The sequence below is a fragment of the Maniola hyperantus genome, chromosome 10 (assembly GCF_902806685.2).
Source record: "Maniola hyperantus chromosome 10, iAphHyp1.2, whole genome shotgun sequence".
In the NCBI taxonomy this organism is placed as follows: Eukaryota; Metazoa; Arthropoda; class Insecta; order Lepidoptera; family Nymphalidae; genus Maniola; species Maniola hyperantus.
In genome coordinates this window covers 10010614-10082084 of record NC_048545.1, presented here as the reverse complement: position 1 = coordinate 10082084, position 71471 = coordinate 10010614, and the positions used below count along the sequence as shown (strand labels likewise).

The window sequence follows — 71471 nt, the reverse complement described above, 5'->3', positions numbered from 1 at the left end:
CAGGCGGAGCTTCGCGCTCGCTAACCCCCCCGGTGACGCTGTAGCGGCCAGTAGGGCCTACACAGGTCAATCCGAAACAACACGACGGAAACCGGCAGTATTTGTGTGGATGCACTGTGGGATGCATCCACACATTATGCTATCGGAAATTTGGATGCACCTTAAATTTCAGAAAAAAATGTAGAACCTAACTCCTGCCATACCACTTTCAGCGTGATCTATCGTGTTATTGAATGGAAAAATAATGTGTATTTATGAATTATACATTGTGTTTAATGTATCAGCATGACAAGGAAGTAGCCTGTATTATATCTTAACGGGAAAATGCACGTAATATTTGTATGTAACTTTACCAAAAACATACATCTATCATTCCCGTGACCCATATACATTTCCCACATCGAACCTCATTACAAATGTATAGAGTCACTAAACTTTATCCGCAGTACAAAAACGGAATTCAGATAACAGTAGAGTAGTTGCCAACTTTTACCTTTGACGAAAGCTATTCGCCAAAATTTGGAAACTAACGTTAGTTGTAGGTATTTCTGACTCAGAAAATGTTCCGACGCTGCGCAGGTAGGTACATAATTTCGTGTTATCCAAAAATTTGTGGTACAATAATATTGGAGAGAATGTTTTCTGAATTAGATACCTTAGGTAGGTAATAAAGGTAAATTGGTAAAAACCAAAAATATCAAAATAGGTGATACCTACCTACTAATCTCTCACTAATTAGAAAAGAAAATTAAACTTATATTTTCCCCGAAATCTCTAGCCACGTCCTTAATCTAATATTAGGTATGTAGCAGACACTATTTTAATTTTATATTGAACTACATACCTACTTAGATGACGCTAGCCGCTAGCGACTTGGTCCGCGTGGATTTAGATATTTAAAAATCCCGTGTGGTTTGATTTTCTGGGACTAAAAATAGCATCCGGATACAAATTATCCCTGTGATACCAAGTTTCGTTAAAATCTGTTAAAAAAACGAATAGACAAAAGACACACTTTCGTATTCATAATATTAGTATCCATGATCATAGATAACGTTAGTACATAATAGTTCTAATGTATGGATTGTGCATTTGAGCAAAGTGCTCGTTATAAGGGTTTGCTAAACCATTTTTTAATTAAAGCCTGCATTTATCTACTAATCAAAGTTCAAAGCGAAGGTTATCCTTTATTTTTTTGCGGCGATTCTCGAGGATTGTCTTTAGTAACTAATTGGGAGTATAAAAGATTAACGTTATTTTTTAACCGCTTTTGTAGGCGAAAGACTTTTTTTATATGAATTTAAAGAAAAGACAAAAGGTCTTCGTCTGGTGGGAGGTTTCGACCGTGGCTATTTACCATCCTACCGGCAAAGCCGCCACCAAGCGATTTAGCTTTCCGGTACGATGCCGCGTAGAAACCAAAGAGGTATGGGTTTAATTCAAACTGCCATACCACTTCCCGGTTAACCCGCTTCCATCTTGGACTGTATCATCACTTACCACCAGGTGAGATTGCAGTTAAGGGCTAACTTGTATCTAATTAAAAAAAGATGAACGAAAAATCAGTAGGATCATTTTTTAATATAAAATATGTTTATTATCAAAAATTGCAGAACTGGCACGGGTTGAACAAGCATTCCTTTGTCTATCCTTAAAGCCTATAAAATATTTTGGACTGCCCTTCAATTAGTGTAGGTAATGTGTAAAAACTTTAATAAGTAAGTCTTTAGCTTATTGGAAAATCTCTTTTATCCTTTTTATATCGTCGGTCCATCGTGCTGGAGGGCGTTCCACACTACGCTTCCTTAAACGCTGTCTCCACTCAAGAACTTTCCGGCTCCAACGGCCATCACCTCTACGACAGGCATGACATGACCTGCGCCCAGTTTAAGAGCATTTGCAAAATAATGTATTGAACAGACTAACAAACATACATACCTACAAACAGTCGGTACTTAGACAATAAAGTGAGTTAATATTGCATTGTCAATTGTCATCCGGTTGCAATGTGTTTAAAATTTAGTCTTTGGATCAGTAGGAAGTTAATAGATTTGTACTGAAGAGACAAACTGACTGACAAGAAAGCAAGACAATCAAAACTACTTATTATAGGTAGATAATACGCAAACAATTTATTTAACTGGTTTTATTCAGTTAACTGGGTAGGTAGTTAGGTAGGTACCTACCAAGTGTTGGTACATTCGGAGATATCGCCGTTCACGCTCCATAAAGCAAACACATCCGCTAACATACACACACATACAAACAACTTAATACTAAGAATAGAATAGAATAGAAAAGAATGTTTTTTTATTCATGTAAACTTTTTACAAGTATTTATGAATAGTCAGGTAGTTTTAATTTACTAAACAAATATAGAAGGCAGCGATCTATAATTCAGCATATTCTACAAAACACGTGTTTGGTAGTTGTTTGCTTTTCAAAAATAGATTTCCTGACGCCCTTTTATTGATATTTTCCAAGAGCAGTAGAGCAATATCTAATATACAATGAAAACAGAAACTTTTATCTATTGTAATTAATATAATATCATAATCATAATTTCTTGAGTTTTTGGTATTTTTGATGCAGTAAAACTTTAAAACTTCAAAGAATGTGTTACCTACGTAAGTATTGAACGCCCCCTTACATATTCCAAGTGAATGTTGTGCGTATGATCTCTGTCGTGGAAATAAGAAAAAATAAACTCAAATCATTATTATTTACCTATTATGTAATTATCACAATATCATTGGAAGTATTTTGTGTCTTTCAATTTGTTAGAACTCAGTGCTAGAGTAGTTTATTAGTTTACTTATGTGACGATAGATGGCAGCACAAGTATACTGCGTCGCGCTCAAACTTAGAGCTTGGGCATCCTTATTAGGTTTGTATGGCCACTCATTGTCAACCGATTTTGATGAAATTTGGCATTTTTGGAATATCATTCTCCTTTATGTAAAAGGAAGTTAATGATAATAAATTTAGATTAGAACTTAGAAGTCTCTTCTTCAGAATCATATATTATGAAGGTAAGTATAATAGGTATGATGATTATTAAAAGTTAAAACTCGAAGATGATGGGATGCCTGTTAACAATTACTAATCTGTCTTAAAAGAATAAAATAAAAGTTCTTACACGAGTATTCTATTAATTCTCATTACTTTACATGAAAAAGTGACCAAAAACTGCATGTCGAGACCGTCCATTGTATACTAAATGCCAGGAGGTCGCGTTTATAAAATGCTCCGTGGAAATGTTAAAAGCTTTTATTGTTGTGGTTTAAATATTGAAAACGAGAATGATTTTTTTTCCAACGTTCTACAATTTTAAATGTACCTACTTACCTACCTAATTTTTTTTGATACCTTGGTGATGTTCTGTTCTGACTTATGTCATATACATACAATATTTTAGTTTTAGAGGGAAAGGCTTAGATGAACGAGATGTTTGATAAAATGGATAGATTAAAAGTTATTAAAATGAGTCAGAAAATTTTGGAAATAATTGACCCAAAAGTCTTAGTAAATTGAACGCGTGACATCGCTCTATAGAATATTAACAAGAGAAATATTTTGTTTTGAAAATAAGAAATATTAGGTAAATTCTTCATGCATAGCTCATTTCAATGTCTTAAAAGCAATTTTAAAATTCGTCGTCTAATAAATGAATGCAATTTAATTCTAAAAGCAAATTCTACTGGAAAAAGCTTAACAGCTCTATGTATGTACTTTGCCAGATTCCCGTAAAATGTGCAGTTTCAAAGTGACACAGGCTTGAAGATTTGAATATTTTGTCTCTTTAAATAAATTTATAAACTAGGTGCATATGTATCTTTACAGAAACCTGGAAAACTACAGACACGGAATCTAATTTCTAGAACGTAAGATCTACAAAAGTTTATTCAATTTGATTGATTAATGTTCAAATGAGGATCTAACTACGTTTGTTTGAGCGCGCTACGAATATAGTCCCCGACAGGTTGAGATGACAATCGGGGTATGAGGTGGGGGGGACCAAGCACATCCACTCGTCGCTCGCACTCGCCCGCACCGGGTCAGCGCAGGGGCTGTGCGGGTGTGTAGCTCCCTCCCCGATTACCGTCTCGATCTGTCGCGTACTTTTTTTGGTGGGAGGCTTCGGCCGTAGCTAGTTACAACCCTACCTGCAAAGCCGTGCGGCCAAGCTACTTGGCATTCCGGTACAATACCATAGAAACCAAAGGGGTATAGGTTTAATAATAACTGCCATACCCCTCCCAGGTTAGGCCGCATCTATCTTAGATCGCATCGTCACTTACCAGCAGGTGAAATTGCAGTCAAGCGTTAACTTGTATCTGAATAAATAAATAAAAAGTAGGTACTATGTATATAACCTATCATATGTATAAAATATAACTGCATTAAATAACCACGATGCATTTCTCTCCCTCTTGTCAGAAATTTCATGTAGATTCCTTTAATATTGCATTATGAGCTTCTGACGTACGAGAATATAATACGTAGGTACCTACCACTGAAATTTCTTGCGACTGAAAACCGTAGAGACTGTTTTGTGGGAATATTTGCACATGTAACGGTTTCAAAGCTGGTATCAATTTATGTACCCAACAATCGTAATAATACTAGAATTGTATTTCAAAATTGCTTATTAATTATAAATTAAGTATCATTTTAAGGGTTCCGTACCTCAAAAGGAAAAAGGAACCCTTATAGGATCACTTCGTTTTCTGTCAGTCTGTCTGTCGTGTCTGTCAAGAAACCTATAGGGTACTTCCCGTTGACCTATTTTTGCGTACCAAGGATTACGTAAACAGGTAAACAGGTAACCCCTTTACAAATATTGCCGTGCGGAATCAGGAGCTTAGTCTTCGCAACATCAAGTGGTTTGCCAATACTTCAATACCGCTCGGGAGAGCTTTTACGCAAAGCTTCTTGTTAAGTGCGGCTCAAATCAGATCAGCAAAGAAACTTGAAATTATCGTGCTTCTTGTATTCTTGTAACTTCTCTTAGTTTAGTGTAACTTATTTTGTTGAAGTAGTTCAGAAAAGTTTTAATTTAATTATTCGAGTTTATAATACATGTTCAAAGTGTCTGCTGCAATACTGTTATTTATTTTTAACTAGTTGATTCCTGCTACTTGGTCCATGTGAAAATTTAGGTTCAAAAAGGTATTTTGAGAATCCGTCTCTGGGTTGGAAGCAATTTATGCAAAATCGTGAGAAAACCTGCATGCCTGAGAGTTCTCCATGTTCTCAAAGGTATGTGAAGTCTGCCAATCCGCATCGGGCCAGCGTGGCAGACTATGGCCTTCTCCTTATCCTTCTCACTCTGAGAGGAGACCTGGTTCAGTAGTGGGTCGGTAATGATGATGATAGAGATAAACAGACAGACAAACAGACGACACTTTTGTATTTATTATATCAGATAAGCAACGTTTTGTCGATGAAAAAGTCGCGAGACAGCGTTGTCGCACTGATCGTGCTTTGGCTGCAGGATAGATACCGATAAAATACTCTTTGAACGACAGTACAAAGTCTTCCTACCAAACTTAGCCAGCTAAAAATATTGGTACTATTTTTGCACTAATAACACGAGTGTAGTTCGAACTTTATGTTCGAACAAAAGACATCCGAACCAGGCAGTGACATGAAAAACAGCAATCAAAGTTGGGCAGTTACCGGACTTATCGCTTTTACCACTTTTGAAACAATAGTTCAATAAAACACGAGGAAACTGGACTTCTGGAACACGATGAATGGAGCTCTCAAAGTTTTACGATGCACAAATGTCGTGTTAAATCTCGAAATAGGGAAAATTCCCAAGATTTTGTGTGTAGCGTGAAATTTCTTGGGGTTTTACGAGTGTGGCGTCTTTTTAGGGTATCGTACCTCATAACAAAAAAAAATCGAAAACCCTGTAGGATCTTTTCAATTTCCATCATTCATCCGTGTTTGTGACATACATACTACTACTACTAATAGTAGTAGTATTGATGCGGAACCCTCTCAAGGATGTAAATCTTAACACTTGACCGAGGTTTTTATTTGTTGATGCTATGCTTGATGACAAGAAAGGGAAAATTTCGTTTGTTTGCGATTCAATTTTAGTTTTGATGTAAATACATCGATGATGTAAATAGGTAATAAGAAACCAGAAAGGCATTGTGGATAGTTTTTTTATGACCAGAAATAGTTATCGCGTATTTTTTATCAGGTCTGTCATCGCGAATGTTTATATTGAGATTTTTAAATTTATAGACTAGCGCTTGGCTTCAATCAGACCTGCTGGCAAGTGATGATGCAGCCTAAGATGGAGTGCACTTGCCTAGAAGATGCCTATTCAGTATTCACCCTTGACTTTAAGGTCCGTACTCATATTAAAATTGGAAAGGAAAAGAAAACAATACGATCTGATAACTCTTTTCCAGTCAGGCTGGTGAATGGTGTGGTCATCTCAAGCAATAGTCTCAGATTGATCCAGCTAAGTACCTACCTAAGTATCTCGCCCGTATATCCATTCCTACGTCTGGTTATTGTTTTAAAAGTTTAAATTAGACCATGACCCGAAATAACTTAAACCTGTTAAAAACACGTCCGCAATTTGGAAACTGGTATAATTCAATTAATTATGTCACTTTTATGGCTTTTTCCTTGACAGAAAATTCGATTTTAATTTTTTTATTGCTAATTTAATCTAACACATTTATTATGCATTAACGAACTTTACGGCAAATTATTAATCTAAATATTATATAAAAAGAAAAGGTGACTTACTGACTGACTGATCTATCAACGCACAGCTCAAACTACTGGACGTATCGGGCTGAAATTTGGCATGCAGATAGCTATTATGACGTAGGCATCCGCTAAGAAAGGATTTTTGAAAATTTTACCCCTAAGGGGGTGAAATATGGGTTTGAAATTTGTGTAGTCCACGCGGACGAAGTCGCGAGCATAAGCTAGTACTCGTATATGACAGCAGTAATGTAATAAATTAGTTTTTTTCTCCAAAGAAAAAAAAGAAACCCTTACATGATCACTTTTTCGTCTGTCTGTCTCTGTCAGAAATCTTTTTTTCAGGAACGCGCCCATCATCATGTCATCATCATTATCATCATCAACCGATAGACGTCCACTGCTGGAAATTAGACTCTTGTAGGGACTTCCACACGCCACGGTATTGCGCCACCTGAATCCAGCGGCTCCCTGCGACTCGTCTGATGTCGTCCGTTCACCTAGTGGGGGTCTTCCAACACTGCGTCTTCCGGTGTGAGTTAACACCAGAACTCATAGTCAAGACAGGGGCTTCTTTAGAGGACGATTTGAATGACATGTGTCATATTCAACTTTTTAACCGACTTCAAAAAAAGGAGGAGGTTCTCAATTCGTCGGAATCTTTTTTTTTTTTTTTTTTTAATGTATGTTCCCCGATTCCTCCAAGACGCCTGGACCGATTTTGAAAATTCTTTTTTTGTTTGAAAGGGTATACTTCAAAGTTGGTCCCATTTATATTTGGTGAAGATCTGATGAACATCTTCGAAGATAGATATTGGAACTCCTCAACGGATAAGAGTAAATTGCTCGCGATCAGTGTAATAGCTTAGTAAACAGTAGATTTTTAACCAGTCATAGCATAATTCCATGGGCCCACTAAAAATTGTGAAATAAAATTTTTTTACAAAAAAAATAAAAACCGACTTCGATACACAAACACTAAAAATTGAAAAATAATTTAATTTATTACCGAATATATTATGTATACAAGAGTTAATATAGTTCCACAATAATATTTTTTGGGGTCGGTGCCAATGAGGTGCCATTGTGGAGTCTCATAAAAATATGAAGTCTAGAGTCTAGACGATTCGCGCAGCTAAAGCTAATTGGCACCGGCACCAAAAAGTATTATTATGGAACTATATTAACTCTTGTATACATAATATATTCGGTAATAAATTAAATTATTTTTCAATTTTTAGTGTTTGTGTATCGAAGTCGGTTTTTATTTTTTTTGTAAATTTTTTTTATGCAATGCATTAAGGTTTTATATGACATAGGTATGTCGTCTGACTCGTCCTCTAAAGAAGCCCTTGTCTTGACTATGAATTCTGGTGTTAATGTATTAAGCTATTGAATTACCCACACCGAAAACTTCTTCGACATCACAACAATTTTCGTGGTATAACTTCGTTAAGCCCTCGACTCAAGCTCACGATGGCTTCGCTATTTAATTTCTCACTGGTTACCCAATTTCAGTATTCTATCAAAGCATTTCGTTTCTAACTTTACAAAAGGCTTTTCTACAAACAAAACTTATAGAGAGAGAGCCAGTGCGTGCCAGATCTTCGTTATTTTATAAAAGCTGAAAGTTTCTCTGTGTATTGTCCCCAACACTTCATGGTAGGAAAAAAAAGTTCATTTAGACTTTTGAAGAGAGATCGATCATCACATTATAAATTATAACATCTTGTTGGCTCTTGTCAGTAGAATCATTTTTCCGAACCAGTGGCCTTGCCTTGTCATAAAGTAGCACAAGTTGTCCTACATGAAATAAATATTTCATTTTAATAAGGAAAGTAGCAATATGTCGTCTGTTCAGCCAGACACGACGGTGCAGCTCCGATGCATTTAATTTAATACACGGGGTCTGTGCCAACACAGATTAAACGGAATTCCGGAAGCTGTTCCATGATAGTATAAGTTTAATTGGCGTGAAATTTTTGTGGCAATATTTCTATGTAGCAAAATGTACAGCTTAGTGATTGTTTCGTTTGCTTCGAGTGGAGTATTTTGCTTCGCCAGATTTTAAAGAGCGAAAGAAAAAGGTTTTTTTCTTAAATTGGCGTTTAAAATTTTGTATGTTTTACAGGAAATGTCTAGGATGCAAGCTGCATTTTTGTTTTGTTAACAAAGGTGAATATTAAAATTTTGATAACCAAACAAAAACGTTTGACTTCGAAATAGATAGGACCATGATAGGACTACAAACTAGGTTTATATTAAAAGGTCACAACAGGGTCAATGAAGAAAGAAAGGATGGCTCATCGTAATACTTTATTGTATTTATAGTCCGCGACAGGTCGAGATGGCAAATCGGGTTATGAGGCGGAGGGGACGTCCCGCTCACCCGACCGTCACCCGCGCTCGCTCGCACCGGGTTAATGCGGGGGCCGTGTGGGTGTGCGGGGCGTTTCCTCCCCGATTGCCATTTCGACCTTTCGCGTACGGCATTCTGTAATACGACAAACATCCGACTTAGATCAGCTTTCTAAAATTTATGTTCCGAGCAAGGGATAAAACTGTATCCTGTATAGTCTGGCACGGATCCAGATAACTAGCATGCCAGTCACGGAGATGCTCGAATCACTTTATGGCACTCGGAAAATTTATATTTCCTGCACTATTAACAATTATTACAAACTCAGTGTTACTCATGCTTGAAGCAGAAAATAATATGGTTATATTTTGGCACAGTGTTTTAGTTATGACATGACGATTATAAGCCTTTTTTAAAACTTTTATTGATTGGCTTTTACATTACTGTAGTGGTAGATGCATTTGACGATTCAAAAATACTTGTAAAAGTTTAATTGAATAAAAAAAATATTTATTTATTTGCATGTCAGCCAATACAAGCCTTACTCCACAGAACAGTGCGTGCCAAATAAGTACTCCAGCAATGTGGTAGTTGGCGCCATCGGAAGGATCTACCACGGGGTGCCAGCCAGGTAACCTCTCAGTGTGCCTGGGTGCTGCTGGACCCGTTTGGATACGTCCGAGGGGAAGAGCAGTATTCGGGCCGGTGCACCCCGTTAACATGGCTAATAATCTCTCTTCGGGGATATTGTTAGCCATGGCTAATGGCCTGGTACATCCGCAGCAGCATGGCATGGTACACAGCTTTCTCCGCGTGTCCCTCTGACTAGCAGAGGGCACAGTGGACGAGGCGGAGGATGGGACGCGGGTGACGTGCGCGGAGTCTGCATTTGTCGCCCGTTGGGTCCCCCGGTCGGGAGGCGCACGCACTTCATCGGTGCGCCTCGGACGTGCGGTGTGGGGACCTCGTGAGCGGGGTTCCCAGTGGAGCGTCCGCCTCGGCGGACGTCGCTGGCTGGGTCGCGGTAGTTTGCTTCGGTGTTCCCGTGACCCAGTCAGACAGACCCAGACGCGCAGGAGCACCGCTGGGTTTTAGTGAGTATTCTGGTCACCTCTCGGCCAGTGAGTCCCACATACCTTCCCTCCAGTTGGCTGGCTGGTTAGCTGGCTGGCTTCCAGGAGGGGGGGGGGATACGTAAACGCATTTCCCAGCGTTTAAAAAAAAAGGTCATAATCTACTACTGGTACAGATAAGATTCATTGATAAATAGCATTTTTTAGGTTATAATTCGAACACGACGGAGTGTCCTGCGGACTTTGGCACAAGCCTGAACACCCCAGACGCTGTTTGAATTCCTTTTTTGACGCTTGGAAAAAATGACTTTTTCGTGCATCATTAACAACTGCCATGTTATTCATGCCAAAAGCGTGAAATTGTTAACATTTTGGCAGACTCCGTAAGCAATCACTGAGGCCTGAGTGAAGTGTAGTCCAAGTATGGTGGACTTAATTAAAATATATGAGAACAATGCCAATACAAATATTAAATTGCCGAATTACACGAACGTTACCTACACGATTTATATACAGTCGAGTACTTACGTTTAATTAAGACTGAATTGGACAGGCAATAAAATGAGTAAATTACCTATCGAAGCAATTTGAAACCTAAATTTTTTACGTAGTAGTATATTAAAGTTGGGCTGGCTTTACAAGAAACGTTGATCAAGAAATGATTGACAACTAAGCAATAGAGGGTTCTTAAATTTTTTTTTTTGTTATTTGAGATTTAGAGAAGTTCGCATCCCTACAAGCAAGTCAAAAGAAAAAAGTGAGAAAAATACTCATGTTATTGAGAATCTCCTTCTTTTTTAAATCAGTAAGTATCTGATAAATATTAGCATAACACAAGAAAAAATATTGTGTTATTTGACCAAAACAAAGCTAGAGAAGGTTTGGGGTTAGAGGTATCTCATTTAAGCGGTTTTGTGGTTTACCATAAGTGAATAAAGCGGGCAACTACGCAAAGGCTATCTGAGGACTTTTCACTTATAAATAAACCTATAACAAAGTTAAGTAAGAGTCCCAAGTACACAAAGTTACAGGTCGCGACTGCCATGATCCGAATACTACCTTAAGTGACATTTTAATGAAATGGATTGGGGTGAGATAACGCAAAATATATGAGAATACCTTGGAATTTAAAGTTAGGTACTCTCCTATATGAGCTATGCTCGGAGTTTCTCTACGTGATCAAATCAGAAATGAGTGAGAGAACTAAAGTAACCAACATCGCTCAACGGGTTGCGAAGCTTAAGTGGCACTGTGAAGGGCACATAGTTCGGAAAACCGATGAACGTTGAGGTCCCAAGGTGCTGGAATGGCGACCTCGCACTGGAAGGCGCATCGTTGGAGGACTCCGCACTAGGTGGACGGACGAATGTGAAAAGAAGTGGTGTGGAACTACAAGAGACCTATGTGCAGAAGTGGACGTCTATCGATTGATGATGATAATGATGACTCTTTATAAATATCTTGCTAGCCTGCTTATAGTAGTGAAAACTCAGCAATTTTGTCATATGAAGCTTTACTTAGCCACTTTTCCTGTAATCTCAAGACCGGAAATCCTGGTTTCTGAACAATAGATCGCTCTGCTGAACATTGAGCGTTAAATGACTTCCTTTCGGATATTGTAGATAGGCGATCGCTCTTTATTATTCCAGGATCTCATACAATTTATGAAAAGGACTTTAATTAACTATGACAAAAATAAATTATTTCTCAGTGATAATTACTTACATCACGTATGAACGAGTGAAGAATATTACGTCATGCCACTTTGCTATATTGAAGAAGTGGCAGTTTCGGTCACTCCAAGATAATATTACTTAGTAGGGATAATTAGGTAGGCCAGGTAATTGAACTCTACATGCTCACCTGCGCCCCTTTCGCCTCTGCCTGAGCAACACATGTTATGTGTTATCGTAAGACACACGATATGCTATCCTTAGCAACACGACAATCGACATGTTATCGTTAGCAATACTACATGTTATCCTTAGTAACAAGAAATGTTACCCTAAGCAACACGAGATGTTATCGCAAGCGACACAATAAAATTTACAGTCAATTTTCAGTTACTTTTACACTCGCAAGCTTTATCCGATTTTCGGGGCATCACATGAGGATTAAAAGTTTCACATGAAGAGCTACAAAGCCGACGATTTATCTTTCCGTGTAAGCCTGTCACGGCCGCTATCCATCACCATGTTTACAACCGGCTACGTCCAACACTTCTATGTGTAGGGTTGCCAGGTCGCCAAACCTAATAGCCGGACAAACCAGCCTGTTTGGCCGGACATTTGGGCAGAAAGGCCGGACACCCTACATTATTGAGGATTTTGTGTCTTAGTATTAATAGGCACGACAAAAAAATTGTATGTAAAATCAAGCTTTTTTTTATGATTGTCATCAATCTTGTTGTCAGGCGGCACTGCCGCGTGCGGGAGCGACGGACAGTCGACTCGCCTGAGCTCGGCCACGCTCGTTTGCGAAATGTAAAAAGCCTAACAAAAGCCGGACAAGCCGGACACCGTTTATTTTGGCCGGACACGCAATCAAAAAGCCTACATATGTCCGGCTTTATCCGGACGCCTGGCAACCCTATCTATGTGAATAGCATGAATCACGTAGCTACTATTCAATTTAACTTTTTTTTAATTTTATTTATTACACACTAGCTGATGCCCGCGACTTCGTACGCGTGGATTTAGGTCTTTAAAGATCCCGTGGGAACTCTTTAATTTCCCGGCGTAAAAGTAGCCTATGCCACTCTCCAGGTCTTTAACTAAAAAAAAATCACCTCGATCCGTTGCTCCGTTGTGACGTGATTGAAGGACAAATCAACAAATCAACAAACCAACAAACCAATAAACCAACAAGCCAACACACTTTCTTATAATATGGGTAGGTACTGGGTAGGTACTCATTTTGACAGGGCTTTTATACAAAATTATGTATAATATGACAGTCCTATCGCACCTTATAAACTAGATTAACCAATTTACTTACATTGACTAAGGTCACAGAGTCCATACTAATATTATAAATGCGATAGTGTGTCTGTCTGTCTTTCCGTCTGTCTGTCTGCTAGCCTTTCACGGCCCATGCGTTTAACCGATTTTGACGTAATTTAGTACAGCGATAGCTTGCAACCCGGGCTACTTTTTATCCCGAAAAATCAAAGAGTTTCCACGGGATTTGTTAAAACACAAATCCACGCGGACGAAGTCGCGGGCATCATCTAGTATAATATAATAGTCATCATGATCAACTCATCATCGGCTCACTAAGTACAGAGCACGCGCGGGTCTCCTCTCAGAGTGAGAAGGGTTTTGTCCATAGTCTACCACACTGGCCAAGTGCAGATTGACAGACTTCACACACCTTTGAGAACATTATGGGGAACTCTCAGGCATGCAGGTTTCCTCACGATGTTTTCCTCCACCGGTAACTTAAAATGCACATAAATCCGAAGAGTTTGAGGTGCGTGCCCGGGATCGAGCTCCCGACCTCTGATTAAGAGGCGGAAGTCCTAACCACTAAGCTATTACAGCTTTTTATATGTATAATCGTATTGCTAAGGTATAGTTTTGCCACAAATATTTTATAGAACGGCGTCGTTGTTGTCGTCATGAACAGATAGAAGTTCACAGCTGGACATAGGTCTCTAGTAGGGACTTCCACATGACATGGTCTTGCTCCACCTGGATCCAGCGTCGCACTGCGACTGGTTTGATGCTCTCTCTCCACGTAGTGAGGAATCTGCCAAAGTTGCACTTTCCATTGCCATGCCAGTCTCAACCAATAAAAGTGAAAAGTTTATATACGTCAAAGCAAGTTCGCCGCACTATAGGTTCGTCAGTCAACCTTTGATTGCTACGCAGACACATCACCTCCACTGTCGTCTAGAGCTCTTTTCACCTGGAAACATAGTCAAGTATTTGGGTAATTTTCAACTCCGAGAATGTCTGTCAATAGGTAGTTACCATATTAAAATTCACTATCAGTATCAAAATAAGTTTAATAACTAACAAGATATAGTAATTCTTTAAATATAAAAAGTATGTATTATCTAATATTATCTAGTATAGTGTTTAAAAATAATTATAGTAATATTTTCTACATATTTTATGAACAACTTATAAATGAATAAAACAAAGGCAGTAAGAAATATTTAACGACGTAATGAAAGCAAATTTATGTCGCACGCTGCTTCTAGATTTTTCAACGGAACATCATACTTTTTCAAAACATTATCATCTATAAAACTTTTTTCAATATCTTGTATAGTTCTGTCTTTTGTTTCGGGTAAAACCTTGTAAAGAATACAAATAAACATTGACGACATTAAAGCGAAGAATAAAAAAGTTCCATACGAGTCAAAATATTTTAAAATATAAGGAAAACTTTTTAAAGTTGATCCCATAAGTATATTACTAAACAATGTGAAAAGGCATAAAAATAAAATTCTACCTTTTAGTGGCGTTAATTCACTGCAAAAACACATAGACATTATCATAGGACCGCAACTTATTGATACTGAAAACCCTGTTAATAGGAATAAAGTTAAATACTTCTTCTCTGCTACAACATTCAGATGTACTAAATATAAATACAATGATAAAATAAACAAAAATGTAACTCCTATAGTTGAAGAGCCTAAAAACAATGTACGCCGTTTAAGAAACTTATTTAGACAAACGCCAATATACATTCCAAATACAGTAACGCCATCTAACACAAGCATTCCCTCGTATGCTGTTGATTCACTTACAGTAATTGTTTTAATAATATCTAAAACATATCCTGCACAAGCCATTTTCCCCGAAAAGTGATAAAGGCATATCGTGAGTATTGCAAATATGAATGGTTTATAGAATCGTTTAGCTTTCATAATGTTATATTGTTTTACAATGCGAACCTTGAGCTTATTTTTTTGACCTTCTTGCTTTCGTTTCAATTCCTTTTGCAAAGTTAAAAGTTGCATAAGTTCTTCTTCAGAATCTTTGTCTTCTCCTTTCAACCAACGGTGCCATTTAGCACATTCAACAAAATTTCCTTTTGATGCAAGCCAAAAAGGCGATTCAGGCCAAAAAAGTATACTAATATTGTAGATGCAGCATATGAAGATTAATATACCAATATTTTTCCAATGGAAAAATGTTCCAATAGCATTAGAAACCCAAATACCCCAGTAAAATGTTGCACCTTTAAAAGTGATAAGCACTCCTCTATATCGCGGTGAAGTGTATTCAGTGAGGATCATGATTGACATTGCTATGAGTACTGAAGGAAGGATACCTAGCAAAAGAGCACTCACTAAAAGCTCAGTGACGCTAGTACTGCAGTAAAATAACAAAACGCAAACCATGGTATTTACCCATGCGATGATGAATGGTACTTTTCTTCCAAATCCTTCAGCTATTAATGGAATCATAATCGACCATATTAGTGAACCGTAGCTAGAGATAGAGTCTGCAAAAGATTAAAGTCTAAAATCAGTAACAAAATAATGAAAAAAATATCTGTTTGTTTGATGATGAAATTTATCACCTGATCACGCAAATTAACAACAGATTTTCAATAAATTATGTGAAAGTTATACCTAACTATACCAACCTACAATTTAAAGAAATAATACAAAAAATAATTTCATTTTTGAACTTTGCAATTATATTAGTACGGACTTACACAACCATGAGACCATTTCCATACCAATAATGTCAGTTGAATTTGCCTCTTTTCTTATTTGTGGTATATAAACTGTCGGGGCACCAAAAAATAATCCTTGTAAGAAAAAGTATGATGCTACTCCACTGCATATAAATATCTGAGAAGAACAATGAATGAATAATAAGTAAATAAGCTAACTGTTATAATAAATTATTATAAAGTCCAAAAACTTGTGGATAAAAATAAAGATGTTTATGTTTATGTTTAATAATAATTAATATAATTAATCAACCGGAGATTATTCAAAAAAGATTGCATGGTCAAAATTCTCACCTGTCTAATCAAATAAATCCATGCAGACTTTGTTATATTAGTACTTTTTATTTGTTTTTCTTCGCAAATTTCTTTCATTTTAGTTGAGTTTTATTGTTAAAATTACTCGTACAAAATAAGCGTTTTAACACGAACTTTATTCTTTTCAAGTGTAAATATAACTATTAATGAGTAGATAACAAATTTGCTTCGCTCTGTAATAAGAATGGACGCAGATATGCAAATTTTTTTAGGGTTCTATAGCAATATGATAAAAAAGTAATCCTACGACTTCGTCCACTCGTCACAGCTCTTTATTTCTGTTGACTTGAACTGCTATTGATATTGACTTGTTAATGCTTGTTAAACCTTATTGCAGATGAAAATATACAACGCATTATTATTTCAATGAGGAGGTTACCAGGCAACGTTCGAGAAAATTTTCATAGATGGCGCTGAATATTACCACCACTAAAGACGAAAAATAATAGATACCTATATCTATATCAAATATGCTTTAAATTTTTAAATTTAAATCGGATGCGAAATTAATTAATTACTTCTATTATAGTTCACAGATTTTGTGGGGAAGAAACGTAATGAAAATTGCACTGCACGCTAGCTCTTACTCTTCATCTATGTCATTGATTGACACGACCTAAACATTAAAGCAAAGATCATTATAGATATAGGTATTATTTTTCCTCCTTCGTGGCGACCTATGCGAAATATTCTATGAAAATTTTATTGAAGATGTCCCTGAAACTAGACTTTTAATCCATATACCTAATTTGACATTGATGAGTGGGAAAAGGCAAGTTTAAGTTCATCAAGTTTATTTAACATTATGTACCAATAATTATTACCCATTATTACTTTCATACTTTATTACCCTTGTCCCATGTTTCTTTCAGATTAATTAATTCGACATTTGTTTTCAAAATATTGTCATCCCCTAAAAAATACTTTTCTATCTCTAACATGGTTTTATCTTTCGTTTCGGGCAATAATTTGTAAAGCATAAAAATAAATATCGACGATGCTATAGCGTAAAATAAAAATGTTCCATGTAAGTTTAAATATTTATAAAGGTAAGGAAATAATTTTAAAACGGTACCCATTAAAGAACTACTTAACAATCCAAAAATACATAAATATAGACTTCTAGATTTTAATGGTGTCATTTCGCTTGCCAAACACAAACTCATTATCATAGGACCACAACTTATTGTTACTGAGAACCCAGTCAAAAGGAATAAAGTTAGATATTTGTTTTCTGAAATGACATCTAAATGTACTAAATATAGATAAGCTGATAAAATGAAGAGAAACATAACTCCTATGGAAGCTGAACTTAATAATAATGTACGCCGTTTAAGAAAGTTAGTAAGAAAAACGCCAGTGTACATTCCTAGCACTGTGACGCCATCTAACACAAGCATTCCCACATATGCTGTTGATTCATTTTCAGAAATTGACTTAATGATTTCAATCACATATCCAGTACAAGCCAACTTTCCTGAAAAATGGTAAAGGCACACTGCAAGCATCGACAATGCCAGTGGTTTGTAAAACCTTTTGCCTATTATTGACTTAAATAATTTAAGTATGTAGTTCTTTTGTTTATCTAACTGACGTTCTTGTGTTGAATTCTTTTTTTGATCAATTATAAGTTGTTTAAGTTCTTCTTCAGAATCTTTGCCTTCTCCTTTCAACCAGCGATGAGATTTAGCACATTCTTCAAAACGTCCCTTCGCGGCCAACCAAACAGGTGACTCAGGCCAAAATAATATACTTATAGAATAGATACAGCATACAAAGATCAATATACCGATATTTTTCCAATGGTAAAAGGTTCCGATAGCATTAGAAACCCAAATGCCCCAAAAAACTGTTGCACCTTGAAAAGAGATAAACATTCCTCTATACTTGGGTGACGTGTATTCGGTGAGCACCATGGTAGAGACCGCTATTTGTACTGCAGGACACATTCCTTGTAAAAATCCACTGATTAAAAGTTCAATAACACTTGTACTAAAATAAAACAATGAAACACATATCAATGTGTTTATCCATAGAATAATGTATGGTACTTTCCTCCCATATATCTTTGCTATCATCACGAAAATTATCGTGAATGGCAGAGATCCGTAGCTGGAGATTGAAACTGAAATAAACAGTGAAAATGCATGATTTACTTGCTGTCTGTTTATAACTATTTGATACAGGGTTATTAAATATCGTGTTAGGCGTATAAGTACGCGACTAGTCGAGATGGCAACACCCGCACAGCCCATGCGCTAACCCGGTGTGGGCGAGCGCGGGTGACGTGCGGGTGTGCGGGACATCCCCCCGCCTCAAACGCCGACTGCCATCTCAACCTGTCGCGGACTATAGAAGAGATCATAAGCTCAATTAATAATAACTTTTCAAAAATATTATATTCATTTATAAATAGCACCGCGAAAAAATTTTATATTTTGCTTGAGTTATCTATCTATTGTTTCGTATTTTCTATATAGTCGAAAAATTCGATTTTGAAAAATTTACTTTTGTCAGTAGAATAGTAAAAACAAATAGAAATCAACAATAAACAAAAGCAATAGGTATGTTCTTGAGGCGGTATAAGTAGTTATTTCATCAACTGACTTTTTATACGTGTCTAACTTTAGTCTAACTCGGTGTGCAAGTCTTAAGGTGTATTTCGTATGTTTTGTAACAATATTAATTTATCTGGATTGTATGATTGAAAGTCCTCAAAGTTTCTTGTAAAATAGATGTATTAAATTGAAACTGTTTTGATTAAGTACCCATTTTGTAACAATATTAATTTATCTGGATTGTATGATTGAAAGTCCTCAAAGTTTCTTATAAAATAGATGTATTAAATTGAAACTGTTTTGATTAAGATGGGTATGCGCTAAATGCATAATTTTGGAATTACTAAAACTGAAAACCAGGTCAGTAGATTAGAGATAAAATAATATTTTATTTCAGAACAAGCTATTATATTTATTAGAAAACTAGCTTATGCTCGCGACTTCGTCCGCGCGGACTACACAAATTTCAAACCCCTATATTACCCTCTCAGGAGTTGAATTTTCAAAAATCCTTTCTTAGCGGATGTCTACATCATAATGGCTATCTGCATGCCAAATTTCAGCGCGATCCGTCCAGTAGTTTGAGCTGTACGTTGATAGATCAGTCAGTCAGCCAGTCAGTCACCTTTTCCTTTTTATATATATAGATGTTGGTTTAATGAAAAAAAATGTTATCATCATCATCATTATACTCTTTGCTGGATCATTAATGAGCACGGGTCTCATCTCAGAGTGAAAAGAAGGGAAGAACTGTATAATTCAAGAAGGAAAATAGAATTTAGAAAAAATTATACTTACACAACCAAGACACAGTTTCTATGCTAAGAGTTTCAGTCGAATTTGCTTCTTTCCGTATTTGAGGAATAAAAACCGTCGGAGCTCCAAAAAATAGTCCGTAAATGAAAAAGAATGATGTTATCCCACTGCACACAAATATCTGTAAAAATAAACGTTTACAAATTTATTTGTTTACTAGCTGATGCCCGCGACTTCGGAATTAGGTTTTTAAAAATCCCAAGGGAATCCCGTGATTTTCCGGGATAAAAGTAACCGAAGTCGCGGGCATCATCTAGTAGTAAATATATAATTGTTATACAATTATATACAAGCTAAGTTTTACATTAATTCATAATAGATTAAATAGGTGATTGTATAGGTAGGTACCTAATTCATTTTAAATCGAAATTATTTTAATTTTATTTATTGATCGCATTAATTAATTAAGTTTATTATTATGTCAATAAGTTTCTTCTTTGTTCATAATTAGTAATATTAGGTATGTTAATCAGTACCCTTATTACAAATGCGAAAGTGTGTTTGTTTGTTGGTTTGTTGGTTTATTGGTTTGTTGATTTGTTGGTTTGTCTTTCAATCACGTCGCAACGGTGCAACGGATTGACGTGATTTTTTGTATGGGTATAGATAAAGACCTGGAGAGTGACATAGGCTACTTTTATTCCCGGAAAATCAAAGAGTTCCCAAGGGATTTTTAAAAACATAATTCCACGCGGACGAAGTCGTGGGCATCTGCTAGTATAAAAATAGTTTTGATTATCAGTAAGAATAACAAATTAAAATTAAGTTAACAGATTATAGTAAGTTCAACATAATCTGAACGCTTATTTCACGACAGACTATGTCACAGAGACAACGCTCTACAAAGCCGAAAAGTTATTCTAAAGACCGATGCACATTACTTTCTGCTGCGTATAAAACCCGCAAGTTGCTAATGCGCGTGGCCGCCATTTTAGTGACGTCAGCGCTAGACTGAAGTTTCGAACTGATGGTATATTTTTATTACGGCTGACGTCAAAATGACGTTATGTTAATAAGACATGGTTCCAGCGCAATAGCAATTTCCGTTTCCTATTCGGGCGGTTAGACGTTCGATACTGGGCAAGTGGGCAAACAACTTTTCGGAGTTATATGGGTTTGAGCAATTCTTGATTTAACGTTGAAGGAATACTGCATGCTTGAGAGTTCTTCATAATGTTCTCAAAGGTGCGTGAAGTCTGCCAATCGACACTTGGTCAGAGTTGCGAATCCGAAAAAGGAGAACTGTGGTCAGTAGTGGGCCCGCGATGGCTAAATATTTTATTGATAAACCACTTAAAAATTTAAAATAATCAGTTTGACCCATAAATTCTCTTCATGAATAGTTTCTGTCTTAGTTGTACCTATTTCTACTCCATTTACAATAATTTACAACTAGGGTCACTGGTAGAGATCTCTTATAGAGATAAGTGAAGCCCCTGTCCGCTTTTACATTCTTTTTCTCTTTATTCTTACAACTTTCTGGTAGAAATAAAAAAAAAATCTAAAGAGAGAGTTGCTAAATTCTTTTTTAAGTAATTGAGGTAGGTGATAAATAATGTAAGTACATACAAAATTTTTACCTGTCTCAAAAGCGGCGTCCATGATGATGTTCTTGCAGCATTAGTAACAATAAATTTGTCTTCTTCGCAAGATTTGTCCATCTTTTGTGTGTTATTAACTTATTTACACGAGTTTATCAATTGTACAAAGAAGCGACCATAGACTTAGTACAGTATGGTTCATGTGGCTCTTTTACTTGCGTATGGAGAGTACACATTGTGTATGTGTGTGAACTTGACACAGTTTGAACATAAACCACTATCAAATCCGAGAAGATATTATATTATCATACAGGGTGGGAGCTATGCGCAGAGGATAGGTATTTTTAAAACTTGAAACTGGTATTGAGGCAACAAAACTGAATAATGAGACCTTTGTTTTTTTAGAACCTGTTAATATAATAATAACTGGTGCACGTGACTTTGTCCGTGTCAATTTATGTTTTTCGAAAATTGCTTTGGAGCTCTTTGGGTGTTCGGAATAAATTAATCCAGGATGCAAATAATTCTGTATCTTTTGTCAACATCTATTAAGCAGATAGGTATTAATAATATTGATTTATTCCAATATCAAAACAGGATTTGCACATTTAAAGTCCTAAACAAAAACTGCTATCCCCCGTCTGGCTTGTTTACCTACTTGACATGTTTTTGCCATAATATTTTCCATGCTAAAAAAGCGGCCACTTATAATTTAAGCTAAAGCTCTGTAAAATATTCTTTCAGAACTATTAATTACTAGCTTCTGCTCGCGGCTTTGTCCACGTGGACTACACAAATTTCAAACCCCTATTTCACCCCCTTAGGGCGTTAATTTTCAAAAATTCTTTCTTAGCCTATGCCTACGTCATAATAGCTATCCGCATGCTAAATTTCAGCCCGACTCGTCTAGTAGTTTGAGCTATGCGTTGATAGATCAGTCAGTCACCTTTTCCTTTTATATATTTAGATTTTTAATGAGTTAAGCCTTATTTCGAACGACACGGTTTAACGACATACCTAATATAACCGGCGTGATCACAATTCACGACTCGTGCAACTGGATCAAAATATCGATAATACATGTTTAAAAACATACATATTATGTAGGCAATAACCAACCAACCTTCCAAATTTCAAGTCAATAATAACAATAATTAAAACTTTCCCGTACAAAATTTCATCCCCTGTTTTACCACCGTTAATGAGGGATTTTCCAATATAAATTTCCTCTGTCCTCACATACCTCCCATCACTTCCCCCTTACTTGCCCTCTACTTCCCCCACCTCCCTTCACCTCCCCCACTTCCCCCATTCACTTCCCCCACCACTTCCACCCTCCACCGACACCGGTAATCGCCAAGTCAATATTATTAGTCCCCAAGACAATATTTATGAGACCTGACTTAATATATTTGCTGCCTCTATTATTTAGCCGTTTTTATATATTTATGCTGCTGAACTTTAGCTGCCTCTTTAATTATATTTATCGTAAAAAAATCAACACTTGGCCTGTTTCATTTATTAGTCGCCTTTTTCACCGGCAAAATAATAACCCTATTTATTTTATGGATACTAATGAAATTCTCAATCAGTTCCTATAAAAATACTTTTTGTAACATTGCTGTTACATGTGTATTCTGAAAAAAAATCTAGCAAAGTAACGTAGGTAGGTAATATATAATTTTTTTTACCAAGTGGTATAAGAAGTTGGTTATAAAGGACAATACACACAAACACAAACACACAAACACAAACATCTCGTAAAACAATTTTTTATTCAATTAAAATATTATTAAAGTAGATACATACGAAATTATTATCTTGCAAATTACTTGCTATAATAATTTACTCGTGGTACTGATGTATATTTTTCATCACACCTATTCCAAAAATGAATATTGGCATTAGGGTATACTCCCATGGGAACAAAATCTATTCTGATTTGTCCGCATTCGTTCGTATGTGTTTTGTTTTTCTCATAAATAGTGATGTAGTATCACCCGGGGCCAAAATATTTTGTTCTAGGGCGGCGTATATTGATTTCCTCTCTACGTTCAGGATTCCACTTTAGAATTATACGCTTAACTCTAAATTTAAAATAACCCCTAGAGGAACAAAATTTAACTTTGGCCCCTTGTGATATAAATGTCTATTTATTACATATTTCTTCTAAATTCATCAATTCTTCTTCTTCTTTTAGAACATCTTTCTTTTCTAAAAAACGTTTCTCTATTTCTACAATTGTTTTATTTTTTGTTTCGGGCAATACATTGTAAAGAATATAAATAAAAAATGACGATGATATGGCATAGAACAAAAATGATCCATGCGAGTTGAAATATTTAAATATGTAAGGAAAAACTTTTAAAAGAGTAGCCATCACAGCATTATTTAATAAAGCATAAATACATAAAAATAAACTTCTACATTTTATAGGGGTCATTTCGCTAGCAAAACACATGCACATTAACATAGGACCGCAACTTATTGTTACTGAAAACCCCGCCAAAATGAATAAGGTTAAGTATTTGTTTTCTGCTATGATGTGCAAATGTACTAAATATAAGTAGGTCGATAAAATAAACAAAAACATTACTCCGATGGATGCAGATCCTAATAACAATGTACGTCGGCTTAGAAACTTATTCAGAAAAACGCCCACATACATTCCAAGTACTGTAACACCATCTAACACAAGCATTCCCTCATATGCTGTTGATTCACTTACAGGGATTGTTTTAATAATGTCTATAACATAGCCTGTACAAGCAAACTTTCCAGAAAAATGATAGAGGCATGTTATAAGTAGACAAAATAGTAACGGCTTATAAAACCTTATATTTGTTATTGAGTTACATAATTTAATGAAGTAATTCTTTTGTTCATCTAATTGCTGTTCTTCTTTTCGTTTCAAATTCTCCTTTTGCGAAACAATGAGTTGTTTAAGTTCTTCTTCAGAATCTATGTCATCTCCCTTTAACCAGCGATGACATTTTGCACACTCTTCAAAACGTCCCTTAGTGGCCAACCAAACAGGTGACTCGGGCCAGAATAATGAGCTCACATTGTAGAGACAGCAAATAAATATCAATATGCCAATATATTTCCAGTGAAAAAATGTTCCAATAGCATTTGAAATCCATATACCCCAAAAAAATGTTGCACCTTTGAAAGTGATAAGCATTCCTCTATACTTGGGAGACGTATATTCAGTGAAAACCATGATAGCAACCGTTAACTGTACTGCAGGGAACATTCCTTGTAAAAACCCACATATTAAAAGTTCATTAACACTTGTACTAAAATAAAACAATAAAACGCATACCAAGGTATTAATCCATAAAATGATGAATGGTACCTTTCTTCCATATCTTTCTGCAATTATGGGAAAAATTAATACAAGTGGAAGAGACCCGTAGCTGGATATTGACACTAAAATAAAAATTTCTATTTCATAAAAAGTTCCGTACTAATCTAAAATTTAAATTGTTGAATTGTATACTTAAACTTACATAACCAAGACACTGTTTCCACGCTAACGGCTTCTGTTGAATTTGCCTGTTTCCGTATTTGCGGAACAAAAACTGTTGGGGCACCAAAGAATAATCCATAAATAAAAAAGTGTAATGTTACTCCACTGCATACAAACATCTGCAAGGAACAATATTTTAACCTTTAAAGCAAAAAGAGATAAAAATTGTAAATAAATATGCCGACTCTTCTATCAAAATGCCCGCCATGAAAATTAAAAAAATAAATACAGTGTTATTTCTTGTACGACGCTAAGAACCCTTTGTGTGCAAGTGCGTCTCACACTTGACCAATTTTTTGAATTCGGTTAAAATTTAAAATTAATTTCACCGTCACCACCTAGGTGTCTGGTGCACTTCATCCGTCCGTTATGCCAGACCCTTCTTTCCACGCACATGCAAACTGTGGAATCAACTCTCATCGGCGGTATTCCCACTAGATAACAACATGGGGTTATTCAATGGGCAGACCAACCTCCTGAAAGGCCGGCAACGGATCGACAGGTTCCTCTGGTGCTGCAAATGTTCATGAGCGGCGGTAATCACTTAACAACAGGTGACCCGCCTGCTCGTTTGCTCGCTATTTCTATTATTTTTTAAAGTAGTTATCGGTAATAATATGTGAATGAATACTATTATACTATATAGAATACTGGAAGACGCAGCGTTGGAAGACCCCCCACTAGGTGGACGGACGACATCATACGAGTCGCAGAGAGCCGCTGGGCGGTAATCACTTAACAACAGGTGACCCGCCTGCTCGTTTGCTCGCTATTTCTATTATTTTTTAAAGTAGTTATCGGTAATAATATGTGAATGAATACTATTATACTATATAGAATACTGGAAGACGCAGCGTTGGAAGACCCCCCACTAGGTGGACGGACGACATCATACGAGTCGCAGAGAGCCGCTGGATCCAGGAGGCACAAGATGGTGGCGTGTGGAAGTCCCTACAAGAGACCTATGTCCAGCAGTGGACGTCTATTGATTGATGATGATGATGATGATGATGAATACTATTATATTATTCTGTGACGAAATCCTCACCTGTCTTAATAGCGGTGTCCATGAAGTCTTTCTGGCGCTGGTAATAGTAAAACCTTTGTCGAATGATTTTTCCATTTTTGAAAAGGGTCTAATAAAAGTAGTGTTTATCGAAAAAACACGAGTTTATTGAATGTCCAAATGCAACTAAATGATGATTGCATAATAATGCGCACCTCATCGTAAAAGTTTAATACTTAGCGTCTACAGTAACTGGTTTGAATTATCGGAAATATTATTGACTCCTGTAATAATATACGTGACATTTAAGGCAAAACAGTATTCGGTTAAAATCCCAACCGCCATCTTTACAATCTATCTTGTACCTAAACAAAATTTTTGTGCAAAACTAAACTGATATTATATTATGACATAATAAAATCTGTTTCTGATATAACTTCATAGGTTCCGAGTCTAATAGGGTGAAATTGCACTCGTATGTCTGTCTGTCTATCTATCTGTCAGTCATCTGTCAGAAACATGTAACTTCTGAATTAGTTAACGTAACTTCTCTACAAATTACATGTAAATCGATAGCCCAAACCCAAAAATAATATTAAAAAATCTTGACTTTTTGGGGGGCGTTCACACTTCACAAAAGCAAATGGGGGCAAAACAATTTTTGTCTTTTTATTGGCTACAATTTTTTTGAAAATATCTACACTAATATTATAAAGAGGAAAACTTTGTTTGTTTGTTTGTTTGTTTGTTTGTTTGTTTGTTTGTTTGTTTGTACTGAATAGGCTCAAAAACTACTGGACCGATTTTAAAAATTCTTTCACCATTCGAAAGCTACATTATCCACGAGTAACATAGGCTATATTTTATTTTGGAAAAAAATAGGGTTCCGTAAGATATTTGGGTTTTTCGGACACAAGGTGTAAAAAATCAACCAGAAAAGTTACTTATTTTGCGTACGCTGCCTAAACTATAAAAGATAGAACCATAAAATGTTCTAATTAATTGTAGATCTTATAAATATCTACAAAAAAGTCCGCGACACACTATACCCATCTATGTCGAGTGAGGCACAGCAACCATTTTTTTATTTAAAAATCTTGAATTTTTTTTGGACTACATTTAAACGCGTTTATTTTACTCATGCTATTAATCCTTATCAAAATAAATGATTTCATCACTAAGAACAGTTTATGGAGATAATATTTGGTCTTTGAATGATTAAAATTGGACGTTTGGTTTTGAAGTTATGGCGAAATTAAAATATTACGATTTCTGCTGCACGGCCCGTTGTATTATATAAAGAGGTAATGTCGTTAAGTTTGTTTGTAGGGGGTAATCTTTAGAACTACTGAACCGATTTTAAAAATTCTTTCACCAGTAGAAAGCTACATTATTCCTGAGTGACATAGGCTATACGGGATCTTTAAAAACCTAAATCTACGCGGGCGAAGCCGCGGGGATCAGCTAGTCTTAAATAATGTGGCAACCCCCTACCAGACACCTTTAAACTTTTAAACTTTAAGGGCAGGGAGTTTCCAATGCATGACGTGATTTCTAACACTATTTCGAACAAAATGTAAGAAAATTAAACTTTAAACTTTGACAAGATTTTTTACACCTTTATAACCTGTTATCTCCCAAAGCCACCGTGATACAAACTTTATAGTCACTGATCATTGCTTCCTGCGTTGGGGTCAATACGCAGAGAAACTTTCTGTTTTATAAAATAACGATGGTCTGGCATGCGCTGGCTCTTAGTCCATAGGAATAAATAACTGTAGCTGAAAATATTACAATAAAACTTAAAGCTAGTTTATTTTCAACTAGATGATGCCCGCAACTTCGTCCGTGTGGATTTAGGTTTTAAAAATCCCGTGGAAACTCTTTGATTTTCCGGGATGAAAAGTAGCCTATGTCCTTCGCCGGAATGCAAGCTATTTTTGTACCAAATTTTGTCAAAAACGGTTGTATGGATATACCGTGAAAGGCTAGCAGACAGACAGACAGACACATTTTCGCATTTATAATATTAGTATAGGAACAGAGGTTTAGGTTTTTAAAGATACCGTGGGAACTTTATAATTTTCCGGGAAAAAAGTAGCATATGTCATTCTTAAGGTCTTTATCCATATCCAATAAGTGCCTAGTTCGTCTAGTGCACAGATGAGGGAATCTGTGATATTGAATATTTGACTGTGGATGGAAGGTCCTTCGTCGGTTCGATTCCCGGGTCGGCAGTACTTACCTGCTAGCCTGGAGTTAGCAAATTGGCAGTTCCTTTAACATGCTCTTATTAAAAAAAAAACAAAAATGCATTCAAATATTTTTTAAATTCGCTTGTCTCACATGGGAATCGATCTAGCTAAAAATTCAAAAAATAAACCCTCACTATTTTATTTTACTTTTCGATGCCATCAATGTTAAAGATAAAATTTCTCCAAGAAGCATTAGGTCTTAAACTCGTCTTTCATACAAGATATCCATAAAATCGAACATTTAGTACTCAAGGTCTTTATATCAACATTACCTAGAATAGTTCACGTTCAACAACTAAAAGACACTTTATACCTAATTTTCTCTAACATCCAAAGACATTGTGTGAAGTACAAGATTGCTGAACATCTCTAAGTAGGTACCATGTTGAAAACTTAGATATGAAAGTTGTTCGATGGTTATAATAGTTTTATGCCTTGGATGAATGTATACTATCTCTATGTTCTATGCACATTTCCTTCTGACACGAGGCGTGTGTTCTGCTGAAAAGTTTAAAAAGGGAACGTTTTTAACTTTGTTTGCGGTGCGGGACAAGGTACTTACTACTTGGTGTTTTTTTTTTAAATAAAGAATATTACCTAGGCATGTTAAATGACTAATATTCTCCTTTCCTCTCCAATTAAGCGTCAAGCTTGTGCTAGGAGTAGGTACGACAATTTATAGTGCAACGGGCGGGATTTGAACCGTCGACCTTTTGGTTTTCAGTCCACCCCTTTACCCGTTGAGCTATTGAGGCTCAACGGGTAAAGGGGTTAGCAATTAGCAAGCTTTTACTTCATACAATGTCTTTGGATATTAGAGTTATAAGAAAATTATAACAACGTGTCGTTCACTTTCAAGCTAATTTAAAAAATATATCTTTGAATGCAGTTTTGTTTCATTTTAAAAATAAGAGAATGTTTTCTTTTAGTAAAATGATCTAACTTAAGGATTTGAGGTAGCTGCCCTCTAGGGCCCTTAATTTTATCCCACACTGTATACTTACGCTTAGGTACACAACATAACTGTACTGGTAGTGTTTAACATACATGTTAAACACTACCAGTAAACAGAAGGAAGTAGAAATAAATTAGGTTAAAAAAATGCAATATTTAAAATTTTATTACATATTATAAAAAATAATATTTTTTCGCATATAAGTCCCGCGAATCGCTAATGCGCGTGGCCGCCATTTTAGTGACGCCAGCACTAGACTAAAGTTTCGAGCTGATGGTATTTTTTTATTTCGACTGACGTCAAAATGACGTCATTTCGATGTTAATGAGACATGGTTCCAGCGTAATAGCAAGTTACGAGACTTATAGTATAACTATTCCACTTTTTAAAAACAATTGCCTGTCGTTAATGCTGTATCAAAAATTATTGATAAGAATTATTTTAAACAAGCTTCTTCATTCATCAATTTTTCTTCTTCTTTTACAACATTGCCTGAAAAATATTTCTCTACTTCTAAAATTGTTTTATCCTTTGTTTCAGGTAATACTTTGTAAAGAATATAAATAAATATCGACGACACTAAAGCGTAGAATAAAAATGCTCCGTGTGAATCAAAATATTTAAAAATAAAAGGAAACAATTTTAAAACAGTACCCATAACAGTATTATTTAGCAATGCAAAAATACTTAAAAATAAACTCCTGCATTTTATAGGTGTCAATTCGCTTGCCAAACACTTACACATTATGATAGGACCGCAACTAATGGCTAGAGAAAAACCAACTAAAATGAATAAAGTCAAATATTTCTTTTCTGATATGACTTTCAAATGTACTAAATATAAATAGGTTGATAAAATAAACAAAAATATTACTCCTATAAATGCAGAACCTAACAACAAAGTACGTCGTTTTAGAATTTTACTAAAGAAAACGCCAACATACATCCCAAGCACTGTAATACCGTCTAACACAAGCATTCCCTCGTATGCTGTCGATTCATTTACAGTGATTGTTTTTATAATATCTATAATGTATCCTGTACAAGCCAACTTTCCAGAAAAATGATAGAGGCATGTTGTTAGTAGACAAAATATTAATGGTTTATAAAACCTTTTAGCTGTAATGGAGTAATATAATTTAATAAAGCAGTTTATTTGTTTAACTAATTGAAGTTCTTGTTTTCGTCTTAAATTCTCTTTTTGCGAACGTATGAGCTGTTTTAATTCTTCTTCAGAATTTGTGTCGTCTCCCTTTAACCAGCGATGACATTTTGCACACTCTTCAAAACGTCCCTTAGTGGCCAACCAAACTGGTGACTCGGGCCAGAATAATGAGCTCACATTGTAGAGACAGCAAATAAATATCAATATGCCAATATTTTTCCAATGGTAAAAGGTTCCAATAGCGTTTGATATCCAAATACCCCAAAAAAATGTTGCAGCTTTAAAAGTGAGAAATATACCTCTATACTTAGGGGAAACATATTCAGTAAGCATCATGATAGCGATCGTCAAATGTGCTGCAGGAAACATTCCTTGTAAAAACCCACATATTAAAAGTTCAGTCATACTTGTACTAAAATAAAACAATAAAACGCATACTAATGTATTTAACCACAAAATGACGTATGGTACTTTTCTTCCATATCTTTTTGCAATTACGGGAAACATTAAGGCCATTGGAAGAGACCCGTAACTGGAGATTGACACTGAAATAAATATGTCTATGTCATAATGAGTTCCATGTGTGTACGTATAATTTAAATTGTTGAAATAAAATATAAACTCACTCAACCAAGACGCTGCTTCCATGCTAATAGCCTCTGTTGAATTTGCTTCTTTCCGTATTTGTGGAACAAGAACTGTCGTGGCACCAAAGAATAATCCATAAATAAAATAGGTTACTGTCACTCCACTGCATACAAACATCTGCAACCAAACAGAAGTCTAAAGCAAAATAGACAATAGACATTTATTATTTTAAACATATATTAAATTAAAATACTGACTATGCTATGACTTTGTTGCAGTCAAAACTCTTATCTCTTAAAAACCATTTATTAACTGCGAAAACAGTTAAAAGTAGGATAGACTGGGTAGTGGGTACAGTTGAAGCAATTTTTAACCGACTTCAAAAAAAGGAGGAGGTTCTCAATTCGTCGGAATCTTTTTTTTTTTTTTTTTTTTTTTTTTTTGTATGTTCCCCGATTACTCGAAGACGCCTGGACCGATTTTGAAAATTTTTTTTTGTTTGAAAGGGTATACTTCAAAGTTGGTCCCATTTAAATTTGGTGAAGATCTGATGAACATCTTCGTAGATAGATACTGGAACTCCTCCACGGATAAGAGTAAATTGCTCGCGATCAGTGTATAAGCTTAGTAAACAGTAGATTTTTAACCAGTCATAGCATAATTCCATGGGGCCACTAAAAATTGTGAAATAAAATTTTTTTACAAAAAAAATGAAAACCGACTTCGATACACAAACACTAAAAATTGAAAAATAATTTAATTTATTACCGAATATCTTATGTATACAAGAGTAAATATAGTTCCATAATAATATTTTTTGGGGTCGGTGCCAATGAGGTGCCATTGTGGAGTCTCATAAAAATTCAAAGTCTAGACGATTCGCGCAGCTGAAGCTAATTGGCACCGGCACTAAAAATTTTATTAGGGAACTATATTAACTCTTGTATACATAAGATATTCGGTAATAAATTAAATTATTTTTCAATTTTTAGTGTTTGTGTATCGAAGTCGGTTTTTATTTTTTTTGTAAAAAAATTTTATTCTGACCGCTCACAAGCACTAGCACTACTGCTATAAAAACGGTTAAAACATTTAAGACGAAAAACTTATGCTTAGGATATAAATTTAGCAGAAGGTTTTAGTAAAGAACGTTTAACACAGAATGCAACATCAGTGGAAATCATGTCGGGACTTTAAACCTGTGTGTTTCTTCCCTTGTACCCTTTTTCGTATTATTAGGTACTATTGACTGCTTTTGCAACTAAAAATACTTAGTTTAAACTGGACTTGGTTGAGGAGGTTTTGATTGTAACTTCTATGATAAATATTAGAATTTCACAACATATTGAATCAGGCATTCATCGTCATATAACGTAACTTTAAATTTAAAAATATTGAATTGAATATTTTTAATTAGACGATGACATGAATACAACGTAAACAAAATTGTCACCTGTCTTAATAGCGGTGTCCATGATGTCTTAGTGGTATTGGTTACAGTAAGATCTTTTTCGTATGATTCATCCATTTCAAAGAGATTCGTGTAAAAATAACATGCTGATACGAGCTAACCTATAGTACAAATGTGATAAAATGGCGATAATATTATAATGTGCACTATATCGTAAAAGTTTAATTATTGTGCATAACTTGCAGATGGTCGCCGATTCGCTTGAATTATCGAAAATATTATTTAGGTTTCACTATAACCACAGATCACGCTGGTCTGGAAATTTATCTAAATATATAAAAGGAAAGGTGACTGACTGACTGACTGACTGATCTATCAACGCACAGCTCAAACTATTAAACGGATGGGGCTGAAATTGGGCACGCAGATAGCTATTATGACGTAAGCATCCGCTAAGGGTTTTTGAAAATCCGGGTTGAATTTTCAAAAACCCTTTCTAAGCGAATACTAAGGGGTTGAAAAGGGGGTTTTAAATTTATGTAGTCCACGCGGACGAAGTCGCGAGCATAAGCTAATCATTCATATATATACCTACTTAAGGCAAAACATTTATCATCATTGTACGGGAATTGAAAGGCACCTGCGCTGCGGGGCAGTTGACATTTAATTTTAAAACATGGAAGGTTTTCGACGAAAAATCATTTTAAAATCACTCAGTGAAGCAGCAATGTAGAACTAACCAATGTCAAATGAGCTCGGTGGGTAGCATTGCTGGGTAGGTATCACTCATCGTGGAAGACCGAGTTAGCGAATCAGCCCCCCAATTGTGTAAGAATAACCATTTCATGGCTATCGCAATCATCAAGAATTCTGCCCTTTGATTGGCTGTGATAAAATGTAAACAGCGAATCAACCAATCAAATGGCAGAATTTCTTGACGATTGCGATAGCCATGAAATGGTTATTCTTACACAATTGGGGGGCAGCATTGGACGTCTTTTTATGTGTCTGTGTCTTAGATATAATCACCGCTTTAAACCAAGCTGCTTCTTATCTTCTCAATTTTGTATTAGCTCATGGTTTTAATATTTATAAATAAAATAAAAATAAAATTAAAATATTTTTATTCAATAAATTTAAACTTTTACAAGTAGGTACTTTTGAATCGTAAAAATTAAACTGAAAGCACTGTTTTAAGTTTTAACACATTTTTGATAGATTATTACTGGGTATATTACAGTAGTTTACGCTGGTGGATTGATAAGTTTCCGGCCTGACCAAGAGATGGCGCCACTAGGCCTACCTTAAGGTGACATTCTATAGTACCATCCTTGGATAGCTTGTAGCTATAGTTTCAGCCCGATCGCCTTGCTAGTGTAGGTTTGAGAGCACGCTGAACAAGACGCCTCTGTGTTTTTCGTAAAAATGGAAAAGCAGGAAAATCGTGCTGTCATCAAATACTTTTATTTGAAGGGGTTAACGCCGAAGGAAATTAAAGAAGAGATGGACTCAACACTGGGGACATCCTCCCCGTCATATTCAACCGTTAAGCAGTGGGTTTCCGAGTTTAAAAAGGGTTGTGGGAGCACCTCTGATGAGCCTCGCTCAGGACGCCCCGTTGAGGTCACAACTCCAGATATGATCGAAAAAATGTATCAAATAGTGCTGGGAGACCGCAGATTGAAAGTGCGTGAGATAGCTGAGACCTGTAAGATGTCATATGAACGTGTGCAACATATTTTGCACCAACATTTGCATATGGAAAAGCTCTGTGCAAGATGGGTGCCGCGTTTGCTAACAGTCGACCAAAAATTGATTCGAAAAAACATTTCTACCGCAAATTTGTCATTGTATAAGCGTAATCCAAGCGAATTTTTGCGTCGATTCGTAACCGTTGACGAAACTTGGGTCCACCACTACACTCCTGAAACCAGAGAACAGTCTAAACAGTGGATTGGACCAGGGAAACCAACTCCAAAGAAGGCAAGAACAATTTTTTCGGCGAACAAGGTTATGGCTACTGTTGTTTGGGATGCAAGAGGTATAATATACATTGATTACCTTGAAAAGGGTAAAACTATCACTGGTCAATACTACGCAGACTTATTGCAACGTTTGAGCCACGAGGTGAAAATTAAACGACCTAATCTGGCGAAGAAAAAAATCTTGTTTCATCACGATAACGCACCAGCGCACACGTCAATCGTTGCGACGGCTAAAATCAACGATCTAAAGTTTGAATTGATGCCGCACCCTCCTTACTCTCCAGACCTAGCCCCGAGTGACTATTTTCTGTTCCCTAACCTCAAAAAATGGCTTGGCGGTAAGAGATTTGCAGACAATGAAGAAGTAATCGAAGCTGTAAATGGTTATTTTGAGGAGCTTGACGAATCAGTCTATAGAGATGGCATTAATAGACTGGAACACCGCTATGAGAAATGTATCAGCCTTGGAGGAGATTATGTTGAGAAATAATTTTTTTTTTTTTAAATAACCTTGTTTTTCTTAGTCAGGCCGGAAACTTATCAATCCACCCTCGTATATCTTATATCTAAACTAAAATCTAACAACAAACAGGCCGCAAACTCAGCATAGCTGACTACTAGGTAACGCCATCAATTAATAACCAGCCAAGTGCGAGTCAGACTCGCGCACCAAGAGTTCCGTATTACAGTCGTATTTTTTCGACATTTTGCACGATAAATCGAAAACTATTATGCATTAAAAAAACTTTCTTTTAAAATGTATAACTCCTCGTACTTGATTATATTGATCCATTTATTGATCCTTTATATGGACAAGCACTTTACCTGCATTTATAATAGGTAAATCGTTATCTTTATCACAAACGTATAAATATTCTGTAAAAAGTTCTGTAAATATAATAAAAATGATGTAAGAATGTTAACGCCATGGTGTCGATATTACATACTTAACATTTATCTATACAAAATTATAAAGCGATAAAGTTTGTAAGTTTGTTTGTAGCAGGTAATCTCTGGAACTGTTAAACAGATTTTGAAAATTATTTCAGCAGTAAAAAGCTACATTCCTTCCTTCATATTCCAGAATAAAATAAGCTATATTTTATTTAAAAAATAGAGATTCCTGCGAAAACTGTAATAAGCTATCCGTGCGAAGCCGGGGCGGGGCGGAAACCAAAGAATTTTCACGGGACTGTTTAAAACCACGCTGACAAAATCGCGGGCGTAATCTAATATAAATAAATTAATAAAATATTATAAAGGTGTTATTCAACTTTTTTTGTACTACTTACTATCGTAAAATACCACACTTTACTTCACACAATCAAACTTCAAACTATGAAAGAACAGTGTTTTTTTTAGATTTTCAAATAAATTGTATTGTAGTACCAAAAATTAAAATTTTATAGTTTATTTTTACATCAGCTAGCGGAACTCCGAGTACTATTAAAATTAAAATGTCGGTGATGCCAATATCTTGAAGTCTTTACTCATTCAAAATCACCCAACGCACCTAAATAAGTTTTCATATGAATAAATTATAAGAATTATTTAACACAAGCCACTTCTGGATTCATCAACTCTTCTTCTTCTTTGACAATTGTGTTATCATCTGAAAAATATTTCTCTATTTCTAAGATTGTTTTATCCTTTGTCTCAGGTAGTACTTTGTAAAGAATAACGATAAATATTGACGACGTTAAGGCGTAGAATAAAAATACTCCGTGCGAATCAAAATATTTAAAAATAAAAGGAAACATTTTTAACACAGTACCCTTAACAATATGATTTATTAATGCATAACAAGTTATAAATAAACTTCTATATGTTATAGGGATCATTTCGCTAGCAAGAGTTGTACACAATATCATAGAACCGCAACTTATAGCTATTGAAAAACCTGTCAAAATGAATAAGGTTAAGTATTTGTTTTCAGATATGACATTCAAATGTACTAAATATAAATAAGTCGATAAAGTAAACAAAAACATTACTCCTATGGATGCTGAGCTTAATAACAATGTTCGTCGTTTTAGAAACTTATTAAGAAAAACACCAAAATACATCCCAAGCACTGTAACACCATCTAACACAAGCATTACTTCATATGCTGTTGATTCTTTTACAGTGATTGTTTTAATAATATCTATAACATATCCTGTACAAACCAACTTTCCTGAAAAATTAAAAAGGCATGATGTACATAGACATAATATTAACGGTTTATAAAACCGTTTAGCTGTTATCGAATTAAATAATTTCATAAAAAAGTTATTATGTTCATCTAATTTATGTTCATGTTTTTGTCTTATGTTCTCTTTTTGTGAATATATTAGTTGTTTAAGTTCTTCTTCAGAATCTGTGTCATCTCCCTTTAACCAGCGATGACATTTTGCACACTCTTCAAAACGTCCCTTAGTGGCCAACCAAACTGGTGACTCGGGCCAGAATAATGAGCTCACATTGTAGAGACAGCAAATAAATATCAATATGCCAATATTTTTCCAATGATAAAATGTTCCAATAGCGTTTGATATCCATACACCCCAAAAAAATGTTGCAGCTTTAAAAGTGAGAAATATACCTCTATACTTGGGGGATATATATTCAGTGAGTACCATGATACCAGCCGTCAATTGTACTGCAGGCAACATTCCTTGTAAAAACCCGCTTATTAAAAGTTCACTAACACTTGTACTAAAATAAAACAATGAAACGCATATTAATGTATTAATCCATAAAATGATGTATGACACTTTTCTTCCATATTTTTTTGCAATTAAAGGAATAATTAAAGTCAGCGGAAGAGCACCGTAGCAGGAGATTGATACTGAAATAAAAATTTCTATTTCAGAAAAAGTGTTAAATTAAAATTGTTGGAATAACGTAATAATATAAACTTACACAACCAAGACGCTGTTTCCATGCTGATAACTTCTGTTGAATTTGCTTCTTTCCGTATTTGCGGAACAAAAACTGTCGGGGCACCAAAGAATAATCCATAAATAAGATAGTTTACAGTTACTCCACTGCATACAAACATCTGCAAGAAACAAACGACCAAAACAAAAATGACAATTAGATTTGAAATGAAAATACTGAGTCTTATAATATTAATAGCTTACTGGACTACTCAAATTACAAATTCGTATTTTATACCCTTAAGTATTGAATTTTCAAAAATCCTTTCGTAGTGGATATCTACGTCATATTAATAGGCAGGCCAAATTTCAGCCCGATCTGTCCAGTAGTTCGAGCTGTACGGCGATAGATCAGTCAGTCAGTCAGTGAGTCAGCTTTTACTTGTACACAAAGTTGACCCTCACTAAAAAGGATTGAGATATTCCAAATGGATCCTTAGAAAACGTACATCGATGCGAATATAATCGTGAGAAAAAAGCTAGTGTAGTAATAAAATTTATCCATATTTATTTACTTAATATTATTAATGCGAAAGTGTCTGTCTGCTAGCTTTGATAGCATGCATCCCGCAAAAGGATATATGCTACTTTTCGTCCCCAAAATTCAAAGATTTCCGCGGGATTTTCAAAAACTTAAATCCATACCGAAGAAGTCGCAGGCATAATGTATATTTGGTATAGATATAGCTTGCATACCGGAGACGAATATAGGCTACTTTTTATCTTGGAAAATCAAAAAAATTCCACGAGGTCTTCAAAAACTTAAATCTACGTAGACGAAGTCACGGGCATCATCTAATCATACATAGTTAGCATAGTATTGAAGAGCTGGTGAACAATGCACTGTAGTTACATTTCTCATCAAAATACTTTTTTTTCTTTATCCGGATCTTTTTTGCCCACTTTTTTTCAAGAAAAACCACCTAATACTGTACTTACTAAAAATGAGTCCCAATTTCAGGATTTCTATTTCTATTACTAAATACAAACTTGAACTAATTTTCAAGCAAAACGGCATATTTGTTCGATTAAAACGGTATATATTTGTAGTAATGTTTCAGCGGCTTTTATTCAATTCTTTGCTCTTCCTGTAAAACTTTTTGTCGTGTAATTACACCGCTTTGTTCATTTGATAAAAAAGTTATACAATAAAAATACAACGTATACTAAATTTTGACCTGTCTTAATAGCGGCGTCCATGAAGTCTTCCTTGCACTGGTTATAGTTTTACCTTTTTCACATAATTGTTCCATTTTAAAGGGTTTTTAAATAAAATGACGTGTTAACACGAGCTTATCTATCGTCCAAAGTAATAAAATGGCGACAGCATAATAATGTGCAACCTTATCGTAAGAGTTTAATGTTGCATAACTACAAGATATTCGCGAATTTTGAATAGGGTCTTGGACTGTAGTAATAAGGTCAAGTGATTTTTTATAGCGGTAGTTTATGGGGCTATTTTGGGGATTTTTTTTAAATTATTCTCTTTAATAATGAATTCTTTAAAAAAATCCATAAACCCCATAAACTACCGCTAAACAAAAAATCACGTCATTTTATTACTGCAGTCCAATACCCTATCGTGAGAAATATTACTGTGTCCATGAATAATTACGTTTCACTATAACTCCTTGGGGTATAATCTTTCAGCTGATGCTCAGTTTTCATAAGTAATTCATAAGTTGATCGAAAAAAAATAATGATTTTTTAACATCATTGGCACCTGATTTAGCTAGGCAACCTATGTGCAATGTATCAACTTACACATTATTTACCACTAGCTGCGCCCCGCGGTGTTACCCGCGGTGAATAAGTTTGTACTCGTAAAAAGTACTTGAACTAGATACTTCCAAAGCACCGGAACTTGAACTGGAGCTTCTAAGAGTAACTTGGCTAAGAGAACGACATCAAATGGAAAACATGGAACAGATGAAGCTTGTAAAAACTTGTCACTCGCAATCAACTCTTGAATAAATTAACACTTCGAAAAAAATATATATTTGATACGATAAGTTAATAAAAGCTGACGAAAATGTTGTCGCGAGCAAGTCATTTTTGCCAAGTAAGTACTACCGACTCCGTGAATCTGTACAATTTTAATTCTCTGAGACGATAAAGAACCAATAATATAACCAATAATAAAATAAAATAAAAAAATTCAAAAAACCGACTACTACAAAGTAAAAAATATTTTTTGTTTCTATACGTACATAATTGTTGAAGGTGGGCGAACATAACACTTTGATTTCCAGTTTATTTATTTTCATGCTCGCCTCATACATAGTTAACGTGTAGAAACAAAAAAAAAATTGTGCTTTGGAAGTCGGTTTTTGAAAATTATTTTTATTTTAAGCTTTTTAGTGTAAGCAGTCAATGCCTCCTACATAAAAATTAATATCATTCACCAGCAAAACTATATCTGAATCCACATATGCTAGGAGTTCAGTAGTTACCTTGGAGCATCAGGATTGAAAGGTTGAGACTTGGCATTCAACAACAAAGTCTTTGCTCAGCATTTACAATATTATTTCAACGTAAACAGTTCCTGTATCTCTATGGGTTAAGAGTGTGTAACAATCATGGACTCCCATACTAATGGTCTCCCATACTAATAAAGCAATAGGAAAATTTGTTGTAAAGAGTACAAAAATATTAGGTTAAAGTTTATAAAAATCAGTTTAGTAGATTATAATAATGCTGTACTAACACATAAAAACATAAAATGACTATTTTAGAAGGTCAAATTTACAAAACGTTATAAACACTCGTATAACGAGGAAAACTGCAGTTGGGAAGGTAGTACATGGGAACGACCCAGCGGTCGATGCCTAAATGCCAAATGAGTTGTCGCGGGTGTTGACGGACCACCGGCACGGCGGTGCTTGCATACATTGAGTGCTAAGTGCAAGGGAACCTGCACAGAAGGAACACGTTCTTATCTGTAGGGCCACGCATGTGTCTGAAACTAGAATTGAATTGACTAGAGACACAGATAGGTCTGTTGATCTCTATGTTAAACAGATATTGCTTAAGTGCAAGGGAACGTGCACAGAGGGAACACGTAGCGTTTGAAGACACTCATGCGAGAGAGGGTCGGAGCGCTCTGATGTTTGTACGTCCTGCCTAAAGGAAATCCTAGCGTCTCAGTGCTCTGAGAATCTTTTGCTAAAGTGATTTCTAACGTGAAATATTTTATCGCTTACATGTATAATACAAATACATCTACAAACTAAAATTGTGTTGGGATAGTTATATATCCTTCTGAATGGCAATAATATATTAATACAAATGCATACACGACAAACTCGAAGGATTGGGGTCTGGCCTGCGAATATAGCTCGTTTCGGCGATACCGTAGTGCTGCCGCTCATCCTTGCGATCTTCTAAAGATCAACTGTGGGAATGCACCACGATAAAAATGCAACTCATGTTCATATTCATGATCATTATCATTATCGTAATCGTTTATTCTCGATCGAACATAAGCGGGACGCACCGCTTTAAATAGTATGCTTGCATACGTTGCGCTATACAAAAAATGATGACGTGTTGTGGGGGGGAACTACTGTTCGTTGGTATTTCATGAGATAAATTGCTCTCTCAATAACTTGAGAAACCAAGAACAAACGATGGGATACTAAGGGAAGGTAGAAGTTCACCGTTGATGGCGTGGCGGAGCGATCAACCATCATTTATCTTTTAATCTTTTCACCCATAAGGTAAATGATGCCAATACACAAAGCTCTTCTCCTGCTTCACCGGAGAACAGCTTGCACACGTCTAATAATTCGGGTTTTCACTAATGTGTTCATCTCGTTGATTACGGCATGATTCTATCTTGTTGTCCATACAAACTAAAGGAAGAATTATTTATTTAGATTCATGCTTAATAAGACTCAATACGTGAACCAACGAATTATTGATTAGACAAATCCAATACACGAACGCACGTTTCAAAATAATGTGTTAGTTTTCAATATGTGAACACCCACTTCCTTTGCTCAAACCCCGTAAAGTCATTTGTCTGATGAACTCATTACTTCTGATACTCTAAAAGTTCTTGGTTTATTATGGGCACAACACTGCCAAAAGATCCTTCTGCTAGATGATGCACGTGCCACTTTAAAAATAAATTAGGAGTAACATTTCTAGGTAGTTCAGTAAGTGAGGTAGGGCAGGGCTTTCTTAGGTAGGACCACAGGTTAGTTACAAGTGCTGTATCCTGCATCATTAGGGTTAAGGAGTTCGGACTTGGAGTTTAATTATAAAGGTAATTACGATATTAATTCACCATCAGAAATAGCTTCGGAGCTACCTTTCAGCATCAGGATTGAAGATTTGGGATCCGAAGTTTAATGATATGCTATGCTTGGTACCTAAAATAATATTGCACCATCCACAGTTACTGAATCACTATAGTTTAGGAGTACTGTCCTCTGCATCATCAGGGTTGAAGAGTTAGGACTTGGAGTCCAATCGTGAAGTCGTTGCTTGGTATCTACAACATTAATTCACTATGAACAATCCCTGAATCGTCATAACACATAAATTTCGGTTTTTTCGGTTTTCGAGACATGATTATCTCCATTTCGAATTTCAGCCAAATCGCATCATTAATTATGGCGTGAAGGGGTGATAGGCTTATCTGTTCCATGGTTAATGTGATATACCTATAACAACACAATTATGTAAACTTTCGTCGTGATAACGAAACTTGTATTAATTGGATTGAAAACTTTAGGTACCAATTTTTTTTTTACCGAAATCAATTTAGGGAAGGGATAAAAGCGTATATATTATAAAAAACCTACACCAAACACCTCATTATAATAAATCATCACTCACTGTTGTAATGATTTATTATATAACAAGTACTAGCTGTTGCCCGCGACTTCGGAAGATCAGTCGTTCGGAAGCTCTGCGCGTACAATGTACATAGGTCCAATTTAAAGAAAGAGGTCAGGTGTTTTACTATAAATGTTGATTTTAGTAATGACGATGAAAAAAATGTAACTTGTGAACAAAATTGTTACCTGTCTCAATAGCGGTGTCCATGAAGTCTTAGTGGTATTGGTTATAGTAAAATCTTTTTCGTGTGATTCTTCCATTTTAAAGAGGTTCTTAGAAAAATAACGTGTCTACACCAGTCTAACTATCGTCCAAATGTGATAAAATGACAACAACATGTACCTGTGTACCTTATCGTACTTACAAGTTTAATTGTGCATAACTAGGAGATGTTCATAGATTTGCTTGAATTATCAGAAATATTACTGAGTCTATTTAGGTTTTAATATACTTAACCAAAAATCACGCTGGTCTGTATAGTCCCTTCCATCAAATTATACCAAGTAGTAATGGTGTGCTGAAAAGCTCTCTTATCGATTTTATGTCACCTAATGGCTTAAAACAATAAAATATTAACTGATAAACAATCTTAAAAATAAAATTCTTTATTATATTGATGAAAGTTTTAGGTAATGAAGATGTTACAGACAGTGTATGTAAATAAATAATGACATTCTAAATAATAAAAAATACATTTATTAAATAGTAAAAATTATGGTTCTCGTGGGATTTAAAAAAACCGCAATTCACGTTTTTACTCCGTCACGCTATAGCTAATGAACAAATTTGGCTGAAATTTGGAGTGGAGGTAGATTATGCCCTCTATAACACATTGGCTTGTTTTTATTCGGTTGAGTAGTTGTGGTGCGATGGAGTAACAATCACATACACATACCCACCTAGATACATACACACCTACATACATACTTTTGTCTTGATTGTGATAGGTATTTACCTATTTCTATTCAAAGTGCAATTTACAATAAGGAAGAGATTTTAAAATGACACGAGAGTCCAGCTCTTCAACGACAGGTAGTCTAGACCCTTTGCATAAGAACCCTTCTTGAGGGCGGTGAAGCCGCCTGCCGATGGACACGGATGGCCTAATAACTATTTGATAGTCAGTTCAGCACTAAAGTAAGCTCTGAAGACCACCTAATCGTGGAGAGGCCTTTCCGAGCTTAAGAGTGGTTGTGCGAAACAGCAATCAGGCCACTTAGGAACAAATCAGTGGGCCAAATCTATAAAAAAAAATTGAACCAGTGCCTGGTGACTGGTTAAGTGACTACCTACATGTCAATTTCCATTCGCTGTCGTTCTCTTTGGTAATTTACTCTTAGAAGATTCTGTTCAAATTTTTTTACGAGTACAAACTTATTCACCGCTGGGCGCAGCTAGTTGTGCTATAATTATTCTCAGCCACTCATACTAGGTAAAATAACGTGATACTATTAATTACTATTAGCTAAATTAATTAAAGTGCAATTTCACTAACTAGTTGTAAGGAAAAATGTATAATTTAACATCAATTATTTAGTTAAATTTTGGACTGCGAAAGTAAACAAATTGAAAATTTTAGAATATAATGTATAATTATTAGTAATGGCAGTTAATATATTTTATACAAGATGATGCTCGTAACTTCGTCTGCGTGGATTTAGGTTTTTAAAAATCCCATGGGAACTCTTTGATTTTCCGGGATAAAAAGTAGCCTATGTTCGTCCCCAGGATATAAGCCAACTATGTACCTACCAAATTTCATCCAAATCGGTTAAACTGTTGGGTTGTAAAAAGCTAGCAGACAGACAGATTTCGCATTTATAATAAGTACTAGATGATGCCCGCGACTTCGTCGGCTTGGATTTAGGTTTCTTCAACGCGAGAACTCTTTAAATTTCCGGGATAAAAAGTAGCCTATGTCCGTCCGTATGTTTTATCAAAATCGGTTGAGCGGTTGGGTCGTAAAAGCTAGCAGACAGACAGACACACTTTCGCATTTATAATATTAGTATTGATAATAGGATGGATTGTTGTATAATTGTGCATGTATTGATAACCTTTAATGTTAAAAGGTTGAGGAGCGTTTATTATGTTGCTATGTTATGATAAAATTGCAATGTAGGCTAGGTATTAATCAATGCATCAACAGTTAGATTTACTTAGTAAATGAAATGAATTATTAGCACGGAAATGAGACTTAACGTCCATAATAAAGTATTTAATTTTGTTGACATTTTCACTTGATTATTGTTCCATAAAGAGATTCCCACTTAACTGGAACTTACAGGCTACGTAGGTTTCTAAATTGCATTTTAGAGAGCACAAATATATTATATGTTACGGGCAACGTGATTAACTGGGCATTATTAATAATGACCGGCCATTATTAATAATGCCCGAGAGTGATGGGTAAAATGATTAATTTATCACTTTGATCGGCCATTATTAATAATGCCCGACGACCCGTGGTCCATGTAATATAAGTCAGTGTTTGAGATGGCTTGAATTTATCTATCTATCTATACATATGTCACTGGAAGATAACAAGAACCGCAAGTTTATAAATTTCCTAGGAAATTTATAATTCTCTTCATCTTCTTGTAATTATATAAATAATACCAAATATACTTGATAAAGATAAATTCGTTTAAACTTTTAAACGATTTTTTTTATTTAATTTTTGTTATAAAAAATGATTATTTGATTGTAATATTATGTATTATGTTATTGAATTACTACTGATGTAACTACTAAAGTAACTTAAAATTACCTACTCAACACGTGCTATTGGGCGAATTCCATTAACTCTTCCTCTTCTTTTAAACCACTACTACTCTTATCTAAAAAACATTTCTCTATTTCTAGAATCGTTTTATTTTTTGTTTCAGGAAGTACTTTGTAAAGAATAGAGATAAATATTGACGATGATATAGCATAGAATAAAAATGATCCGTGCATGTTAAAATATTTAAATATATAAGGAAACATTTTTAATACAGTAGCCATAACAGCATTATTTAATAACGCGTAAATACCTAAAAATAAACTTCTACATTTTATAGGGGTCAGTTCGCTAGCCAAACACATACACATTATCATAGGACCGCAACTTATTGCTACTGAAAAGCCCGTCAAAATTAATAAGGTTAAGTATTTGTTTTCTGATATGACACCCAAATGTACCAAATATAAATAGATTGATAAAACAAACAAAAATATTACTCCTGTACGCCGTTAACTTATTAAGAAAAACGCCAACATACATTCCAAGCACTGTAACACCTTCTAACACAATCATTCCTTCGTATGCTGTTGATTCACTTACAGTGATTGTTTTATAATACTAACGGTTTGTAGACATAATACTAACGGTTTATAGAAGCTTTTAGCTGTTATGGAGTGCAAAAATCTAATAAAACAGTTATTTTTTTTGTCGGATTGATGTTCTTGTTTTCGTCTTAACTTTTCTTTTTGAGACTATATGAGTTCCTTAAGTTCTTCTTCAGAATCTGTGTCGTCTCCTTTCAACCAGCGGTGACATTTTGCACACTCTTCAAAGCGTCCCTTTGTGGCCAACCAAACAGGTGACTCGGGCCAGAATAATGAGCTCACATTGTAGAGACAGCAAATAAATATCAATATGGCAATTTTTTTCCAATGGTAAAATGTTCCAATAGCGTTTGAAATCCATATACCCCAAAAAAATGTTGCATCTTTAAAAGTGAGAAATATTCCTCTATTCTTGGGAGATGTATATTCAGTGAGCACCATGATAGCGATCGTCAATTGAACCCCAGGCAACATTCCTTGTAAAAACCCACTTATTAAAAGTTCAGTAACACTTGTACTAAAATAAAACAATGAAACGCATACCAAAGTAATAAGCCATAAAATGACGTATGGTACCTTTCTCCCATATCTTTCTGCAATTATGGGAAGAATTAAAGCCCATGGCAGAGACCCATACCCGGAGATTGACACTGAAATAAAAAAATCATAAAAGTTCAGTGTGTATAATTTAAATTGTTGGAATAAAATATAAACTCACTCAACCAAGACGCTGTTTCCATGCTAATAACTTCTGTTGAATTTGCTTCTTTCCGTATTTTCGGAACAAAAACTGTCGGGGCATCAAAGAATAATCCATAAATAAAAAAGTTTAATGTTACTCCACTGCATACAAACATCTGCAAGGAACACAATATAAGCAAAAGACGATACTTAATATGATTACAAATGAAAATGCTGATTCTGTTTATGGTTATAAGCACTTGCAGCCGCACTCAGCGTCGCTTAATCGTTACTAAGTTTAGTTAAAACGAGACAGAGCTATATCTCTCACATAAATCTGTCTCCTTTCAACTCAACCTTAAGTAACGATTAGCGACTCTGAGTGCGGCTGTTCAATTTCAAAATACTCAGAATTCATTCTTCAAACATACCTTTACATTAAAAAAAATATTTACGAAAATATGTATGAAAATTATAGGAATCTGTAAGTTAAGTATTAAAAGAAGAAACTGGCTGACTAACAATAATATCAACGTACCGTTGAGACTGCATTGTAGTTTCGACCTCTTCAGATAAGATTTTTGATCAAAAGGAACTTAAAAAAAAACTAAAAGCAATGTAGATTAATTAATAAAGCGTATTGCTAACAAAAATAAACATACATGTATGGTATACTATTGAATAAAGTTAGGCGACAAAAACACAACGTGAACGAAATTGTCACCTGTCTTAATAGAGGTGTCCATGAAGTATTTGGGGTACTTTTAATAGTATTATCCTTATCGTATGATTGTTCCATTTTTAAAAATTTTCTTATAAAAATGTATTAACACGTGCTTATCTACTGTCTTAATGTAACAAAATGGCGACAGCATAATATTATATCAAGTTTGTTATCATAAAACGTTATGGAGTAAGACTTGCTAAAGTCCATCGATGAATATTAATTAACACACTATACCTAAAGCCTAAATTACACGCATTAAGTTGTTAAGTAATTAACTAAATTTTAAAGTAATTTTAAGTGACCTAATGCATGTAAACAGTGAATTTAGTAATAAGTTGCAAGTTAAAATTTAATGTGCAAAGTAAACAAGCAGAACATAATAATTTTGTCTACTTTTCGACTAAGTAGCTGCGCGCTCCTCTCCCCGCGAAAGATGTCCTTGAAAGTTGTATGAAAGTCCTATATAGTTAGAGATATGAAAATCGACGTTTAGGTATTTTGGGTTGGATGCATTAAGGTGAGACTGAGTGAGTAGATAAGATTTCTGATCTCATGAGAAACCAGAAAACCTACGCGGAAGAAGTCGCGGGCAACTGCTAGTATTATATAAATGCGAAAGTGTGTCTGTCTGTCTGTCTGCTAGCCTTTCACAGCCCATCCGTACAACTGATTTTGACGAAATTTGGTATAGAGATTGCATCCCGGAGAAGAAGATATGCTACCTACTTTTTATTCCGGAAAATAAAAGAGTTCCCACGGGTTTTTTGAAAACTTATATCCACGTGGACGAAGTCGTGGCATCATCTAGTGACATTATAATATCATTAACGTCCAATTCCACACGCCATCGTCCATCTTGCACTGCCTAGATACAGAAAGACTAACTGTTTTTCGTGATTTCGTCTGCGTGATAGCCAATAACACTCGGGAATAGGTCATTTCTATCAGTGAAGGAATTTTCCCAATCGGAATATTATTATAATGTAGATAACGGGTAGGTACATACCACGACTAATTTCATGTTTTTATTTTTTTTAATGAGATTACCATATAGATACATATTAATTAACAGACTTTACCTCTTTATATTATTAACACAGATTTATCTCAACTTTAATTTTTAATAGATAATGCCCGCGACTCCACGTCTGCGATGTCCAAATGGAATGAGGTTTAACCTGCCCGCTGCGAATGGTAAATTACGCCCCGTAACTTCGGTCAGTATACTCATCTTTAGTCATTCTCAAGATCTTAATAAAACCATGCAAAAAATTATGTCGATCTTTAGCTTCGTTGTTGTAGCGTGTGTTATATTACGATAAAATTGGACACATAATTATTATGCTAAAATTCATCTAATCATAAACTTGGGAGTCCGAAATGAATATTTGTTGTGATATTTAAAACAGAATCGTTATTCCGTTTCCGGATTCAATATCAATGTACGGAAAGAGTATGGTTTAAGTGGTCTTTTCTTGTATGTTGTTTAATTTAATATTTAGGAATGTGACAATACGATAAATAATATTATGTGAATTGTCAATACTGGTAACTAATTATTCATCGTAAATTAAATACTGTCAATGTACTAAGAGTGACATTATACTAAGCTATTGTCAACATGCAGTTGGCAATAGCTATTATGGGAAATAATAATGTTGTGTAAACTGACAATTTAAGTCGCTTATTATTATTGTAAATTATTAATACGTAGACCATCAATGTCACTGATTTTATTATTGTAAATTGGGTGTGTCAACATACCTTTTGTCAACAAACCTAAAATAAATAATGATTAATATTAAGATCATGTGATAGTCGATATCCGCCTTGTTTGCGATGGCAGTGTTATAAAAGTACCCTACCTCGACAGAGAGGGGACAGTCTTGTATCGACAGCTCAGAGCAAACACAGCGGACCTTACTGAAGTTAAGTATTCTAATGTTTTATAATGTAATGTAATCATTTGCCTTTTATAGGTTACCTGTTGTAACTGTGTACCAAATATGTACCTACTACTTTACTCAACGTTCTAATGTTTTAAAAGATGTGTGTTATGGAGTTTCTTTGCCCTTTCTTCTCCATGACTAAACACCTTAGCGAAACGGGTGGTAGATTCATTTTAATATCAATAGATCAATGCTGAACAATACAATTCAATTATTATTCGACTTGGTTGGTTTTACTTCTGTATTTATCACCTACCCTCTTGTACTATTTATTTTATACATTGAGATAAAAGTAAACACTAGGTTGTTAGCTTCTAATTATTATAGAAGCCTGTTTAGATGATTAGGATTCTTACTTTGAAATAATACGGCAGATGCTTTGCTTGATTTTTAATTACTTAGTATTTGGCCTTACCTGACAAATAATTGATAAATGATAACTTTCATTAGTAATCATTGGATTTAATTTATCATCACTATTAAAGCCCACTGTCTTAACTTCTCTTCTTTTTATCTAAATCTCACATCAGAAGTGGGATACGATAATTCTTTTCTTGTCGAAATACTAATACTTTTCAAATGCTTTCAGCAATCGTGGATACGGCTTCTCCTCGAAGCGACAGGCTACCGCCTGTCGTCGGTGGCACTTGATGTTGGTGCCCGATGATCCCAAAGCGAGGGGCAACTCTGTTGTCAGTGGCACTTGGTGCTGGTGTGGCATCGCCGGTTGAAACGTCGCGTCGTTGAGCAAGCTAAGTACAATTTTGTGCGTTGTGTGTGAAGAAAAGTGTAAATTTAAAACCACGATTTTGTGGTATAGTTTATATGAAAAAAGTTTCTGTGAGGTGAATCAGAGAAGATTTTTAATTTGTTAGATAAACCACGTGTTGTGGTATAATTTATTTAGACAAGAATAAGTCTAGTTGGAGGTCAGATTAGCCGAACGGTTTTTGATAAAGTATATGTAAATGTGAAATCATTTAGAAAGTTATGATATACCGAAACAATAATACTAATCAAATCAGTAGGTTTGCTTTTGAGAAATTGCATCGTACTTACAACTCGAAACTTGAAGAAATTACCTTATTCTGATTTATGTAACTTAAACATAAACTATATTTATTTATTTATTTTGCTTCTTAAAATAACTCAACCATTTTTCTTCTCTTAAAACAACACAAAAGAGATGGTCCATTCAAGTAACTTTTATTATTTAGCTAAATTACTTTTTTAGCAACGTAAGGCAGATTACCTGCTCAAGTTTTTTTTTCTGTTTAGTAATGCTATCAGAACATTTTAATTTTATAAATACCTACGTTACGTGTTATCAATTTATTCTTGTTTTGAGTTGGTTTGATGTACATACACTACACTTGTTTATAAGACATAATCAACAGAAAACATATTCTCTTCTACTCTAATTTTGGTCTGACGTCTAGCTATTCTAGTTTTTATGACAGTAACATTGACATTGAATCATTGAATATCGTTTTGTGAATGAAGCAATCTTATATTTTTTTATGTCAGTACTTTTGTTGCCGCTGTTCATTTAAGTTCACTGGCTGCATTTTTCTATTTTCCTATGTACTTCGGGAACGAAGTACTTATCAAGATGGCCGAATTGTAATAAAACATACTAATAATTTATGCTAAATGACAAAAGCAGAACAGAGAAAAAAAAGAAAGAAAAAAAAGAAAGAAAAAAAAAAATTTTTTTTGGCATATGATACAAAATGTTAAGACTCCCAATGGGACAAAATGTTAAGACTCACTATGTGACAAATGTTAAGACTCCCAATGGGACAAAATGTTAAGACTCACTATGTGACAAATGTTAAGACTCCCAATGGGACAAAATGTTAAGACTCACTATGTGACAAAATGTTAAGACTCCCAATGGGACAAAATGTTAAGACTCACTATGTGACAAATGTTAAGACTCCCAATGGGACAAAATGTTAAGACTCACTATGTGACAAAATGTTAAGACTCCCAATGGGACAAAATGTTAAGACTCACTATGTGACAAATGTTAAGACTCCCAATGGGACAAAATGTTAAGACTCACTATGTGACAAAATGTTAAGACTCCCAATGGGACAATTTTTTTTCTTTTCTTTCTGTTTTTACCTATGTACTTCGGGAGCGAAGTACTTGTCAGTATGGCCGTGTTATATTACGATAAAATTGGACACATAATTATTATGCTAAAATTCATCTAATCATAAACTTGGGAGTCCGAAATGAATATTTGTTGTGATATTTAAAACAGAATCGTTATTCCGTTTCCGGATTCAATATCAATGTACGGAAAGAGTATGGTTTAAGTGGTCTTTTCTTGTATGTTGTTTAATTTAATATTTAGGAATGTGACAATACGATAAATAATATTATGTGAATTGTCAATACTGGTAACTAATTATTCATCGTAAATTAAATACTGTCAATGTACTAAGAGTGACATTATACTAAGCTATTGTCAACATGCAGTTGGCAATAGCTATTATGGGAAATAATAATGTTGTGTAAACTGACAATTTAAGTCGCTTATTATTATTGTAAATTATTAATACGTAGACCATCAATGTCACTGATTTTATTATTGTAAATTGGGTGTGTCAACATACCTTTTGTCAACAAACCTAAAATAAATAATGATTAATATTAAGATCATGTGATAGTCGATATCCGCCTTGTTTGCGATGGCAGTGTTATAAAAGTACCCTACCTCGACAGAGAGGGGACAGTCTTGTATCGACAGCTCAGAGCAAACACAGCGGACCTTACTGAAGTTAAGTATTCTAATGTTTTATAATGTAATGTAATCATTTGCCTTTTATAGGTTACCTGTTGTAACTGTGTACCAAATATGTACCTACTACTTTACTCAACGTTCTAATGTTTTAAAAGATGTGTGTTATGGAGTTTCTTTGCCCTTTCTTCTCCATGACTAAACACCTTAGCGAAACGGGTGGTAGATTCATTTTAATATCAATAGATCAATGCTGAACAATACAATTCAATTATTATTCGACTTGGTTGGTTTTACTTCTGTATTTATCACCTACCCTCTTGTACTATTTATTTTATACATTGAGATAAAAGTAAACACTAGGTTGTTAGCTTCTAATTATTATAGAAGCCTGTTTAGATGATTAGGATTCTTACTTTGAAATAATACGGCAGATGCTTTGCTTGATTTTTAATTACTTAGTATTTGGCCTTACCTGACAAATAATTGATAAATGATAACTTTCATTAGTAATCATTGGATTTAATTTATCATCACTATTAAAGCCCACTGTCTTAACTTCTCTTCTTTTTATCTAAATCTCACACGTGCATGAACGACAAACCAACAAACACATACTTTCACACACAGAATATTAAGTAGGATATATTATAACTGTATATCCGCCATATTGATTCTTATGACGTCATATTATAATATTTACATTCACAGCCTATGGTAGGTAGTTATTTATTGCATTTTATGGCAAAGCTCAAGATATCTCTTTTATCAAAAGCCAACGAATAGTTTCGCAATTGTGAGGGAACCAATTGACCTACACAAACATACTCTTACAAATTATAACTGTTAATCACTACGAGAAAAAAGAGGTAAGACAAATAAATTAAATTAAAAACATATACTTACTGAATTTTATTAGATAAAAGAAATTATATTTTTGCATAAATAAATTCCACTTTTTAACAACTAGGTACTATTACAAAACGCTTAGTCTAAGTATATAAAAGGAAAAGGTGACTGAATGACTGACTGGCTGACTGATTGACTGATCTATCAACGCACAGCTACTGGACTAATTTGCCATGCAGATAGCTATTATGACGTAGGCATCCGCTAAGAAAGAATTTTCGAAAATTCAACCTCTAAGGGGATGAAATAGAGGTTTGAAGTTTGTGTAGTCTACGCGGACGAAGTCGCGAGCATAAACTAGTCTAAAATGAATGGTAAAAATTATTTTAAACAAGTTTCTTCTGCTTTCATCAATTTTTCTTCTTCTTTAACAACATTCTCATCATCTGAAAAATATTTTTCTACTTCTAAGATTGTTTTATCCTTTGTTTCGGGTAACACCTTATAGAGAATATAAATGACTATTGATGAAATCAAGGCGTAGAATAAAAATACTCCGTGCGAGTCAAAATGTTTAAAAATATAAGGAAACATTTTCAACACAACGCCCATAACAGAACAATTTAGTAATGCATAAAAAGTTAAAAATAAACTTCTACATTTTAAAGGTGTCAATTCGCTTGCCAAACACTTACACAATAACATAGGACCGCAACTAATGGCTAGTGAAAACCCCACCAAAATGAATAAAGTAAAATATTTGTTTTCTGATATGATATTCAAATGTACTAAATATAAATAGGTCGATAGAATAAGCTGAAACATTACTCCTATAGATGCTGAGCCTAATAACAATGTACGTCGTTTAAGAAACGTATTTAAGAAAACGCCAACATACATTCCAAGCACTGTAAAACCGTCTAATACAAGCATTCCTTCATATGCTCTCGATTCATTCACAGTAAATGTTTTAATAATATCTATTATGTATCCTGTACAAGCCAACTTTCCTGAAAAATGATAAAGCAATATCGTAAGTAGTGAACACAGTAGTGGTTTGTAAAACCTTTTGGCTATTACTGAGCTGTAGAATTTATTTATTTTGTTGCAGCATTTATTGTTTTGTTTATCTAATTGACGTTCTTGAATACGTCTTAAATTCTCTTTTTGCGAATATATGAGATATTTAAGTTCTTCTTCAGAATCTGTGTCATCTCCCTTTAACCAGCGATGACATTTTGCACATTCTTCGAAACGTCCCTTAGTGGCCAACCAAACAGGTGACTCTGGCCAGAATAATGAGCTCACATTGTAGAGACAGCAAATAAATATCAATATGGCAATATTTTTCCAATGGTAAAATGTTCCAATAGCATTTGAAACCCATATGCCCCAAAAAAATGTAGCACCTTTAAAAGTGAGAAATATACCTCTATACTTGGGGGATACGTATTCAGTAAGTACCATGATACCAGCCGTCAATTGCACTGCATTCAACATTCCTTGTAAAAACCCACATATTAAAAGTTCAGTAACACTTGTACTAAAATAGAATAATGAAACGCATACCAATGTATCTATACACACAATAATGTATGGTACTTTTCTTCCATATTTTTCTGCAATTATGGGAAGAATTAAAGCCCATGGAAGAGATCCGTAGCTGGACATTGACACTGAAATAAAATTCATATTTATTTAATTTTATTGTACCTACCTGTCATTTGTAAGTTGAGTAAAACATGTATTTTCGTGACTTGAGTGTAACTCAGATCTTTTTTCAAGTTGCACACAAATGAAATAAAACAACCGGGCCCTATTTATTCTTCTCTTGTTTGGTGGCTTTTTACATAATACTTGCAACTGTCGGTGACTAGTGACAGCTTACAGTTTGATAATTCGATAATTATTATACATTTCATAACGCTTTTGGTCCAAAATATTTGCGTGGAAAATTCGACAATTCGTCAAATTGTCGCGACAATTCGACATTTCTGCGTTTCATAAAATTAACAGGTGACGAAGATGAATTTTATTGAAATTGTTGAATTGTCGCAATTGACACAGCCCTTGGGCACGTGTATGAAATAAATCACAAATTGAAAGTGACGGAGAAAAGGGTTTTGATGATTTATAAATTTCGGAATCTTGGATTTTCCGGGATAAAAAGCCATCAAATCATTTTTATAGGATGCAAGCTTTCCCTGGATAGTACTAAATTTTGATTAAAAAACCCGGCCAAGTGCGAGTCAGGCTCGCGCATTGAGGGTTCCGTACTACAGTCGTATTTTTTCGACATTTTGCACGATAATTCAAAAACTATGATGCATAAAAATAAATAAAAATCTGTTTTAGAATGCACAGGTAAATCCCTTTCATATGGTACGCCACTTGATATAGTTATCTTACTTCGAAAATCGAAAATACTAATTATTAGTTCAGGACCACAATTTAATTTTTTTAGTGTGATCTAACCCTAAATTCACGGTTTTTAGATTTTTCCCCTAATGTCCGCTATAAGATCTACCTACCTGCCAAATTTCATGATTCCAGGTCAACGGGAAGTACCCTGTCGGTTTCTTGACAGACAGACAGACAGACAACAAAGTGAGGGTATATATAAGGGTTCCGTTTTTCCTTTTGAGGTACGGAACCCTAAAAAAGGGCCGTAAAAAGTAACATAAATAGACAAATACACAGTTACATTTATAATATTAGTGCAAATTCAGCAAGTGACAAACAATAAATGATGTGAGTTTAGAGTCTGAGTATGGAAATCTCACTCTCCTATTATCATTTAAAAGGTGCTTTAAAGCGTGAAATTTTGCTATGGCATGGAGATAGTTTCCCTTTCGTTTTAAAGTTTTCAGTATTAATAAAACAAAAAATACGAATTTTGGCGGGAACCTTTTTGAAGGCTTATTTCAAAAAGTTTTGAATTATGCAGCAAATATTAAGAGAAGGTTAACTTTGCTTTTTAGTTGGCTTTTTAGTTTAATGAATAAATACGCCACAATGTTACACAAGGTTTCCTTCATTGCTTGTAAAATGTTACACGCAATAAAACAGATTAATAGGAGCTGACGTGCTCGATATCTGATGGAGCAATGGCTCGCTCGTTTTCCAATATCAAATTAGCACAAATAATCTGCTTATAGACTAATTGCAGATAAATGCCAAGAAAAAAAAATCAATTAAACTTACACCACCAAGACGCTTGTTCCATGCTTATAGCTTCTGTTGAATTTGCTTGTTTACGTATTTGCGGAACAGAAACTGTCGGGGCACCAAAAAATAATCCATTAATAAAAAAGTTTAATGTTACTCCACTGCATACAAACATCTGTAAAAAATGATAATGTAGTAATCAGGTACCCAGTACAAGCTTTGATTTTATAAATAGGTAGGTATTACTGTGTGCAAATTTAAAATCGCTTAGCGAGATATAGAGCTGGGTATATTAAGAGTTTCGCTTAGGTCCAAAGATCCGAGATCCAAGGTTAATGACATAGCCCAAACGATCACCAAGCTGCAGTGGCAGTAGGCAGGACTTGCTTGTTGCAGGGGCGATGGCCGTTGGGTCCGGAAAGTCCTAGAGTGGAGACCGCGTATGTAAGCATAGTGTGGGTCATCCTACAGCACGATGGACCGACGATATAAAGAGGCCATAGCCTGAGAGAGAAGGGGGTTGGGGGTCGGGCGGGGGGGGGGGGGGGGACAACTGTATGGATTTAGAGATTTTAAAGAATATTAGCCATGTTAAATGACTAATATTCCCCTTTCCTCTCTAACTAAGCGTCAGGCTTGTGCTAGAAGTAGGTACGACAATAGTGCAACGGGCGGGGCTTGAACCGTCGACTTTTCGGTTCGGTTGAACTATTGAGGCTCTATGTTCATAAATCCCTTGGGTCCTCTTTGATTTTCCTGGATATAAAGCTTATGACCGTTTTCGGAATGCAAGCTATCTCTGAATAGTACCTGGTTATGAAGATGAGCCGTGTAAAGGTAACAGATAGATAGACAGAATACATACTTTGGCATTTATAACATTATTATCGATAGGGATTTCATCCCCCACCACACTACTTTTTTCATTTTACAACAGCAAATTTAGTCATGGCTGAGGTCGTAACCCTTTTTTATTTTGTTTTGTTTTAAGTAAGCGAGAATCGCGCTCGCTGCTCTCGCGCGTAATTTAGGTTACAACACTAGCTGTTGTATTCTAAATTAATGTCAAATTGAAATGTAAAATTCGACTAACCAGGTATAGTCTGCCGCAGATCAAGATGGCAATCGAGGTATGAGTTGAAGGAACGCCCTGCAAAACGGTACGTCTTGCCTCATCCAGTCGAGCAAAAGTTTTACTTATGAAAGGATTCATAAAACCCCCTGAAATCATTTCCGGGTAAGGCCATAGGCTGGAGGAAAGTGTCTGGATGAGGAAGCTGAGGATCGGATATGGTGAGAAGGCAAAAGGAAGTATGTAGATGTCTAAACTTCACAGGCTACTGCTGCTGCTGCTGCTGCTGCTGCTGCTGCTGCTGCTGCTGTTGATGATGTCAATGATCACCATGCGGCAGGAAACAGTACGGTGCGTATTTACGACTAGTGACCCGCCCCGGCTTCGCACGGGTAGCTTATTACATTAAAAAAAAATATATAGCCTAGGTCACTCAGGAATAATATAGCTTTCTACTGGTGAAAGTCAGTTCAGTAGCTCCAGACACCTGCAAACAAACTTACAAACTTTACCCCTTTACCCCTAATGCACACGACTTCGTCCACGTAGACTGCACATATTTAAAACCCTTATTTTACCCCCCTTAGGGGTTGAATTTTCAAACATCCTTTTTTAGCGGATGTCTACGTTATATTTAAAAGCTAGCATGCCTAATCCGTTCAGCAGTTAGAGCTAATGTCATATTATGTATTTTAATAGAGGTTTTTTATATTTAGATACAAGTTAGCCCTTGACTGCAATCTCAACTGGTGGTGAGTGATGATGCAATCTAAGATGGATGCGGGCTAACCTGGAAGGGGTATGGCATTTCTTTTTTTATTAAACCCATACCTACCTTTGCCTCTACACTGCATCGTACCGGAACGCTAAATCGCTTGGCGGCACGATTTTGCCGTTTTAAATGTCATATTATACTTTCATACATAGAAGTGGTTGGATAGCCTTACCTGTCTTAGTAGTGGTTTCCATGAAGACATCTTGACATTGGTACGAGTAGATTCATGGGTTTCGCGTAATTGTTCCATTTTTAAAGAGGTTCACTAAAACAGCTTATATGTGTTAACACAAACTTATCCATCGTCCGTATGTAGCGGCACAGGCAGGTACCTACTGCCATATTAATGAGTAGGTATCGTACTTATCTGTCGTAATAAAAAAAAAATTTATGTTGGAAAACAAGTTAATTTTCCTTGAATTTTGTTTGAATTATCAAAAACTTGCCGTAGGTAAGCAGGGGAAAGTGGGGCAGATTAATACAGAAAAATTCAAAATGTCATTTCACAGCTTAAATATCATTTATTGTATTTTTTGTTTTGTTCTAAGCATAGCAATTTTATTATATATCAATGTTTTGTAATTATTATTATTACAATTAAAAAAACTGGTTAAATAAAGAGATAAGAAAGTTATAATATTTTAAGTAAAAAATGGGATTTGTATCATTCTGCCCACCGACGACGGGGCAGATTAATATATCACTGTGAGCACTTTGACATGACAACTGAAAATGGGAAAAACTTCATTATAATTGAAAAGTATTTTTAGATATAAAAACTTTTATTATATTTCACATTTCACCCCTTAAGTGTCGAATATTCAAAAATCCTTTCATAGCGGATGCCTACGTCATAATAGCTATCTGCATGCCAAATTTTAGCCCAATCCGTCCGCTAGTTTGAGCTGTACGTTGATAGATCAGTCAGTCAGTCAGTCAGTCAGTCAGTCAGTCAGTCAGTCACCTTTTCCTTTTATATATTTAGATTCAAAGTTCTGACTGACTGAATGACTGACTGACTGACTGACTTATCTATCAACGCACAGCCTAAACCGCTGGTCCTAGAGACACGGGTATGTTCTTTGTATGTATTCAATAAGAAACGATTTTTCGAAATTCCACCCCTAAGTGGGTTAAATGGGGGATGGGAGTATGTATGAAAGTCCGTCATTTTTGAAGTTACATCAATGAAAAAATAAAAAAAACAAAAAAAATTCACAATTTTTGAAAATTCTACTACCAAGGGGGTTAAATAGGGGATGAAAGTTTGAATAAGTCCGTAATTTTTCAAGTTATTTACATGAAAATTTGTTTTAGGGGTTTCGGTTATAAATGAAGAAATACATGTTTCAGGATTTTTGGAAATTCAACCCTCACCTCGATTTTCTAAATTCCACCCGAGCGAAGCCGGGTAGGGTCAGCTAGTTAACACATAATTTTGACTCTAGACTCGTCTTGCAGCTACGCAGTAGCAAAATTATCTGACAAGGACTTGACTAGTTTTTAGGGTTCCGTAGCCAAATGGCAAAAAACGGACCCCTTGTAGATTCGTCATGTCTGTCTGTCTGTGCGTCTGCCAGTCCGTCCGTATGTCACAGCCACTTTTTTCCGAAACTATAAGAACTATACTGTTGAAACTGGTAAGTAGATGTATTCTGTGAACCGCATTAAGATTTTTACACAAAAATAGAAAAAACAAAAACAATAAATTTTGGGGGTCCCCATTCTTAGAACTGAAACTCAAAATTTTTTTTTCATCAAACCCATACGTGTGGGATATCTATGGATAGGTCTTCAAAAATGATATTGAGGGTACTAGTATAATTTTTTTCTAAACGGAATAGTTTGCGCGAGAGACACTTCCAAAGTGGTAAAATGTGTGTTCCCCCCTGTAACTTCTAAAATAAGAGAATGATAAAACTAAAAAAAATATATGATGTACATTACCATACAAACTTCCACCGAAAATTGGTTTGAACGAGATCTAGTAAGTAGTTTTTGATTTGTCATGCAAAATGTCGATAAAATACGATTGTAGTACGGAACCCTCAGTGCGCGAGTCTGATTCGCACTTGGCCGTTTTTTAAATAACAATTTGCAAATGTTTAAATTAAAATACACAAAAATGTTAGTTATATTTTATTTTTAATATTTGTATGGTAATGAGAACATTAGGAAATCCAAGGACAACGGCTGATGTTTCATTTAATTATTTCGTGAGAACGAATTAATCGCAAAGTAGAAAGAAAATATGTTACAGAATTTAAGATTAGTTTTAAATTCGTTTATTTCGATTTCACATTTTTTTTTAGCTAGCCTTATCTAATTACTATATAAATCATGACCGCGTGGAATGGTGCCAAGAATACTGGCTGCATTTCCGCGCTGGACAGCCAGGCTGATCCGTTGCGCAAAAAATGAGCCAGCCCTTCTGTCACCAGATGAGGCTATAATTCGCGGTGAAATGTCTCGTAAAAAATTTTTAGCACTAAGACTCCATGGCCCCAGGGTCTCCACGGCAAACGGCACAAAAATGTAACTCTCTATAAGAGAGCCATACTTGCGCCGCTTGCCGTTTTCAGCTGTTTCTGCTGCGGCTCCCGGTCTTGACGCTGTCTTCCTGATATGACACGGGGCCAATGTGTCAACGCAAGTTGCGTCCCACATTAGCGCCCGTCTCCGTTCCCAGGGAACCAGCGTCAATCCATCAGGTCTCTTGCCATCATCCCGACTAATCCCTGCCGGCTCAATGAGCGCAGGAATATTTATGGCGGCAATTTTTATTTTATTTTTTTATTCAGATACAAGTTAGCCCTTGACTGCAATCTCACCTGGTGGTAAGTGATGATGCAGTCTAAGATGATAGCGGGCTAACCTGGAAGGGGTATGGCAGTTTTTATTAAACCCATACCCCTTTGGTTTCTACACGGTATCGTACCGGAACGCTAAATCGCTTGGCGGCACGGCTTTGCCGGTAGGGTGGTAATTAGCCACGGCAGAAGCCTCCCACCAGACCAGAAATTTAGAAATTATAAAATTCCAAACCCCTGGCAGGAATCGAACCCGGGACCTCCCACTATTAAGACCACAGCGCTCACCACTGCGCCAGGGAGGTCGTCGCAATATTTAGATTAGTTAGGGATTGATTTTATTTCGATTAGTAAAAGTAAAGTAAAATATGCTTTATTGTACACCAAAACAAAAACAATAGACATATAACAAAGATAGCATGTATAGATTAGGTACCTATATATCGTACATTGCCACGCAAATTGCACTAAAGTCGAAACTGAAATCAAGGCTTCATAATAAATAATCGTTAATCATAGGATAAACAAACATACAATGAGAACCCCAATTTACTGATAATGGTACTAACTACTAACTTGGTGTTATAAGTCGGTACTAACTACTACAAGTAAGCTTGGTGTTATAAACCCGCAAATTGCTAATGAGCGTGGCCGCCAATTTAGTGACGTCTGCACTAGACTGAAGTTTCGAGCTGACAGTATATTTTTAATTAAATATACGTCAAAACACCTCAAAATGAGGAGCTACTCGTGCACCCACCGGCTTCTCCCACCAGTGGGTGGAAGGGGAATTCGTATTTCCCCGTCCACCCACTGCGATAGTGTAGGAATTAAATATCGATACATTTTATCGATAAATAAATACGAGATGACTTGATATAGTAATCTTACTTCGAAAATTGAAATCAATTTTTTTTTTTGTGTGATGTGACCACAAATTCACGGTTTTCAGATTTATCCCCTTATGCTAGCTATAAGACTCACCTACCTACCAAACTTCATGATTCTAGGTCAACGGAAAGTACGCTGTAGGTTTCTTGACAGACCGACAGACAGACAGACAGACAACAAAGTGATCCTATAAGGGTTCCGTTTTTCCTTTTGAGGTACGGAACCCTAAAATATATTATCCATTATCAAAAATAATGTTGGTTATACCTATTACATTATTGTACAGGTCAGCATGGATAGCACGTTGCATTCTAGTAAAGCGCTATATGTAAATTTAACTATCTCGTATTTATTTATCGATAAAATGTATCGATATTTAATTCCTACTCTATTGCAGTGGGTGGACGGGGAAATACGAATTCCCTTTCCACCCACTGGTGGGAGAAGCCGGTGGGTGCACGGGTAGCTCCTCCTCAAAATGACGTCATTTTAATGTTAATGAGACATGGTTCCAGAGCAATAGCAATTTGCGGGACTTATAATGCATACTAGGTGTAAATGACCTCTACTAATACAAAAATATACACAGAACCTGCGATTTTCAACCTGTTCTAAAGCAACCTGAATTTTGCCATTCCAGCGCTGATACCTGATAGCAGTAGTGAGCGTCATGTGAACTTTTTTTATTATTCAGATTCAAGTTAGCCCTTAACTGCAATTTCACCTGGTGGTAAGTGACGATATAGTATAAGATGCAAACAGGCTAGCCTGGAACGGGTATGACAGTTTTTAACAAACCCAAAAGGGCATGCATATGCTACACGGCATCATACTGGAACGCTAAATCGCTATCGAGAGGTCTAAAATTAGTGACATACTTTTCAAAATGATCCCTGCAGCGAAATATAACAATTTAGATATGAGATTACGTATAAGTCTCTTGAAACTAGGGGTTATTATTTTATGGACCTGAATGAAGAAATTTATTAAACAAAAAACCGGTCCAGTGCGAGTCGGGATTGCACACGAAGGGTTCCGTACCATCGTACAATATATACCTAACAATAAATGTAGAGCACTGCAAGTTAATAACAGACTACACCATAGATACACACCACAAATTCACAGTTGTCAGATTTTTCCTTTACTTATGCTTTAAGACCTACCTACCTGCCAAATTTCATGATTCTAGGTCAACGGGAACGGTACCCTATAAGTATAGGTTTCTTGAGAGACACGATGGACAGACGGACAGACAGACAACAAAGTGATCCTGCAAGGGTTCCTTTTTTAACCGACTTCAAAAAAAGGAGGAGGTTCTCAATTCGTCGGAATATTTTTTTATTTTATTTTTTATGTATGTTCCCCGATTACTCGAAAACGCCTGGACCGATTTTGAAAATTCTTTTTTTGTTTGAAAGGGTATACTTCAAAGTTGGTCCCATTTCAATTTGGTGAAGATCTGATGAACATCTTCGAAGATAGATACTGGAACTCCTCAACGGATAAGAGTAAATTGCTCGCGATCAGTGTAATAGCTTAGTAAACAGTAGATTTTTAACCAGTCATAGCATAATTCCATGGGGCCACTAAAAATTGTGAAATAAAATTTTTTTACAAAAAAAATAAAAACCGACTTCGTTACACAAACACTAAAAATTGAAAAATATTTAATTATTACCGAATATATTATGTATACAAGAGTTAATATAGTTCCATAATAATATTTTTTGGGGGTCGGTGCCAATGAGGTGCCATTGTGGAGTCCCATAAAAATATGAAGTCTAGACGATTCGCGCAGCTAAAGCTAATTGGCACCGGCACCAAAAAGTATTATTATGGAACTATATTAACTCTTGTATACATAATATATTCGGTAATAAATTAAATTATTTTTCAATTTTTAGTGTTTGTGTAACGAAGTCGGTTTTTATTTTTTTGTAAAAATTTTTTATTTCCTTTTGAGGAACGGAACCTAAATAGTAAAAACACCTTAAAATAAGGAAGAGATATAAATAAGTTAGGTTAAAAGAGTTAAAAGTATGAATCAAATTTAATTATTTAAGGACATTGGCATTATATTATTCTACTTGTCTTAAAATACTATCAATACCTAGAGCTATTTTAAAAAGTCACTTCTGAGGTTTCACATACGTATGTACCTACATACTACTTAAGTTTTAACAAGCTACACTACTACAATACTTAAGTTTTATTATAATATTAGTGAACACTGATACTTCATTAATATAAAGTTTTATTTCTTTAAACTATTTAAAATTTTACACATTTTATTTTAAGTCTAGAAGATCGTAATCAGACATTCTTATAAAAACCGAGCTTCATTACTAGTTCAACTTTTAACAACTCTCAAAGTATGTAACCCATTACTTGCACTCGTATATACTAGTGCTCTACAATATGTGCAAATAATGTTTAAATGTTGATTAAATTATTTTCCATCTTCTTCTGGATTCATCAATTCTTCTTCTTCTTTTACTACACTCTCGTCGTCAGCAAAATATCTTTCGATCTCTTGAATTGTTTTGTCTTTCGTTTCAGGTAATACATTGTAAAGGATATAAATAAATATTGACGACATAATAGCGTAGAATAAAAATGCTCCATGTGAAGCAAAATATTTAAAAATATACGGAGAAATTTTCAAAATTGAACCCATGATGGTACAAGTTGCCAGTGTAAAAATACTAATAAATATACTTCTACCCTTTAATGGAGTTAGTTCACTAGAGAAACACATAGACAATATCATAGGACCACAACTAATTGCCACTGAAAAGCCCATCAAAAAGAATAATGTTAAATATTTGTTTTCAGATATGATTTCCAAATGTAATAAATATAAATACAACGACAAAACAAATAAAAATGATATTCCAATACATGTTGAAATTAATAACAGTGGCCTCCGTTTAAAAAACTTTGTTAGATAAACTCCTGCATACATCCCTAGAACAGTAATTCCATCTAATACTAGCATACCTTCGTAAGCTGTTGATTCACTTCTAGTTATTTTTTTAATAATTTCAATGACATATCCGGTACAGGCTAATTTTCCCGAAAAATGGTAAAGGCATATTGTGAGTATAGAAAGTAGCAGTGGTTTATAGAATCGTTTGGCTTTGATAATGTAAATTATTTTAATTATGCTATTCCTCTGATTTTCCTGTCGAAGTTCTTGTTTACGTTTTAAATTTTCTTTTGACGATTGTATAAGTTTCTTAAGTTCTTCTTCAGCATCCTTGTCTTTTCCTTTCAACCAGCGATGACATTTTGCACATTCTTCAAAGCGTCCCTTAGATGCCAACCAATAAGGGGATTCGGGCCAAAATAATATACTAAAATTATAGATGCAGCATATAAAAATCAATATACCAATATTTTTCCAATGGAAAAAGGTTCCAATAGCATTAGAGATCCAGATGCCCCAGTAAAATGTTGCTGATTTAAATGTAATAAACATTCCTCTATACTTGGGTGACACATATTCAGTAAGAACCATAATAGACACTCCGATCTGAATTGTTTGAAGCATCCCTTGTAGAAAACCGCTTATAAAGAGTTCAGTCACAGTTTTACTGAAGTAAAACAACAAAACACTAGCCATCGTATTTACCCATAAAATGATGTATGGTACTTTTCTCCCATACCGTTCTGCAATTATAGGACATATAATCGCCCAGGGTAGAGATCCATAGCTGGAGATTGAGACTAAAAATAGAAGAAAAGAAATTACATTTTAACAAATTTCTATTTTATTTTATGTAAGTGTTTTTACCTACACTTAAATTTCTTAATTGTTTTTAAATACAAAAAATAGATTCAGCAAGCGAACCATGGCTTGGCGGTCAGAGCTTCGGACTCGATCCCAGGAGACGCAGGTTCCAGTCCTGCCGGTACCGCAATTTTTGACATGAATTTAAAAATTATTTGGATTTTAACACACCAATAACATATTGTACTTAGGTAATAATAAATTGGTACTTCATAACTAATTAATAGAATTTGAATATGGGATTTGAAAATTCGTTACTTATTATGTAAATGTAAAAAAGCCTGGAAAAAAGCCTCTTCAGCAATGCGCGGGACTCATACAATATTATGGCATTATATTATTATATATAGTATATACCTACTTAATTTAAATTTATGAAAAGGTCAACCGCCTGTTTCTTGCTGGTTCTCCTCGATAGGAAAGGCATTCAGAATCAATGGTAGATTCTTTTGACGCAATAGCATTTTTGAAAACATTTGTAAAAGTTATTAAATACGAAAGCGTGTCTATTTATTTGTCTGTCTGTCTCAAGAGCCGTCCGTTTAACTGATTTTAACAACATTTTGTACAGAGACAGCTCGCAACCCTGAAACGGATGACGAACAAATTTTTATCCTGGTTGGGAAATTCAAAGTTTCCACGAGAATTAAAAAATATCTAAATCCACGCGGAAGAAGTCACGGGAGTCATCTAGTATAATATAATGTTAACTTACACAACCAAGTCATCGTGTCCATACTAATAGCTTCCGTTGAGTTAGCCTCTTTTCTTATTTGAGGTACATACACTGTCGGGGCTCCAAAAAATAAGCCATAAATGAAAAAATATGATGTCACTCCGCTGCATACAAACATCTGTAAAGAAAAATTTACTATTTTTAATACAAAATCATTTTTACTTCATTTTAAAACTAGCTTATGCTCGCGACTTCGTCCGCGTGGACTATTTAAATTTCAAACCCCTATTTCACCCCCTTAGGGGTTAAATTTTCAAAAATCCTTTCTTAGCGGATGCCTACGTCATAATAGCTATCTGCATGCCAAACTTCAGTCCGATCCGTCCAGTAGTTTGAGCTGTGCGTTGATAGATCAGTCAGTCAGTCAGTCAGTCAGTCAGTCACCTTTTCCTTTTATATATTTAGATATTTATCATCATAATCTTTATTAACTTATCGACATCCACTGCTGGGCAAAGGTCTCTCGTTAGAGACTTCCACACGTCGGGGTCTTGCGCTGCCCGAACCACCCAATGTTTAATCGGTTTTTAGAGTTCCATACCTCAAAAGGAAAAACAGGAACCTTATAGGATCACTTCGTTGACTGTCTGTCTGTCTGTCATGTCTGTCAAGAAACCTATAGCGTACTTCCCGTTGACCTAGAATCATGTAATTTGGTAGGTAGGTCTTATAGCCCACGTAAGGGGAAAAATACCGAAAATTTATGGTTACATCACAAAAAAAAAAATTGTGTTCATGAAAAAAAATCACTTTTTAAAAATTTCAATGTAAGATAACTATACTAAGGGGTATCATATTATGTTGCACATTCTAAAACAAATGTATATGTATATTTATACATACTTAATAGTTTTTGATTAATCGTGCAAAATGTCGAATAAATAGGGAACCCTCCGTGCACGAGTTTGACTCGCACTTGGCCGGTTTTTCTAGCTATGTGGGCCCATTGCTACTTCAGCTTCGCAACCCGTTAAACTATGTCGGTTATCTATTCTGATTCCCCAACGGATATATAATGCGTTACATTGGTTGATGAACGACTACAACGATAGAACGACTTCACGTGGATTTACATATTTTAAAAGTCCGTGGGAACTCCAATTTTACGGAATAAAACGTATCTTATGTTTCTAGGATATAAACTACCTCTATGCCCTTTGTCAAGATTGATTTAGCGATTGAGCCGTAAAAATAACACAGAGACAGACACCACTTTGGATTTATAATAGTATGAAATTATAAATGATGATTATTTTCTCAAGAAAAGAAGACATTGGTCTCAAGATTTGATAATTGATTTAATTTGTATAGGATTACATATCGGAGAGAGCAATATACTAACTTCTTTCTGTGATAGAGTATAATAGTATGGAGTATATTATAACGCTTTCGAATGTACGATAAAATTAAGCCCCAGTAGGCCAAATTTCGTTATTCGACAACTCACTTTAGTTTTGGTACCTACCAACTCTCAATAGAAAGTGGCGGTTACCCTTTCACAATAAGCTTCGCTTATTTACAACGTGAGCGAAAGATTTTTGAAAATTCCAGCGCCTAAGCACGCCATTTTACAAGTCATAATAAAAAAGTACTCTTCACTGATTTTCAGAAATTCAACTCGATCGAAGCCGGGTGGGTCAGCTATTCAGTACCCATATTATAAATGTGAAAATGTGTTTGTTTGTTAGTTTATTGGTTTGTTGGTTTGTCCTTCGATCACGTCGCTACTTATTATCCCGGGAAATCAAAGAGTTCCCACGGGATTTTAAAAAATCTAAATCCACACGTATGAAGTTGCGGAATAATAAAGTGATTTCGAGATATTATAATATCCATCTAACGAATCAGGTCATGTTGGAAATGTTATCACAAAGCACAAAAATGTCAAATAGATTAATTGCACTATTTATTGGTAACTTGAACGTATGTAACTATTAGCAGGTATCTAGGTATCAGGTATAAGTCATAAAACATAATAACTATTACTATTGTACTTAATATTTTATTTTAGAACTTTACAATGTTTCTAGGGTTCCGTACCTCAAAAGGAAAAACGGAACCCTTATGGGATCACTTTGTTGTCTGTCTGTCGGTCTGTCAAGAAACCTACAGGGTACTTCCCGTATACCTAGAAATCCTAGAATCATGAAGTTTGGCAGGTAGGTAGGTCTTATAGCAGACATTTGGGGAAAAATCTGAAAACCGTGAATTTGTGGTTACATCAAACGTTAAATTGTTGTCATGAACTAATAATTAGTATTTTCAATTTTCGAAGAAAGATAACTTTGTTTTTATCGTTGGGAAATGCATTTACATATCAAGTGGGTTATCATATTATGAGAGGTTTTTATCTGTGCATTCGAAAACAAATTTTTATTTAGTTTTATGCATCATAGTTTGATTTCATCATCATCATCATTATTGAATTCTCAGACTCAAAACTCAAATCATTTATTGTTTGTCACTTGCTGAATTTGCACTAATATTATAAATGTAACTGTGTATCTGTCTATTTATGTTACTTTTTATGGCCCTTTTTTAGGGTTCCGTACCTCAAAAGGAAAAACGGAACCCTTATAGGATCACTTTGTTGTCTGTCTGTCTGTCTGTCTGTCTGTCAAGAAACCTACAGGGTACTTCCCGTTGACCAAGAATCATGAAATTTGGCAGGTAGATCTTATAGCGGACATTAGGGGAAAAATCTGAAAACCGTGAATTTAGGGTTAGATCACACTAAAAAAATTAAATTGTGGTCCTGAACTAATAATTAGTATTTTCAATTTTCGAAGTAAGATAACTTTATCAAGTGGCGTAACATATGAAAGGGATTTACCTATGCATTCTAAAACAGATTTTTATTAATTTTTATGCATCATAGTTTTTGAATTATCGTGCAAAATGTCGAAAAAATACGAATGTAGTACAGAACCTTCGTTGTTCGAGCCTGACTCGCACTTTTTTTTAAATGTCTTATACATTATGGGTATGATGGAGTTAAAACATATAAGTACCTGTCTTAGTAAAGGTAGCCATGAAGATTGCTCAGGATTCTTACACACACTGATATATTTATTTTCTTCACTAGATTGTTCCATTTTATTCACAGATTATTAATTAAAATTCTGAAATTAACGTTCTGGCGCCAGCATAATAATCGTGCGAATATCACAACGCGCCGGTACAACATTAACGAAGCAAGTTTATGCCCGCAGCTTTGAATGAAAAGTAATATATCCAGTTACTTAGTTAGATTTTAAATAACCGATCTTCATGGTTTCACCTTCTGGTCTTTTTGTTTGTCTGTTCGGTACAAATTTTGCTATAATTTTTCTAAGAGATAGAATCTTGAAATTTTAAACATAACTCTTAGAGAGAGAAAAATCTCTTCTACTTCACGATCGTAATCATCTCTGATTGGTTGGTGCTCGCTAACTATTGACTACAATGTATTGTTGCTACAAGAATACCATAAATTCAGCTAATCAGAATGATTGCGATTGTAATAATGATTGATGCAGTTTTATCGCAATCGAGCAGCAGTGTCATAGTGTAAAAAAATGTTTATTAAATACATAAATTTCGTGACTATGCCGAAAATTTGCCTATGGCTATTTTCGATGAGATTCTGGGCCTACTATAAATAACACACCTAAATGGGTAAAATCAACAAAGATTGTACGTTCAAAGTTGTACCTATACCTATAGGTACATGGTCGAATTCAATTCAAACACTTGATATCATCTTCATGATCAATCTATCGCTCACCTGCTACTGAGTACGGGTCTCCTTACAGAATTCTAACACTATGCGGGTGTAAATAACATATTTTTAGTTACGCCACCGATCGGCGTGCGTTTTTTGCAAGGAAGACTTTTATCCTGGAAAGTGAAAGAGATGCCATGGGATTTTAAAAACCTAAACTCACGCGGACGTAGCAGCGGGCATCGGCTCGTATTAAACTTATAACGACTTTCGAAGCGCTCAAGTAATCTGTAAATTTTTATAGCACGAGTTGATAAGACGTTGGAACACTCCAACGACTAACTCCACCTTAAGGACTAGCGATCCGCCCCGGTTTGCACGGGTAGTACAAAATATCCACAGACTTCATTTTTGGTGTTTTTTTTAATTTTTGGTTATTGCGAGTTATTCTTAGAAGAGACATTAAGATCATAATTAACCAATGTACGTCCATTGCTGGACACAGCTCTCTTGAGAGACTTCCACTTTACCCATTAACTCTTCAGCATCGCAACCCGCTGAGCTATGCTCTGGTTCCCCTACAGATCTCCAGACAGAACTCAGAAGAGACATAAAAATGGTCTTATTCTAAAAGTATAGTTTTTAAGGGATGATTTATGCTAAAACGTGGCGGGCACGAGCCGTACAAAGTACGAGGCGCCGATGAGGCGCCAGCACCAGCATACTTGATAGTAATGATTTTATATTCAGCATATTTACATTATATCTATAGAAATTGTAATACCTAAACTTCCTCATAAAATCAGTATATCCATTTGGAAAAATCGAATTAAAATGTCGGAGTCTATGTCCATTTCTAGGATGCCAGCTATCTGTCTCTGTAGGTACCAAATATATTTATTATATGATGCCCGCGCCTTCGTCCACAAGAATTCTTTCAAGAATTCCATGGGAACTATTTGATATTCCGGGATCAAAAGTAGTCTATGTCCTTCCCTAGGTATCTAGCTATCTCTGACCTTTCATCAGAAACGATTAAACAGATGGGCCATGAAAAACTAGCAGATAAACAGACACAATTTCACATTTACAATATTAGTAGGAATTATGTAGTGGTGATGTTACTTTCAAACATCAAGATAGTGCTAGCCAAACCGGTGTCAATTTCCGAGAAATATTCTCAGAATGGTAAGAATGTCGCCGACCGCGGGAATCTGGTTTTTTGCAACGGAGGTATATTTACGTCGGATGTATAAAATTTAGATTGAGATGGAAATTCGTTAAAATAGAACGGTCACTTTTGAACGAGTGTAGATACCTATTGTATGTACCTATTACTACCACAGATATGTCCAGATATGCATCTAGCGTGGCCCCCTCAGACCCTCTCGGTCAAGCAGAGGTACTTACTTGTGATATGTTATTCCGTCTATTTTACGTTCGCTTCGGCTATAAATAAATAAATAAATAAATAATCTTTATTTCCTCAGACATCAAAGGCCCACAATATTATGTTAGTAACCATCTTAACCTATGTTAGTAACTATATTATAATATAATGTATGTTAGTAAGGGACTTATTCTATGTTAGTTAATATAATTAATATACTTATTAACTAATGCAGACATCCAGTGCGCTTTGAGAGCGCTGTCCTGTCCTGCTATTGTAGCCTAGTATACTGCACCCCACCATTGCACAATCAATTCAAAAACAAAAAACAACAAAACGAATCAATTATTTATTTACAATACTTGAGTCAACATAACCTCACTTCACGTTGTTTGCCAAAATCTCACGTACAAATACATTTAGGCAAACAAAAAAAGTGGCCACGATGATAAGGACAACACATAATCATTTTGTCACGTTCTAATAAGAGCTTAAATGCATTTAGCTATCTCGCTCTAACAGTAAGTGTCACAATAGGGCTACTTCTAATAGTCCTTGTTCTGAGATTACTACGCAACATTGAATTAGAATCTAGATATCTAGTCTGACATATTATGTTCCAAAAAATCCAAAATCTCCAAGTTACATTAAAACAGGCGTTACTATGCGGAAGTTCATGGAAGATTATAGAATCACTATAATCCGCCAAAACAGACAAATAGATACGTATGGTATATCATGCAGTATTCGATATGCACCCGCCCTTTCACTATTAAAGGAGCAGGAAAAGCAAGCATCAGTTTTCCCCTCCAATTATAATATGGGTACCTTCAAGTCATGTGTGAATAGGTATCTTCTAGGCAAGCGCGCTCCATCTTTGGCTGCATCATCACTTGCCACCAGATCTGATTGCACCCAAGCGCTAGTCTGTACTTAAATTAATAAAAAAAATACACACCAATACACAGTACCATACAAATCTTGTAGATTTGTATGGTACACACTCAACGTACCTTTCACTCTGACACCAGAGTATCTTTAGGGGTTTAAGTAACTATGACTAGATTTAGCTGAAC

The 71471-nt window shown here is 35.2% G+C and overlaps 7 protein-coding genes and 1 pseudogene across 9 annotated transcripts; all 8 read right to left on the bottom strand.

Moving 5' to 3' along the window:
- Positions 1 to 14167: 14167 nt before the first annotated feature.
- LOC117986120 (galactose-proton symporter-like) lies at positions 14168 to 16965 on the bottom strand. Its single transcript, XM_034972946.2, has 3 exons — positions 16165 to 16965; positions 15850 to 15988; positions 14168 to 15633 (listed from the first exon to the last, which is right to left on the bottom strand). Exons 1-3 carry the CDS (start codon positions 16240 to 16242, stop codon positions 14333 to 14335), a joined length of 1518 nt encoding a protein of 505 aa, XP_034828837.2. The 5' UTR covers positions 16243 to 16965; the 3' UTR covers positions 14168 to 14332.
- A 45-nt stretch (positions 16966 to 17010) lies between these two features.
- Positions 17011 to 21399, bottom strand: LOC138402873 (facilitated trehalose transporter Tret1-2 homolog). Its single transcript, XM_069501288.1, has 3 exons — positions 21140 to 21399; positions 19542 to 19680; positions 17011 to 18310 (listed from the first exon to the last, which is right to left on the bottom strand). The coding sequence occupies exons 1-3, from the start codon at positions 21218 to 21220 to the stop codon at positions 17022 to 17024; spliced, it is 1509 nt and encodes a 502-aa protein (XP_069357389.1). The 5' UTR covers positions 21221 to 21399; the 3' UTR covers positions 17011 to 17021.
- A 1382-nt stretch (positions 21400 to 22781) lies between these two features.
- On the bottom strand, positions 22782 to 25874 carry LOC138402932 (facilitated trehalose transporter Tret1-2 homolog). The gene is made up of 3 exons (XM_069501502.1): positions 25681 to 25874; positions 24613 to 24751; positions 22782 to 24532 (listed from the first exon to the last, which is right to left on the bottom strand). Exons 1-3 carry the CDS (start codon positions 25753 to 25755, stop codon positions 23250 to 23252), a joined length of 1497 nt encoding a protein of 498 aa, XP_069357603.1. The 5' UTR covers positions 25756 to 25874; the 3' UTR covers positions 22782 to 23249.
- Positions 25875 to 28995: 3121 nt separating this feature from the next.
- LOC138402933 (facilitated trehalose transporter Tret1-2 homolog) lies at positions 28996 to 32178 on the bottom strand. Its single transcript, XM_069501506.1, has 3 exons — positions 32055 to 32178; positions 30640 to 30778; positions 28996 to 30558 (listed from the first exon to the last, which is right to left on the bottom strand). Exons 1-3 carry the CDS (start codon positions 32127 to 32129, stop codon positions 29285 to 29287), a joined length of 1488 nt encoding a protein of 495 aa, XP_069357607.1. The 5' UTR covers positions 32130 to 32178; the 3' UTR covers positions 28996 to 29284.
- A 2379-nt stretch (positions 32179 to 34557) lies between these two features.
- LOC117986119 (facilitated trehalose transporter Tret1-like) lies at positions 34558 to 42077 on the bottom strand. 3 transcript variants are annotated; one of them, XM_069501505.1, is made up of 4 exons: positions 41952 to 42017; positions 41295 to 41416; positions 36902 to 37040; positions 34558 to 36827 (listed from the first exon to the last, which is right to left on the bottom strand). In XM_069501505.1, exons 3-4 carry the CDS (start codon positions 37038 to 37040, stop codon positions 35545 to 35547), a joined length of 1422 nt encoding a protein of 473 aa, XP_069357606.1. In that variant the 5' UTR covers positions 41295 to 41416; positions 41952 to 42017; the 3' UTR covers positions 34558 to 35544. The 3 variants fall into 3 exon arrangements, with proteins under 3 accessions (XP_069357606.1, XP_069357604.1, XP_069357605.1); XM_069501503.1 differs by lacking the exon at positions 41295 to 41416 and having other exon boundaries at positions 41952 to 42077; XM_069501504.1 differs by lacking the exons at positions 41295 to 41416; positions 41952 to 42017 and adding an exon at positions 38097 to 38333.
- Positions 42078 to 44550: 2473 nt separating this feature from the next.
- Positions 44551 to 46594, bottom strand: LOC138402926 (facilitated trehalose transporter Tret1-like; annotated as a pseudogene).
- Positions 46595 to 52421: 5827 nt separating this feature from the next.
- LOC138402934 (uncharacterized) lies at positions 52422 to 57319 on the bottom strand. The gene is made up of 3 exons (XM_069501507.1): positions 57242 to 57319; positions 55259 to 55397; positions 52422 to 53730 (listed from the first exon to the last, which is right to left on the bottom strand). Exons 1-3 carry the CDS (start codon positions 57317 to 57319, stop codon positions 52436 to 52438), a joined length of 1512 nt encoding a protein of 503 aa, XP_069357608.1. The 3' UTR covers positions 52422 to 52435.
- Positions 57320 to 63222: 5903 nt separating this feature from the next.
- LOC117986117 (facilitated trehalose transporter Tret1-like) lies at positions 63223 to 68443 on the bottom strand. The gene is made up of 3 exons (XM_034972943.2): positions 68314 to 68443; positions 65282 to 65420; positions 63223 to 64502 (listed from the first exon to the last, which is right to left on the bottom strand). Exons 1-3 carry the CDS (start codon positions 68395 to 68397, stop codon positions 63223 to 63225), a joined length of 1503 nt encoding a protein of 500 aa, XP_034828834.1. The 5' UTR covers positions 68398 to 68443.
- Positions 68444 to 71471: the final 3028 nt, after the last annotated feature.

Bases quoted from the DNA above. Each gene is read 5' to 3' on its own strand.
- LOC138402934 (XM_069501507.1), bottom strand. From the start codon at position 57,319: ATGGAACAATTACGCGAAACCCATGAATCTACTCGTACCAATGTCAAG. The intron at 55,398-57,241 runs GTAAGGCTATCC...CATTTTTTACAG, and splicing joins GGAAACCACTACTAAGACAG to ATGTTTGTATGCAGTGGAGT. The intron at 53,731-55,258 runs GTAAGTTTAATT...ATTTTATTTCAG, and splicing joins GGAACAAGCGTCTTGGTGGT to TGTCAATGTCCAGCTACGGA.
- LOC117986117 (XM_034972943.2), bottom strand. From the start codon at position 68,397: ATGGAACAATCTAGTGAAGAAAATAAATATATCAGTGTGTGTAAGAAT. The intron at 65,421-68,313 runs GTACTTATATGT...TTTTCTTTACAG, and splicing joins GGCTACCTTTACTAAGACAG to ATGTTTGTATGCAGCGGAGT. The intron at 64,503-65,281 runs GTAAGTTAACAT...TTCTATTTTTAG, and splicing joins GGACACGATGACTTGGTTGT to TCTCAATCTCCAGCTATGGA.
- LOC138402873 (XM_069501288.1), bottom strand. From the start codon at position 21,220: ATGGACAAATCTTGCGAAGAAGACAAATTTATTGTTACTAATGCTGCA. The intron at 19,681-21,139 runs GTAAAAATTTTG...TTATTTTTACAG, and splicing joins GGACGCCGCTTTTGAGACAG to ATATTTGTGTGCAGTGGGAT. The intron at 18,311-19,541 runs GTAAGTATAATT...TGTTTATTTCAG, and splicing joins AGAAACTGTGTCTTGGTTGT to TTTCAATCTCCAGCTACGGA.
- LOC138402932 (XM_069501502.1), bottom strand. From the start codon at position 25,755: ATGGAAAAATCATTCGACAAAGGTTTTACTATTACCAGCGCCAGAAAG. The intron at 24,752-25,680 runs GTGAGGATTTCG...TGTTCCTTGCAG, and splicing joins GGACACCGCTATTAAGACAG to ATGTTTGTATGCAGTGGAGT. The intron at 24,533-24,612 runs GTAAGTTTAAGT...TTTTTATTTTAG, and splicing joins GGAAACAGTGTCTTGGTTAT to TGTCAATATCCAGCTACGGG.
- LOC117986120 (XM_034972946.2), bottom strand. From the start codon at position 16,242: ATGAAAGAAATTTGCGAAGAAAAACAAATAAAAAGTACTAATATAACA. The intron at 15,989-16,164 runs GTGAGAATTTTG...TGTTCTTCTCAG, and splicing joins GGATTTATTTGATTAGACAG to ATATTTATATGCAGTGGAGT. The intron at 15,634-15,849 runs GTAAGTCCGTAC...AATCTTTTGCAG, and splicing joins GGAAATGGTCTCATGGTTGT to ACTCTATCTCTAGCTACGGT.
- LOC138402933 (XM_069501506.1), bottom strand. From the start codon at position 32,129: ATGGATGAATCATACGAAAAAGATCTTACTGTAACCAATACCACTAAG. The intron at 30,779-32,054 runs GTGACAATTTTG...GTTTGGTTGCAG, and splicing joins GGACACCGCTATTAAGACAG to ATGTTTGTATGCAGTGGAGT. The intron at 30,559-30,639 runs GTGAGTTTATAT...TATTTATTTCAG, and splicing joins GGAAGCAGCGTCTTGGTTGA to TGTCAATCTCCAGTTACGGG.
- LOC117986119 (XM_069501503.1), bottom strand. From the start codon at position 42,026: ATGGAAGAATCACACGAAAAAGATTTTACTATAACCAATACCACTAAG. The intron at 37,041-41,951 runs GTAACAATTTTG...TGTTTCTTGCAG, and splicing joins GGACACCGCTATTGAGACAG to ATGTTTGTATGCAGTGGAGT. The intron at 36,828-36,901 runs GTAAGTTTATAT...TTTTTATTTCAG, and splicing joins GGAAACAGCGTCTTGGTTGT to TATCAATCTCCTGCTACGGT.